Source organism: Gossypium hirsutum, chromosome A02, assembly GCF_007990345.1.
Source record: "Gossypium hirsutum isolate 1008001.06 chromosome A02, Gossypium_hirsutum_v2.1, whole genome shotgun sequence".
Lineage (NCBI taxonomy): Eukaryota > Viridiplantae > Streptophyta > Magnoliopsida > Malvales > Malvaceae > Gossypium > Gossypium hirsutum.
In genome coordinates, this window is record NC_053425.1 from 102,668,614 (window position 1) to 102,740,702 (window position 72,089).

A 72,089-nucleotide genomic window follows, 5' to 3' on the forward strand; every position below is an offset into this window, starting at 1 on the left:
ATCCCACAACTAACTAGATAATTATTGAAGAGTTCAATTTAAGTCTACTCCTCCACAACTTTAATAAAATAAAACAAAATACCCCACACACATAAGTAGACTAAAACTTCGGACCTTAAACAAATATACCAAACTCTTAACCACCCAAACTAAACACATTACATGACAAAACCCAATACATCTAAAACTTAAAATTCTAGGGCGTTACAACTCTACCCTGCTTAAAAGAAATTTTGGCCTCGAAATTTACCTAATTCAAATAGATATGGATATTGTTGACGAATTGAGTCCTCAGGTTCCCATATGCCTTCCTCAATACTATGATTCCGCCACAGGACCTTAAATAATGGAATGGATTTCCTCCTCAACACCTTAACGTCTCAATCTAGAATCTGAACTGACTTTTCCTCAAATGTCAAATTCAGTCTAACCTCAATCTCCTTAATAGAAATAATATGGGATGGGTTCGATCGATACCGCCTCAATATAGAGAAGTGAAACACATCATGGATATGATCTAACTCTGAAGGTAGCTCTAACTGTTAAGCAACTAATCCTACATGTTTTAGAATCTGATACAACCCAATGAACCTAGGGCTTAACTTGCTCTTACTACTAAACTGTAGAACCTTCTTCCATAGAGACACCTTAAGAAACACATAGTCACCCACGAAAAACTCAATATCCCTTTTTTTTAGATCTGAAAAGGATTTCTATCTATCAGAAGCCACTTTAAGATGATCCCAAATCAGTCTAACTTTATCCTTGGTATCTGAAACCAATTCAGGACCCAAAACCTGTCGCTCACCCAACTTAGTCCAACATAAAGGAGTACGACACTTTCGACTACACAAAGGCTTGTAAGGTGCCATCTAAATACTAGACTTGAAGCTGTTATTGTAGGCAAACTCAGCTAACAATAGAAGATCCTCTCAACTACCTAGAAAATTGATCACACAACTTTGAAGCATATCCTCTAGTATTTGAATCACCCTCTCAGATTAACCATCTGTCTAAGGATAAAATGCAGTACTGAAGTTCAACCTCGAACCTAGAGCCTCATGAAGTTTCCTCCAAAATCGAAAAGTAAAATAAGGATATCTATCAGACATAATCGAGACGGTACCCCATAAAGTCTCACAATCTCTGAAATATACAATTTGACCAACTTCTGAAGGGAGTAATCCGTCTGAATAGGAATGAAGTGAGCAAACTTGGTCAACTGATCCATGATGACCCACACAGAATCCTTCTTAGTAGGTGTTAAGGGCAACCTACTAACGAAGTCTATAGTTACACGTTCCTATTTCCGTAAGGGAATCTTAATGGGTAGAAGCAAACTCGAAGGCAACTGTTGTTCAGCCTTAACTTGCTGACATGTCAAACATTAAGAAACAAAATCTGTTACCTTCCATTTCAACCCAAGCCACCAGTACAACTCCTGTAGATTCTGATACATTTTATTTCCTTTAGGATGCAAAGCATAAGAGCTACTCTGTGCTTCCCTCAGAATGGACTGCCTCAAATCAGAATCATTCAGTATACAAGTCCATCCTTGAACATAGAACCTCGCCACTCTTCAGCCCAAAATCAGAAGTACTACCATCCTCCACTTGATGGAATCGCAGAACCAAAGAATCATCCCCTAGCTGTTTAACCTGAATCTGATCAATCCAAGTCGGTTTAACTTGTAACTCTGTTAACAAACTCTCATCATAAAACAAACTTAGGTGAGCAAACATCGCCCTCAAATTAGACATTTCCCTAGGACTAAGAGCATCGGTCACCACGTTGGCCTTACTAGGATGATACTTAATCGTGCAGTCGTAATCCTGAAGTAGTTCAATCTATCTATGTTGCCTAAGGTTCAACTCCTTTTGGGTAAGGAGATACTTAAGGCTCTTGTGATTGGTGTAAATGATACACCTCTCACCATACAGATAGTGCCTCCAAATCTTTAAGTCGAAGACAATTGTAGCTAGCTCGAGATCATGTGTCAGATAGTTGCCCTCTTGTGACTTAAGCTTTTGGGACTCATAAGCCACTACCTTACCGTCTTACATCAAAACACAACCCAAACAGACATGAGATGCATCACTATACATGTAACACTCCTAACTCGTATCCGACGTCAGAATAGGGTTTCAGAGTATTACCAAAACTTTCAAAAACATTTACAGATAAATCATGCAAGTTACTATTCAAATTCTAAAATCATTCATAACGTCTCTTAAATGGACCCTCGAGGTCCAATACAAGCATTAGAATCGAGTCGGGACTTAATCGGAACCTCTAAGAATTTTTCGCGACATTTTAAAATTTTTCCAAGGTGCAGGGCTCACGCGCCCTTGTGGTCCAAGGGACACGTCCGTGTGACCCTAGGACACGTCTGTGCTGGAGGCTGTGTCTAACCCTATGTAACTCTCTGACTTGTGCACACGGTCATGCCACACACCCGTGTGCTAGGCCATGCAGCACACACCGTAGAGACGTATGCCCGTGTCTTTACCTGTGTGCTCAATTTCGAGCATTCTGTTTCTCAAAAATTAAGGTACAGGAGACATACGGCCTAACTACATGCCCATGTACTCGGTCGTGTGTCACACACGGTCTAGACACACGCCCGTGTGTCTACCCGTGTGGACAAAATAAAGCTATTCCTAGCTTCATTTCTCACACAAAATCACACACATGACCTGCACTTGAATCACACATCCAAATACCAACCATTTCAAGCATTCAAATTAAGAAAATTCCATTATTCATCATGGCATATCATTTCATGCATACATGTCTACAATCTTACCTTAGTACAATCCATGTATTAAACATGATTTGATCAACTACTTAACATTTATGTAGCTACCATAGTTTGACATTACAAGTATATTTAAAGAAACCATTACTAGCCATTCCAGTGGCTAGATTACAAGCATCATTTACATTTACATGCCAATATGGCCAATATATCCTATACATGCCATTACAACCATAATTGATTTACCAATTGTACCGACATTGGCTGATGGATAGTGTGAGTGATCTCCGCCGAGCTTCCAATCCAACGAGCTTTTGATTACTCTAAAATAGAGAAATAAAACTAAGTAAGCATAAAATGCTTAGTAAGTTCGTATAACATGGTACTTAACTTACCACTTATTCTATTTTGAGTAACTATGTAAAGCATAATCAATCAGTTTGATCTCAGGCCCTACACACATTCTCATTACCCCTTGTTAGTCATATATTTCATATTAACATCAAAAATATATAGGCTCAACAACAATCAAGTTTCCAAGCACATATGCTTTCCACAACATGTATTCATTCAACATGTATAATTCATCTCATTATTTCAAGTATATTTTCATAATAGTTCATTTCAAGTTCAGACCATTTCATATAAGAACTTTACTTATATTACTCAGAACATCAAGGTCACAATTAGTACACTCAAGGTATACAAGTCTATAATCAAGAATGAACATATATTTATAAAATAAAGTCCATGTACAAATATCATCATCTCATGTTTTTATATATCATATGTCATGTATCATCATTTACTTGTATTTCAGCCGGATACGTATAATAACTCATTTCTTATCTATATCTTTTCATATCAAGATTTTTACTCGTTGAATTTATCTGAAATATCGATGGTTACACAGGTAGTACACTTGAGATGTACGAATCAGAATCTGTCAATTCATGTCCAATGGTACCCATAGGATACTGTATAGGAGAGTACACTCTCCAGCCACACATGTATACAATAGGATTACCAATCCAAGCTAAATCCTTTTATGACATATGTTCTAAAAAGCTTGATCTGGATTACCCATCCGGGCTAAATCCAATTCATAACATATGCTCGAGAGGATTTATATCAGGATTACTTGTCCGGGCTAAATCCTTTCATAAATGAGGTCAATAGGATTACTCGTCTGAGCTAAATCCCGTCAGCAACAAATGCGGGACCTCATTTATTTCGAGAAATCACATATCCATCGAATTTTCCATTTATTCAAACGAAATTTAGCATCTTTCAAGCATGATCAAGCATGTGGTCAATCTCATTTATTTATGCATTTATGCAATTCAAATGTTCACATTCAACTCAAGCATAAAACTTACATTTTTATTATTTATCATTTGTTGGGCATTATAATTGATCAGGCACTTTCATTTATCGGGCTTTAATAAGTATGTGATCATTTCACATATTTATGGCATTTATTCAATTTACAAACACAACATTAGTTACACGAACTTATCTCGACAATTGTTCGTGTACGAAAAATCTACTAATCTAAGTTTTTCCTCTTTTTCTCATTCTAGCTCCGAATTTGGTCTATCCAGATCTATACGAGTAAATTTGACATCAATTTATCATATTTTATATTCAAGTGGACTCATTTATCCTAGGCAAAATTACCATTTTGCCCCTAACTTTTCTATAAATTTCCATTTTGTCCCTAGACTCGGAAATGAAATTTATGCAATTTACTCCCTATTCCAAGCCTAACCGAAATTTATATACTACATTTAGATCACATAAATTTCAAAAATTTCAAAATTTTCAATGGATTTTATCACTTTTTCATTTTAGTCCCTAAATCAAGTTTCCATAAAAAATTACTTTGTAAAAGTTGTTTATCTATCAATAACCTTTCATTTTCTACTATAAATTTCATATTTCCAGCATATTCATCCATGACCCAAATTTCATACTTTGATAACTTTTCAAATTAATCCCACAAATAGATAGATTAGACATCCTGGTTTTAAAAATATAAAAAATACTAAAAATGAGGTTGATTACTTACCCAAATAAGCTTGATAAGCCTTCTTCCTCTCTCCTAGGGTTTCCATAGAAATATTTGAGTAGGATGGTCTGAAATTGTTTTCTTTTTCATTTAATTAAATTGTCATTTAATAACTTTTCATCTTTCCAATTTAGTCCTTAGCCTTTTTTTATTTTTCCATGGATAAGTCATACCAAAATATCTACATACTTTCTTTAATGGTCTAATTACCATATAAGGACCTTAAGTTTTGAATTCCATAGCTATTTGATCCTTCTAGCCACTAGAATCCAACTTTTACATTTTATGCGATTTGGTCCTTCCCGTAATTAAACACATAATCGGTAAAATTTTCTTATCAAAATTTTCACATGACATTTCTAATATAATATGAATCATATAATAAAATAAAAATAAATTTTATTTTCCGCTCAAATTTGTGGTCCCGAAACCACTGTTTCGATTTCACCAAAATTGGGCTGTTACAATATACCACGAACTCCTTACTAGATTCATGTTGTATCGGAACAGGAGCCTGAGTCAAACAGATTTGAGCTTTTCAAAACTTGATTGCTGCCCATCAGTCCAGACAATTGGGGCGTTCTTATGCAACAACTTAGTCAGAGGAGTTGCTATTAAAGAGAACCTATCAACAAATCTCCGATAGTAACCCGCAAACCCCAGAAAACTGCAAATATCAGAAACATTTCTAGGTTGTTTCCATTCAAGCATTGCCTCGCTTTTCCTAGGATTAGCTCAGATCCCCTCTGCAGAAACCACATGACCCAGAAAAGTCACATTCCTCAACTAGAATTCACACTTGCTCAACTTAGCTTAGAGCTACTTCTCACGAAGCATCTGAAAAACTACTCTAAGATGCTCATCATGACCATATTAGGTCTTAGAGTATACTAGAATGTCATCTATGAAGACTACAATGAACTTGTCCAAGTACAGCTGGAAAACCCGGTTCATAAGATCTATTAAGGCAGTTGGAGCATTCGTCAAACCAAAGGGCATGACTAGGAACTCGTAGTGCCCACAATGAGTCCTAAAAGCAGTCTTATGGAGATCAGCCTCTTTAGCCTTAAGCTTATGATACCTAGAATGTATATCAATTTTGGAAAACACAGAAGCCCCATGAAACTGATTAAACAAGTCATGAATCCTCGGAAATGGGTATTTGTTCTTCACCTTTAACTTATTCAATTGATGGTAGTCGATACATATTCTCATTGTACCATCCTTTTTCTTTACAAATAACACTGGTGCCCCCCACGGAGACACACTAAAATGGATGAATCTGCAATCAAGAAGTTCCTGAAGCTAAGCCTTTAACTTTATAAGCTCCTTCAGTGCCATTCGATAAGGAGCGATAGATACCGGCGTTGTACCTGATAGCAGCTCAATATTGAACTCGACCTCTCGATCCAGAGGCAAACCTAATAGTTCATTGATAAAAACATCTGTAAATTTTTTAACCGTTCGGATGCTCTTAACAGACGAATCCACAGAAGCTGAATCACTTACAAAAGTCAGATATGCCTCACATCCTTTATGAACCAGCTTTTCGGCCACAAGAATGGAGATCACATTGGATAAGTAATTCCGATGCTAGCCAATTATAACCACCTCTACATCATTCTCTGATCTCAAAACTACCCGTTTTAGATGCACATCCAAACTAACTCGATGCTCTACAAGCCATTCCATTCCTAGAATCAAATCAAATTCTCCAAATGGTAGCTCCATCAGATTAGCTGGAAATACAACCCCTTGTATCTCTAACGGTACATCCCTATACAGTCTATTAACCAGAGCAGATTGACCCAATGGACTAAGTACAGTAATCTCTCTAGAAGTGCTCTCAACAGAAATCCCCAAGTTTACAAAAACAGAGCTAGCTACGTAGGAATGTGTTGCCCCTATGTCTATCAATGCAAAATAAAGGGCATCATAAATAAAGAATGTACCCGTAATCACATCAGTGGCATGTCTAGCAGCATAAACCAACGCAGGCTACCCCGCCTCAATCTGATTAACACCTCTGCTGAGTGCTCTCTGCCCTCTATCCATACCATTACCACCCTTAGCCGGACTACGTCCCCTAAGCGGCTACTGAACTGCCCATTGAGGCTGAAAAAATCCCAGAGCTGGTTTTTGCATCTGATCAGAACATTGTAGGTAATCTCTGATACGGTACTCCATAGACCCACATCGCAAACACGCCCCCAACCTCCTCCAACACTCATCCGGATGGCGTCTACCACAAAACTAGAAGGCTCTGAATACCTCTTATTCTTGCCCCTTTCTCGGTCCTTATTCTCGCGTTCAACGTACTTAACCTCCCCATTGATCTTCTTCTTGTCCACCAAGATGGCAAATTCCTGCTCCCTCTACGGAGCTATCAGAACTCTTAGATTATCCCTTAACATTTCATCATAACAGACACATTTCTCATACTCAGTCAATACCATCCTATGAGCATAACTATTCATTCTAAAAAATTCAGCCTCATACTCAGCCATAGTCCTATCCCTCTGAGTGAGGTTAAAAAATTCACTTCTACGAGCATCCACATAACTCGTCCCCTACATTTTTACTTTGGATGACGGTCTTGAAATAATCCCAAGTAATCCGATCTGACTAAGTACCCTCCTCAACCATTAACCACTACTGATACGCCTCATCGCGAAGTAGAGATACTGCACCCTTCAATTTCTGTTAAAGGGTGCAGTCGATATCATTCATGATTCTCTCGATGGCTCCTAACCAATATTCAACCATATTTGGGGCGACTCTAGTGATGCCTCTGAATAACTCAGGGCTGTTAGAATGGAGTTGTTTAGTTACTGACCCACGACTCCCAAAGCCAGAATGGGGTCCAACAACCCTCTCCAACACTCTAAGCATGGCTTGGGACAATGCGCCATCCCCAGCTGAGCGACTTTGAAACCCGGTCTCAGCAGTAGGTGTAGCCAGTGTCTCATTCATATCCAAATTAGGCATACTACCCATCGAGGACGACTCAGCTCGAGTCCTTCTACGGCGCCTACCATGCCCACAAGTACCATGGCCATGTGTTCCATTAGCAGTTATCGTATTCTTAGATTATCTATATTACAAAGTTTTATGTATCAGTTTTAGTATTTATTAGCAAGTATTTTATGCTTCAAATAATTATCAGAAAAAAAATTAGAAATTTCAAAAATTTTCAGTCTCTAACTAACTCAATTTAGTTTTAATCGTTTTAGAGTTTTCTAATTAAAATATTTCTAAGTCAGAAATATTTACAGCATTGGTCCCCGAGACTCGATATTCCATACACTTATTTTTCAGATTCAAAAATAAAGTTTACTTTAAAAAATAGTTTTTACAAATACAATTTCAAACCCAAAATTTCACAACACAAATTTTGCAACATATCTCTGATACCACTAAATGTAATACCCCAAGCCCGGCCTAGACATTATAGCCAAATCTGGAAATGTCACATAAAATAATTATAAATCTAACTTTCACTTTTTGAAAAACACCATGATCTTTTGCTATTTAAAATCTTGTTTTAATTGAAAACATTTTTTGTACTTAATAATTACAATTTCTATATGACTACATTTTCTAAATAAATCGAATAAGTTACAGTGGAAGTGCTTAAGACATTGTATTTTGGAAAACCGAGTTTGTTTTCTTAAAAACAGTTGATCGCAGAAACATAGCCGTTTTAAAAAAAATTGTTTTATTGAATGTCATGCCAAACCCAAAATAAAAGTTCAAATCCAAAAATATTCCCAAAAGTCCAGAGAGTCCAAAATTTACAAAACTCTCAAATCGAAATTTTAAATAAGCCAAATTTATGCAAATAAAGTTTTACGGAAACTTGAACACAATTGAGCTCCCGCACCGATCCGCCTAAGTCTGAAGGTTACCTGAAATTATCAGGCAAACAAAGAGTGAGTTTTCTTTTAAAACCCAGTATGTAACTTATACGTAAATAGAAATTCAAATTTAATCACATGGCAGAAACAAATACAGACATAAATCTCTTATAGAATCAGAATCATAACAGAGTAATATAGATGCAGATATGTATATTCCTACCATCATCTTCTACACACCAGCTCCGACCATCCAACACACCACGTGGGGTATAAAACACCCACCCAACCCTACACACCGCAGAGTGTCCACACGACACTTTTCAGAATAATTGCAACAATATTGCCAGTATAATGGCAAGGTATCGCTTCACATAGAACACTTCCTCTACATAATACGTGTCCCACCCCATAGTCAGATATAACAAAAATAACAGAAATAACAAATACCAGAATTACATATCATACATGCTCGTATGACAGATTAGAACATGCTTTATACATAACAGATCATACATATTAAACATTATTTACGTCAAGTTTCATGCTATCCAATTAATAGATTTCATGCTTAATAGCTTATAAAATCACATATCAACCCCACGGAAGGCCCACAATCGATCGAGACAACATGTACGATTAGGCCCACATGGCCCATATTGCCATGCCTGTGTGGCCCACACAGCCCAAATTGCCTTGCCCGTATGGCCCACGTGGCCCAAAATGGCCTAGATTGTGTATCACACACAGCCTCGCACATAGCTTGTCACACGACTGTGTGTCGCGCACAGCCTACCACACGGTATGGCACACGATCATGTGGTGTCGACAGGCCCTAATTTCGACGTCGTTCGCTATTTTTTTTGGGTTTCTCGTTACACACCTAGTTTAAATTTTCTATGGATGCAACCACAAGATTCCCAATACCTAAAATTAATAATCCAACAACCAATTTTAGTAAATAATTACGAGACTCAAACAAGAATTGTCCATGAACATGGCATTGCAATAGCATCAAATGCTTTCGTACACTTACGTCAACAACCAACAACTGCGCATCACCTAACCTGCTGGAGGAACACCACCCGTCTCACGGTTCTCCCTTAATTGAGCATTAAAACGAATAATATAGTTAATAGACCTTTCCATTCTAAAGAATAACTAGAACCCCCAATTCACTAAAATCCCAAAATGAAAAAAAATACTTGACAAAAAATGACGACTACTCCCAACGCCTAACACAAAATGAATAGAAAAGAATCGAAGCAACGAAGTCATAAATGGATGGAAATATTTTAACCAGAAATGGACAGAACGGTGGCCAGGAACAGAGAAGGAAAATAAAGAATATAGGAGAAGAGAAAAGGAAAAAAAAACGTAAAGAATACTTGCTGAATTTTTTTAAAGAAACAATAACTACCCACAACTAACCAGATAATTATTGAAGAGTTTAATTTAAGTCTAAACTCCTCGACAACATTAATAAAACAAAAACAAAACACCCCTCACACATAAGGAGACTAGAACTCCGAACCTTAAACAAATATACCAAATGCTTAACCACCCAAACTAAACACATTACATGACAAAACCCAACACATTTAAAGCTTAAAATTTAGGAGAGTTACAAAAGCTCTAATCACTATTTCAAATAAATCTCAATCAATTGAACAAAATTAGTCATTGATCTAAAGGTGAGTATTTGGTACATTGCCAATGCACTTTTTAAACTTCATAAGTAAAGTTATAAATTTGCTACGTATATATTAATTTTCTATCATACAATATATACGCTTGTCATCAGCTCAACCCTAATTGTGAAAATTTTAAATTCCATTCATAGTGTATAAAATATTTTCCCTTAAATCTAATAAAATTTTCTTTTTCTTCTCTTTAACAAAATATTTTGTGCAATAGGTTTGGAGTTTCCTTTTATGCCATTTCAACCTAAAATATTTTGGGCTTTGGGTCAACAATAACTTTGGGCTTCATTTTCATTCACATTTTTATGACTCCTCATATCAATTAACCAGAATCATGAGATTTAACAGAATTGTATTATGTTACACTAAATAAAATTTTGTAATAAATTTATAAAAACTTATATCAAAAAATAAATTAAGTTTTAGTTAAAATTACTATTATATTTTAGGTTGAAATTTCAATATATATATATAATTTTTATATAAAAATATAATAACAAAAAAATATTCACAAACATTCACAAAAACTTCAATTCAATCAAATATTTATGGTGTGTTTGATAAACTATTGAAAATTTTCATTTCATTGAAAAATAAAAATTTAAAAATTTTCAACATTTTTTTTAAAAATGTATTTGATAACCCTAATAAATTTTTACTTAAATTAAAATTTTCAACAAAAAAATTGTTTAATAATAAAAGTAGGTAAATAGCTACTTATCACAAAAATTAAAATTGATTTTATTTTTTCCAAAAACTATATTCAAAATAAATTGTCTCTTTATTTAAAAAAATGAAATATCCAAAATAATATAAAATATTATGTTAATAAAATAAAAATTAAGAAAAAAATAATTTTTAAAAATAAAAATTGATTATTATCCAACAACACAATTATATTCAATATTTAATTTTTATTAAACATAATAAATAATTTATAATGTGAATTCAATACTTGTAAAATTTTGTACCAGAAATCTTGTGCATAGATTTATTTATTTTTCTCATTTACAGTTTTGGAAAATCAAAATTTGTATTTTGATTCAAACTTAACAAAAATATTAATTTATTTCAACATATACCCGATTTGATTGCAATTAAGATTGATTAAAAATTGAAATATGAGGTAAAAGATTACAAGCGTTTGAGTTCAATTTAAAAAGAATTAGTTCTTTTTTTCATTTTAACTTTTTGAAATTATCTAAAGTTTTTCATTAAAGCATATATTATAGTTGATTGGGTTTGTTGACTAGATAGCTAGACATAGTTTAAAATTTCAATCCTATTTTGGCGCAAAAGTGATGAATTTATCTTACGGTGAATTTGGATTGGCAATATTTTTATTTGTGGTTAATATAAAAATAACTGTGATAATAAGATTAAATATTGTGATGTAAGATAAAAAGTAAGTTAAACGCACCGCACCGTACTGTCTCTATCAATTAAATTTTATTTTTTGATTCTGCCTTACTTCTTGTTGCTGGGTGTTTTTATCTCATGTTACATCATTTGTGTTTTGTGGTACTTTTTTATAGGTAGTTTTATTGTAAATTTTTAATGATAAATGTATCTTTTATTTCTATTTTATGGTTTATAAAAATTAACTTTTTTGAGGTTCCTGGATTCCCCTCTTAACATTGGTATATTTAGAATTTGGACCTAAATTCTCTATTAATATTGGTATATTTAGGATTTGGACCTAAATTCTCTCTTTAACAATGTAACTTAGGTTAATTTATTAGAATATGCTAAAAAAATTATTTTAGAAACTGTCTTGAAATTCTACAAATTTATTTAAATTCGTGCGTTTTCACCTACCCAAAATTTGTTTTTTTTCTTATGGTTGGAAATAATTAAAAGTTTGTAGATTTATTTTTATCCTTATTTGGGATAGACATTGTCATAGTTTTAAGGAATAAATCGGTAAATTTTAAAATTTTCAACCTACTTTCTCAATTGTCATTCTTTTTCAGCATATTTGTATAAATTAACCCCCAACAAATTTATTAAAATGGTTTGCTTTGTAACATAGCATATTGTGAGTTTAAAATTTACAATTATTTCTGGTACCTTTTCATTCATTTTTTTTCTCCATCGATTTGTTAGGTACAAAATTTTGACAAAGCAAAGAATTGATCCATTGAACTTATGAGTGTTTATTTGCATTGCAGGTTTTTAGGTTTGAACCAATTTGCCAAAAGGGACCAAGCTAGGGGCGTGCCAAAATAATTGATTGTAGAGTGATATTAAGCATACAAAAGGACACTTGAGAAGATGTTTTTAAATGGCGAATAGTATTATATGCCATGATTGGGTCTGTTTTAATAAAGTTTTAGGTGGTATTGATTATACTATTATTGAAAATCAGTTGTAATCAAATAGTCTTTTATCTTCAAAATCTAGGATTTAAAATAATAAAAAATATGTAAGCATGTTTAGTAAAGTCTTCGTCCATTTTAAAATTTTTGTTAAGTGTTTAAGTTTGGTGGCATCCTATATTCGAATCTAGTAAATCAGATCTGGTATAGGGTGTTACAATTTTATTAGTATCAAAGATTTTGGTTTAGTCGATCCTCTGGAAGTTAAGTGAGAGTTAGTCTTGTATGCATAATACATGGGACTTGGCTTAGTCCCTCAAGTAAGTTAAGGAATTTCGTATGGCGAATACTTTAGTATACTGTTAATATTAGGGTAAGTGTAACAGTTGGGAAGGAAAATAATGATTTCATTGATAACATAAGGAAGTTTATACAAACTGGGAAAAGAAAGTAAGTTCAAGACAGTTGGATTGAAGTTTTCCTCAAAAGATGTTTTTGTTGCTGTAGTGAAGCGGTATAGCGCAAAGCATGGGGCCAACTTCCATGTTACATCTTCAAGTGTAATTGTAAACTCATTGCACGAAAGATGAAATTTGTGCGTTTCGAGTCTTCATTTTTCCAACAAAACATTGATAAGTGCGAGCTCCAATTTGGTCCCCCTAAGCATACAATACACGTGCAACAATCCCACCTCTTCCAAGTGTTGTTCAATAATACGCGATGCCCTCGCACTTAAATTGTGTATATACGTCTCGATAATCTAATTTTTGGTCTAATTATATAAACATAAAAATTTTAAAAAAATTAATAATGTTAACAACTTAATAATTATATTAATTAAAAAATTAATAATATTTTCTTACCATTTGTAATTGGACGTCGAAAATGTGTTTGTCATCCAAACGAAAAAGAGGCATTGAAATTTTTAAGATTATAAAAATAAAATAAAATCAAAGAAATTATGAAATATAAAATTAAGACAAGAAGAATTTGAGAGAAATTAAATGAAAATGTTGAGAATAAAATAGTTGAGAGAATAAGGGTTATATATAAAATGAAATAGTCATTGGAGGTAAAAATGTAATTAGCCGTTTGAAATTTTAACTTGACCATTGGACTAAAACGGTTCCTGCATTTTTTATTTCTCTCTCCAAAATTGACTTATTTTCTTAAATTTAGGAAATATCAACTTAAATCCCTTGTTATGTTTAAAATTGAAAATTTTTACGTAATTAGCCCCAATTTTTTTCACCACCATGTTCTCAAAATAAAGAAGGGGACTTCAATTTTGGAGTTGTAAATCTTGATGTAAAATATAAAATATATATTTACGATTTGTTGGGTTTCAGTGAATGTGGCATCAAAAATAAAATGATTGCAACATTCTAGAATTTTCTAAAAATCATTTGAAGACTAAAGTATGCACCCTTTCATTATGTAACCAGATTGGATTTAAATCCACATCAAATCACGTGGGTCGGAATTAGATTTTTTTTGGGTCTTGGGTTAATTTTGCATTAGGTCCTTCATGATTTGTTAGTCTGCTTTAGTCCTCCATTCGTTTCAATTTCACTCAATTTATACTTCCTGGATTTTTTTTTTGAATTCAGTTAGGGTTGTCTATGTTTGAATTTTTTTTCCATTTTTATTTCATATGGTTCAAATTGGTGATTAATTATTTCATTAAAATTTTTAATGTAGTATAAAATCTATGCATCACACGGGAAAGAAAACTAATTTGTAAAATAAGTTGTTTCATTTTTGTATTTCTTGAAATATACAATTGAGAAGTTAGATTTAACGTATTGAATTAATCATAGATAAAGTAAACGAATAATATTTTTATTTATTTTTTGTATAATATAGTTTTTATTCTTTTGAAGCTAGAAATAAGGTATTAAAATAAAATAATAATTAAATTTTAATAATAAATAATTATTTTAGTTATATATAAATTAAAATTATGATTTATCGGTATAGATAGCATTATATATTTTAATAATAATTACTTACATTAGTTACACGGTTTAAAAATTAAATAAAAAAATAAATATCTATATTTACATGCAGTGTACATAAAATTTGAGACTAGTATATATAAAAAAATAAGTTTAGAAAATTTTTTGTACTGATGAAAATATTTTTTATTTTTTATCATATTATTAAATTCACATTTAAAAATAATTATAATATTTAAATTAAAATTATTAATTAAAAAGTTGAAATAAAATAGAAATTGTAATAATTATTCATTTAAAAATAACTATAATTTAATAGAATTTGTGATAATTGCACATTTAAAAATAATTAGGATTAGAATTAAAATTATTAGTTAAAAAGTTATGCTAATTTTAATATAGAGTTATTCCTTGAATAAAACACTAAGCATAAAATATAGAAAAAAAAAATTTGTGAATAATATAATTGTATTTGTAATTTACCATTATTAGTTAATTTTTTATGTAAACAAAAGTTTTGGTAATTTTGTTGATGTAAAATAGAGTTATTACTTGAATAGAATTCTAATCATATTAATTATTACTTAGTTAATATTAGAGTTAATTAATCTGCCGCTTTGGCACGCTCTATCTGTCCTTTTTGACACGCTTTAGTCTTGCTTCCTATTTGTTTCCTTTTGTTGTATTTTTCTTATATTTTTTCGGTTTGTTACTTTGATCTTCCGTTTGTAGTGGGTTGTTTTCGTTGTGTGGTGAGAAAGAGGCATTTTCTTTGCCAAACAAATCTGAAGCACAAAATGTTGTGTATAATTTCTGCTTGGTAGGGTGTTTTCTTATTGCTAGTGTGGTGCATTTCCCTGCGATGAGAAATACTATGGCCAACATTTGGCATCCTTTGGAGGGTGTGCAAATTTCTGATTTGGGGGAGAAACCCTTTCTTTTCAAGTTTTTCAATGAGGTAGATAATTCACGGGTTATCTCAGGTGCTCCTTGGACTTCCAATAATCACCTCCTGATTTTCCATAGGCTTGAGGAGAACGAAGACCCACCGGCTATTCCTTTGGTGTTTTCAGATTGTTGGATTCATGTCCACGAGTTGCCTCCGGGTTTCTTCCAGGATTCTATGGCAGTTCAGTATTGGCAAATTTCTTGAATATGACATGAAGCAGTTGTCTAATGGATATATGAATTATATACGCATTTAGGTTTCGGTTTGATGTTCGAATTCATCTAAAAAGAAGAAAGAAAATTAAGATTTTCGAGTCAAAATTCACTTATGCAAAATTTAAGTATGAAAAATTAACTTTATTTTGCTTTTTATGTGGATGTCTTGGTCATGGTAATAATTTTTGTTCGCTGAGGTTACAATATGGAATGCAGGAACTGGAGATGGGTTGGGATCTGTTTTTGAGAGCTCAAGGGAGGAAGGCTTCCATTGCTAATAGTATCTGGTTAAGGGGGGAAGGATATAATAGTTTTTTTTGGAAAGTCCCATTTTGGGCAATTTTCCAGCCAACAATCAAGTCATAATCAAAGGCTTGAATTAGGAGCTAATTTTATTTCCCCTTTTGGGATTAATTTGGAAGGGTCCAAATTTCCTGCTGTTTTGAATGATTATCAGCAAGGAAATAATTTTCGCAATAATGGGGATAAGGATTTGGATCTTGGAAAAAGCCAAATGTTTGGGCCTTCATTTTCTAGTGACGTTCAAAGGAAAGCACCAGGTGGGTTGGGCCGACCAAATGGGTTGTGAATTAGAGGAACAACCTTTTATTAATGAAGAAGGTAAAAAAAAGGCAGAGATTTAACGTGTTGATCTCAAATGTTTCTAATGCTCAGGATTTATTGGAGGTTGCTAGGGAGAACTCTTCTCATTATAATCAGATATCAGTGGCTGTCATTGGGCTAGCCGACCAAAAGCAATAAAAATACCGTGCTGTAATGTTTTCGGATTGGGGAGTCTGCGAACTGTAAAAAGACTTCAGTATATACTGAAGATTCATCATCCCCAACTTGTCTTATTTGTGGAGACAAAATTAAGTGCTAATAAAATAGAGGCAGTGAGGAGACGGTGTGGATTTTACAATGGTATTGATGTTTCAGCGAAAGGATCTCGAGGGGGCTTAAGTGTCGGGTGTAATGGGAATAACTTAGTCAATTTGCAGAGTTTCCCAAAAAATATCAATGTTTAAATTCAAGAAGATGATGCAACTTCTCGATGGCATTTCACCGGGTTTTATGGGGCTCCGGAGTTTAAGAATAAAGTGGAGACTTGGGAGTTACTTCAAAGGTTAGGGAGAAATAATTCACTTCCTTTATTGGTGGGTGGTGATTTCAATGATATTCTTTTTACTTATGAAAAACAAGGAGGATTGCTAAGGGAGGAGGCTTGGATGGAGGTTTTCCGCAGGACTTTGGATGCTTTTCAATTAGAAGATATTGGCTTTTTGAGAGCTTGGTTCACATGGGAAAGAGGGAGAACTATGGAAAGGAACATTAGGGAAAGACTTGATAGAGGAGTGGCCAGCGATGCTTGGCTTTAACTTTTCCCTAATTATTCGTTGAGGCATCTCCCACATTCTTTCTCGGACCATTTTCCTTTATTCATTGAAATAGAGAATGCTAGGATGGATAGAAGATCTATTCGGTTTCAATTTGAAGCCTAGTGGGTTTTGGAGGAGACGTGTAAGGATAAGATTAGGAAGTTATGGGAGGGTAGTTTTGGCTCCTTTCTTATTCGCATGACAACTCTTGCTGATAGTTTGAAAGCATGGGATAACAAAATTAAAAGTAAAGAAGGATGGAAAGTGAAGCGTTTGAATAGAAGATTGGAGGAGTTGAATTGTGAAGAGATATAATAGGAGAATTTGGGCAAGATTTTTGAGGTCAAACTTCACTTGAATATGAATTTGGATAAGGAGGAGAAATATTGGGAACAAAAGGCAAGAGCTAATTGGTTGAAAATAGGGGATAAGAATACCTCGTTTTTTCATAAATTTACTTCCCAAAGAAGACCAGCCAATCGTATCTAGGGATTGCAACGCAGGGATGGATCTCTTGCTATGGATGGAAGGGAGGTGGAAAGCATTGCCTGTGGGTACTTTTCTGACTTTTTTGAGTCTAGAGGAATAAGGGACTTGGAGCGCATTCTTTTTAAGGTCCATTTGTGTATTTCAGACAATGTGAATCAAAGATTAACAGCCACTTACAAGGAGGTTGAAATTATTGAGGCATTGAAAGGAATAGGACCTACTAAAGCGTCGAGTGCTGATGGTTTTCCAGTAATCTTTTACCAAAAATTCTGGCACATGATCGGTAAGGATGCTAGTGGTTTTTGTTTAAATATTCTTAATAATGGAAATTCTTTGGAGGATATTAACAAAACCCAATTGGTGCTATTCCCAAAGTGGCTAATCCTATTAATCTGAAGAATTTTTGCCCTATTAATTTATGCGCAATTATTTTTAAGATTATTGTAAAAACTGTTGCTAATCGACTTCAAAAGGCTTTGCATGAGTGTATTGATGATTCGCAGAGTGCTTTTGTTCCTGGCAGATTCATTACTAACAATGTACTTTTGGCTTATGAGGTACTTCACTCGTTCAAGAATAAAAGATATGGGAGAAAGGGTCTCATGGCTTTAAAACTTGATATGAGTAAGGCATATGACAGAGTGAAGTGGCCTTTCATAAAAGGAATAATGTTAAAAATGGGTTTTGATGGGCATTTTATTGATATGATTATCCGTTGCATGAATTTTGTCTAATATTCCATCTTGATTAATAGGGAAGAAGGGTCTAGTTTTAAACCTTCTAGGGGTTTGCGCCAAGGAGATCCCTTGAATCCCTATCACTTTTTGTTTTGTGGTGAAGGACTTTCTACTCTAATGAGACTGGCTAGTGAGGATAAGAAAATTTGTAGTGCTAAAGTTTGTAGGTCTGCCCCCTATCACCCACCTAATGTTTGCAGAGGATTGTATTCTATTCGGAGATGTATCGAATCAGGGAATCAATGTGTTGAAGGACATTCTCGCAGAGTATAAGTCATGCTCAGGACAGTGTGTGAATTTTAAGAAATCCACTATTTTTTTCAGTACTAATGTGAAGGATCATGACAAGAATCTGGTTTTTCAGGTTCTTAATGTTCGTTGCTCGACAGATCCAGAGAGATATCTTGGGCTTCCAAATTTGGTGGGCTATAAAAAAAACGGCTTTCCAGAATTTGAAAGATCGTTTGAAGCAGAAAATCAACAACTGGAGTATAAGGCATATTTCTTAAGGAGGTAGAGAAGTTTTTATTAAGGCTGTTTTACAGGCTCTGCCCATTTATACAATGGCTTGTTTCCTTTTACCAAAATCTCTTTGTTTAGAGTTAGAGAACATAATGGGTTCATTTTGGTGGAGTAATAACCATGGAAAGAGAGGGATGCATTGGTGTGATTGGAAGTCCTTATGTGCGCTTAAGGGGAAAGGTGGCATAGGTTTTCGTCATTTGAGTTATTTTAATATTACTTTGTTGGCCAAACAGGGTTGGCGTTTGTTATGATACCCTAATTCCTTACTAGTGCGTACTTTGAAAGCTAAATATTTTAAGAATTCTGATTTCTTAAACTCTAGCTTAGGAAATTTATCTTCTTTTACCTGGTAAAGTCTTTAGGCTGCGAGGGGCCTCCTTCTGAAGGGTCTGGGGTGGAGGATCAGGGATGGTCGGAAAGTTTCTATCTAGGACGATGTTTGGATTCCTGGAAATGATTAGGTCAGAGTCCAAAACATGAATAGTAACTTAAGACTTATTAAGGTTGCAGATTTGATTAATGCTGAGTCTAGACAATGGAATTTTGATTTGGTTAATAGTACCTTCTCAAGGCTAGTTGCAGAAAGAATTCTTTGTATCCTCTTCCTTTGTTGAGCAAGAAGATTTTCTCATATGGAGGGGTGAGTTGTCTGGGGAGTACTTGGTTCGTAGTGGTCACAAAATTCTCTTACATGACGAACAGAATCACATACGTGCAGATTACATACAACTTTACAAGAAATTGTGGAAGCTAGATTTACCCTTTAAAATTAAAATTACAGTTTGGAGACTTTCGTGTAACTATGTGCCTACTTTTAGTAACCTATACTATCGAAGGATGCTGGCTTCTCCTACTTGTCGACGGTGTCAATCTGGAGCGGGAACAAGGAAGCATCTATTTCATGAATACCGTTCTACAAATGAAACATGGGAGCAGTTAAGTATTTTTTGGCCTATTTTAGATGAAACCTTAAATTTCAGAAATTGGTTAAAAAGTACTTTTGAGTCCAGATCTAAAGCTAATTGAAGAATGATAGCATGTGTTCTATGGGCGATTTGGACTTTTCGAAATAGATTTATTCATGAAGGGGAAATCAAATCAAGTGCTCAAATTGTTGTTTTTGTGAAAAACTATTTAAAGGAACTTGATGGTTTGCATAGTTATGTACCTGAAAGAAGGGTGTGTATGAATAGATGGGTTGCGCCGTTGGGATCGAGGTTGAAAATAAAATTTGATGCCGCTTTTAACAACCATAAAAAAGAGTCGTGCTCTGGGTTAGTGATTTGAAATAAGGAACCAGGGGTCATTTGTTCAAAAACTGTAATGAACACGAACATACCATCCGTCTTTGCAGCAGAAGCAGTGGCGCTTCAGGCGCTGAATCTTGGGTTACAACTCGGGTTGAGAGAAGTGGAGGTTGAGGTTGACTCTTGGTCGGTAATTCGGAAGCTGCAAGAGAAGATGAATGACAGACTAGAGATATCAGTGTATTTCAATGATGCTTTGCAACTGAATTTAAGATTCAGTTTATTTGTCTTTGTTTTTACTAACAGAGAGGCAAACAAGGTTGCCCATTTACTAGCATCTGAAAGAATTAAAAAGGGAGAGTCTACTTATCTGTCGAATTTGGTCCCTTTTGGCGTTGTGGAGGCGGTGGCTGAAGATAGACAGTGGATAGAGGAGGCGAGAAAGTCAAGAGAGAGGGGAAATGAAGAGGTAGGTGTAACAACTCGATTTAGACCCTAATCAAAACGGTGGTTTCGGACCACGAATCTGAGTCAGAAAAATATTTTTAAATTATTTTCGTGTTTATTTTGTTTGAATTTATATCTGTGAAAATTTCGTGATTTAATTTTGTCGTTTAGGTGTCCGATTAAATAAAGGACTTAATCGCTTAAATTAAAAACTTGATAGTTTAAAACATAAGGGCCTAATTGTTAGTGGCTTTCTAAGTTAGGACATTTATGTTGTAAATATCTCATTAATAAGTAAGTGGGACGGCATAAGATATATGTTACATGGTTTTTATATTATATTAGTAAAGGTATATAAGTAAATTAAATATTAAAGTATTATATGTTATATTATAATATAAAACATAAAATAAAAAAATTCATTTGAGTGTTCATATTCTTAGTAGCTGAAACTAAACAAAATAAAAATAAAAGAAAGCAAGCTAGGGTTCAGTCAAAATTCAAGCTCATTCAAGGTTCATTTTTGTTCGATTTTTGATAATTTCTACGTTTTTGAGATCGTTATTTTGAGTACTACAAAACCTAAGCTTTAATTTTTGATTTTGATGAATATTTTGAGTTGTGCCATTGTTGCTAGTTTGTGATTTTTGTTGTTTGATGATGAAAAATGAAAGATATGTTTTAGATTAACATATTTTGTATTGGAGTTTTTGATGATTTTGAGTAAATAGGACTTAATTGAAAAAATAACAATTTGAGGGACTAAAATGTGAAATTGATAAAATATGTGGACTTGTATGAGCATGGGTGCTATTCGGCCTAACTTGGGATTTGTGAAATTTTGTGTTTTGTGCAATAGGGACTAAATTGTAAAAAATTATAAATGTCAGGGGTAAAATGATAATTTTCCCATTTATGTGTTTTTGGACTAAATTGAACGAAAATATGTTTGAATGAGCTTAATTTGAACATTTTTAGATCAAGAACTAAAGAAATCGAACTTGGATCAGGGAAAAACGAAAGTTGTCGACTAGTTGCCCGATTCTGTTTTGTATCATCTGAGGTAAGTTTATAAGCAAATGAATGTGTTTATTGGTAATTTAATATTATATTTATGTGCTATTATGAAATGTTAGAATTTAAATATACTATGGCTGAATATGATTAAATGTGGCTACTACACTTCCGAGTTCGATTAGACCGAGATACGTCGTCTAAAAGCCCCGTATGAACCTTAGGAATAGCTAGGATACGTATGTCATGACATAGGATTCCGATATATGTGTGCGAGTAAGTCCATGGCATCAATTTGTGATTCCGATATGTGTTTACGAGTAAGACCCTGTTTGGGATAGTGGCGTCGATATGTGGTTACATGTAAGACCACGTTTGGGATGTTGGCATTGTACGATTTATGTGATTATCCGAGTGTCCTATCCAATTCTGAATGGTTCATCGGGCAAAGGTAATTGTGTTCGGATTGTATAATACGAGCTAAATGGTTAGGTATAAGTTAACTTGATATCTATTTAAGATAAGGTAAGAAAGTATTATTGTTATGAGCTATAAATCATGTATAATGCAAATGAAGAATTCATGGATAATGATATGTGTATTCGGCTTGTGAATGATTAATTTGTGTAAAATTTAAATATTATTCAATATATGTATATAAGATTTGTATATTCGGTTACTTAAGTATTATATATATGAGATATTAATAGTTGACTTTTAAGTTGCATAAAAGAATAAATAGATGTGTGGATATTATGATTATTGGATTTGGGAAATTGATTTGTGTTGCATTAAATGATTGTACAGGTAATCGGTTTAGGTGGTTAATGTTGTTAATGCAATTTGTATATTTAATATGAGTTAATTATGATGATGAGTTGTTTATTTGCTTATGACTTACTAAGCTGCGGTAGCTTACTCTGTGTATTATGATACTATGTTTTATAGATTTTTGGAAGTCAGCTACAAGCTCGGGGATTTGTCAGCCAAGTTCATCACACTATCTACTGCTTTGGTAGCTTTAAGCTAAACTTAAATTATGGCATGTATAGGCTGGTCTTGGGGTAGTTATTCTAGAAAGGAATGTATATAAGCCATGCGAAAATGGCTTAACTACCTTGCTTAAAATCGGTTAAGTTTAGTTATGGTTTGTGTTCATTTTGATAATAATATTAAGGCTATGGTTGAATGTTTTTGGTGATATGTATTTTGTGCATTGAAGTTGATTTGTGGGCAGGATGTATTTTGAATGATTTGGCCTTGACAAATTGGTAAGTATAAAATATATTTGATATGTTACCTTGATTGAAATACTACGGTATTAACTTGTACTGAAAGTAATAACTTCTTTGGTTGGCAAGTTTATTTGGTTAAATGGTAGCTAGAAATGTTGATTATGAATGAATATTATTTCGGCACATATATATATTTTCATGTTAAGTGTGGCAGCTCATGATGTAAAAGGACGAGTTGTTATGTGATCTTGGATTAAACTCATGTTAAGATTATACTCATGTTATAGAATGTTTAATAAGTTGTTATATGTCTCGGCTATACAAAGTATAAATGTTGTAAAATGAACCAAGTTCATAACCTACTAGTTAAATGACAAGGAAGATATATGTATAAGGTGTATTCGGTAATTCCTTACGGCATGGAACAATGATATGTACTTATTATAATTTGTTTATCATAGTAAAAGACAAGTGTTAATTTAATTAGATATGCCTTGTTAGCTGAGCTTATATATGTAAAAGTATGCATGCACTTACGCTGTGGTTGTTATATGAATAAAGTATAATAATATTTATTATTATTTTTCGGTTTGTTTTGAGAGTACATACGCATGTGTCATGCGTATATAATTTATAAAATAGGTTTAGTTGATTAAAATAAATAGGGAGTACATGTGGAGTATGTATTGATATTAAAATGGTTATTTTATAAATATCTTATATATATAAAATATTTTATGCAGATGTGCATTTACTAAGTTTTTAACTTAAGTTTAAAAGATAGAATTGTTATTATTTAAATGTTTAGTGTGTTATTATTGATTATTTGTGAAATTAATTATGCCATAATTGTTAAGAGGCATAATATCTTGTAATATGACTTAAGTGGTTAAACTTGCACCTGTATAGAATTATTAAATAAAATCTATAATTTTTTTTATTATAGCATTCGATTACCATTAATGTGATTAATCTGTGATTTGTAAATGTAACTTGTTTATATTTAATTTTTTTATGCCCTTCTTATATGTATAAGATAAGGCCTGTGATAATATGTGAATGTTCAGAGTTGTGTTCATGTTCAGTAATGCCTTGCGACTCAAGTTTGGTGACAGATACGGGTTAATGGTGTTATATTTTGTTGGTATCAGAGCCAGATTTAGTCGGTTCTAGGACTACATAGTGTGTGTAAGATTAGCTATACATGCCATAATTATATATTGTGATAGTGTGATGACTTCTAACATTTGAAATGTGTTTTCATATAGTAAATGGATCCCGACAGAGCTGTAGCTGATGATGTCGAGAGTGTAGCACCTGCTCCCGCGCAAGGGACAGCACAGGCTGATTCTCGACCGACTTCGAGTAATCTAGAATGTGAGGCTAGACAAGCCTTCTATGAAATGATGAATGACTGGTTCACTCAATATATCCAGACTAACTCGGCAGCACAACAACCTCCACCCCCGACTAATCTATCTTCCGTGCCTGCTGTACCTCAAGTAAGTGATCCATTGCGATTGTGCAGACTACCTGTTGATAAAATCAAAAAACATGGAGCTGAAGGGTTTAAAGCCACTGATGATGATGAAGCTTAGCGGGCGAAGTTCTGGCTTGATAATACCATTCGTGTGTTTGATGAGCTGTCCTGTACTCTAGATGAATGTTTAAAATGTGCTATATCCTTGCTCCGAGACACAGCATACCATTGGTGGAATACCCTAGTATCAGTAGTTCCGAGAGAGTAGGTGACCTGGGAATTCTTTCAAACTGAGTTTCGTAAGAAATATATCAGTCAGAGATTTATCGACCAGAAGTGTAAAGAATTTCTGAAGCTGAAACAGGGTAGGATGACAGTGACGGAGTATGAGCGAAAATTCGTAAGACTCAACCGGTATGCCCAAGAGTGTGTTTCTACTGAAGCCATAATGTGTATAAGATTTGAAGATTGGTTGAATGAAGTATTAGATTGTTGGTTGGCATACTTGAGATAAAAGAGTTTGTGGTACTTGTTGAGTGAGCCTGCAAAGTTGAAGAGCTCGGGAAAGAGAAAAGAAAAGCTGACTTTAAAGCTAGAGATGCACACAAAAGAACATCCGGTAAGTCATTCCAGTCGAATCAAAGAAGTTCCGAGATGATTTTTGCCATTCTAAAGCCACTTCAGGTTACTCCAGACGGGATCAGAATAGACCACCAATGAGCTCGAGAGCTACCTCAGTAGCGAGTGTGGGTAATGTCAGATCAAATCAACCCGAGTGTAAACACTATGATAGACGACATCTCGACAGCTGTAGATTACATGATCGGGCCTATTTTAAATACGGACCAACAGATCATTATATTCGAGACTACCCAATGTTAGCTGAGGAAAATCCAGTGCAGAATACGAGATCGGGTAACACTGCAGCTCGAGGTAGACCACCCAGAAATACTGGTAAGACGAGTGGCAGTCAGAGAGGGACTAAAGATACAGCAATCAGATCTGAGGCTCGTGCACCTGCCAGAGCCTATGCTATACGTGCACGAGAGGAGGCTTCATCCCCAAATGTTATTATTGGTATACTCACTCTTTATAATACTAATGTAATTGCATTGATTAATCCTGATTTTACCCATTCTTATGTGTGTGAGACATTAGTATTCAGCAAGACTCTACCTACTGAGTCTACTGAGTTTGTGATTAGAGTGTCAAACCCCTTGGGCCGATGTGTTATGGTTGATAAAGTGTGTAAGAATTGTCCCTTGATGGTTCGAGATCTGTGCTTTCCTGCCAATTTGATGTTGCTACCATTTGATGAGTTCGACATGATTCTGGGTATGGATTGGCTGACTTTACATGATGTTGTTGTAAACTGCAAAAGAAAGACCATTGATCTACGGAGTCAGAATGATAAGATTGTTCGGATTGAATCTAGTGATTTGTATGGTTTACCAGCAGTGATTTCTTCTATGGTAGCTCAGAAATATGTGAGAAAAGGGTGTGAAGCTTATTTTGCCTACGTGCTTGATAGTAAAGCGGCTGAAAGACACATTGAATCAGTACCTATTGTATGTGAGTATTCGGATGTATTTCCAGAAGAATTACCAGGTTTGCCACCTATTCGGGAAGTGGAGTTTGGTATTGAGTTAATGCCTAGGACAACTCCGATATCTATAGCTCCGTACAGAATGGCACCTACAGAATTAAAAGAATTGAAAGCTCAGTTGCAAGAATTGACAGATAGAGGTTTCGCGCGACCGAGTTTCTCTCTGTGGGGTGCACTTGTGTTGTTTGTGAAAAAGAAAGATGGAACTATGAGAATGTGCATCGATTACAGACAGCTTAATAAGGTGACTATAAAGAATAAGTATCCGTTGCCACGAATTGATGATCTATTTGACCAACTGAAAGGGGCCATAGTATTTTCGAAGATAGATTTAAGATCAGGCTACTATCAGTTGCGAGTTAAAGATTCAGATGTGCCAAAGACTACTTTCAGAACGAGGTACGGACACTATGAGTTTTTTGTTATGCCTTTCGGACTCACTAATGCACCTGCTATTTTCATGGATTTAATGAATCAGATCTTCAGATTGTATCTGGACCGGTTTGTGGTTGTGTTTATAGATGACATTCTGATCTACTCTCGTAGTGAAGTTAAACATGCCAAACATTTGAGACTTGTGTTGTAGACCTTGCGAGATAAGTAGTTGTATGCGAAATTCAGTAAATGTGAATTCTAGCTAAGTGAAGTCAGTTTTCTGGGTTATGTGGTATCAGCATCAGGTATTCGGGTTGATCCGAGCAAAATTTCAGCTATATTGGATTAGAAACCTCCGAAAAATGTTTCTAAAGTCCAAAACTTCCTGGGACTTGCTGGTTATTATAGATGGTTTGTGAAAGGTTTCTCTATGATTGCAGCCCTGATGACTAAGCTATTGCAGAAAGATGTTAAGTTCAAGTGGTCAAAGAAGTGCCAAAAAAGCTTTGATCAGTTGAAAGCCCTTTTGATCGAAGCTCCAGTGCTAGTTCAGCCAGAATCGGGTAAAGAATTTGTTATTTTTAGTGATGCATCTTTAAACGGTTTGGGTTGCATTTTGATGCAGGAAGGCAAAGTGATAGCTTATGCCTCGAGACAGTTAAAGTCACATGAAAGAAACTATCTGACACATGACTTAGAATTGGCAGCTATTGTGTTTACATTAAAAATATGGCGCCACTATTTGTTCGGTGAGAAATGTCATGTTTATTCTGATCACAAAAGCCTGAAATACTTGATGACTCAGAAAGATCTGAATTTAAGAAAACGTCAATGGTTAGAATTGCTAAAAGACTACGAGCTTGTGATTGACTATCACCTAGGAAAGGCTAACGTTGTTGCTGATGCTTTAAGCCGAAAGTCACTGCTTATTTTGCGAGCAATGAATACGCATATGGCTATGTCAGATGATGGTTCGATAGTAGCTGAATTGAAAGTTAGACCATTATTTGTTCAAAAAATATGTGATACCCAGAAGGTTGATCATGAATTGATTGCAAAACGAGCTCAGTGTAAGACGGATGCTGATTCAGAGTTTAAAGTTGATGCTGATGACTGTTTGAGGTTTAAAGACCGAATGTGCATTCCGAAGAATTCAGAGTTGATTCAGATGATTTTGAATGAAGCCTACAACAGTTGATTATCTATTCATCTAGGTAGTACAAAGATGTATAATGATCTGAAACAGCTTTACAGGTGGCATGGTATGAAACGAGACATTTCTGACTTTGTTGCAAGATGTTTAGTTTGTTAACAAGTAAAAGCTAAACATTAGGTGCCTTCAAGATTACTTTAGCTTATCATGATAACTGAGTGGAAGTGGAATAGAGTCACGATGGATTTTGTATCTGGTTTACTGTTGACACTGAGCAAGAAAGATGCAATCTGGGTTGTTGTTGATAGATTGACTAAATCGACTCATTTTGTTCCGATACGTATAGATTACTCACTTGATAAGCTGGCTAAATTGTATGTTTCTCAGATTGTAAGATTACATGGTGTGCCTATATCCATTTTTTCAGATAGAAATACGAGGTTTACATCGCGGTTTTGGAAGAAACTGCAAGATGCACTAAGTATGAAATTACATTTCATTACTGCTTTCCATCTGGAAACCGATGGCCAGTCTGAGCGAATCATTCAAACACTTGAGGATATGTTGAGATGTTGCATTCTCGAGTTTGAAGGTACGTGGGAATGATATCTACTTCTGATTGAATTTGCGTATAATATCAGCTATCAATCGAGTATCAAAATGGCACCTTATAAGGCTTTATATGGTCGTAAATGTCGTACGCCATTGTACTGGACTGAGCTTAGTGAAAATAAGATACACGGGGTTGACTTGATCAGAGAAACTGAACAGAAAGTGAAAGTAATCTGTTAAAGTCTGAAAGCAACATCGGATCATCAGAAATCTTATGCAGACTTGAAACGTAAAGATATAGAGTTTCAGATTGGAGATAAAGTTTTCTTGAAAGTCTCACCATGGAAGAAAATAATCAGATTTGGTCGTAAAGGCAAATTGAGTCTGAGATTCATTGGGCCGTATAAAATTATAGAGTGTATTGGGCCAGTTGCTTATAGATTGCTGTTGCCACCTGAGTTGGAAAAGATACAGAATGTATTCCACGTTTCGATGCTTCAGAGGTATCGATCTGATCCTTCACATGCGATTAGTCTGTCTGAGATTGAAATTTAGCCTGATATGACCTACGAAGAAGAACCGATTTGCATTTTGACTCGTGAGGTTAAAGAGTTGCGGACTAAGAAGATTTTGTTAGTTAAAGTATTGTGGCGTAAGCATGGAGTTGAGGAAGCAACATGGGAGCCAGAGGGTACAATGAGAGAATGTTATCCGAACTTATTCACCAGTAAGATTTTTGGGGACGAAAATCCCTAAGGGGGGAGAGTTGTAACAGTCTGATTTAGACCATAATCAGAACAGTGGTTTTGGGACCACGAATCCAAGTCAGAAAAATATTTTTAAATTATTTTCCGTGTTTATTTTGTGTGAATTTATATTTGTGAAAATTTCGTGATTTAATTTTGTCGTCTAGGTGTCCGATTAAATAAAATGACTTAATCGCATAAATTAAAAACTTGATAGTTTAAAGCATGAGGGCCAAATTGTTAGTGGCTTTCTAAGTTGGGACATTTATGTTGTAAATATCCCATTAATAAGTAAGTGGACGGCATAAGATATATGTTACATGGTTTTTATATTATATTAGTAAAGGTATATAAGTAAATTAAATATTAAATTATTATATGTTATATTATAATATAAAACATAAAGTAAACAAAGTCATTTGAGTGTTCATATTCTTGGTAGTCGAAACTAAACAAAATAAAAAGAAAAGAAAGCAAGCTAGGGTTCGGTCAATATTCAAGCTCATTCAAGGTTCGTTTTTGTTTGGTTTTTGATAATTTCTACGTTTTGAGATCGTTGCTTCGAGTACTACAAAACCCAAGCTTTAATTTTTGATTTTGATGAATATTTTGAGTTGTGCCATTGTTGATAGTTTGTGATTTTTGTTGTTTGATGATGAAAAATGAAAGATATGTTTTAGATTAACATATTTTGTATTGGAGTTTTTGATGATTTTGAGTAAATAGGACTTAATTGAAAAAATAATAATTTGAGGGACTAAAATGTGAAATTGATAAAATATGTGGACTTGTATGAGCATGGGTGCTATTCGGCCTAACTTGGGTGTTGTGAAATTTTGTGTATTTTGTGTTTTGTGCAATAGGGACTAAATTGTAAAAAATTGTAAATGTCAGGGGTAAAATGGTATTTTTCCCATTTATGTGTTTTTGGACTAAATTGAATGAAAATATGTTTGAATGAGCTTAATTTGAATATGTTTAGATCAAGAACTAAAGAAATCGGACTTGGATTGGGGAAAAATGAAAGTCGTAGACTAGCTGCCCGATTCCGTTTTGTATCGTCCGAGGTAAGTTTATAAGCAAATAAGTGTGTTTATTGGTAATTTAATATTATATTTATGTGCTGTTATGAAATGTTAGAATTTAAATATACTATGGCCAAATATGATTAAATGTGGCTACTACACTTCCGAGTTTGATTCGACTGAGATTCGTCGTCTAAAAGCCCCGTATGAACCTTAGGAATAGCTAGGATACGTATGTCATGACATAGGATTCCGATATATGTGTGCGAGTAAGTCCATGGCATCAATTTGTGATTTCGATATGTGTTTACGAGTAAGATCCTGTTTGGGACAGTGGCATCGATATGTGGTTACATATAAGACCACGTCTGGGATGTTGGCATTGTACGATTTATGTGATTATCCGAGTGTCCTATCCAATTCCGAATAGTTCATCGGGCAAAGGTAATTGTGTTCGGATTGTATAATACGAGCTAAATGGTCAGGTATGAGTTAACTTGATATCTATTTAAGATAAGGTAAGAAAGTATTATTGTTATGAGCTATAAATCATGTATAATGCAAATGAAGAATTCATGGATAATGATATGTGTATTCGGCTTGTGAATGATTAATTTGTGTAACATTGAAATGTTATTCAATATATGTATATAAAATTTGTATATTAGGTTACTTAAGTATTATATATATGAGATATTAATAGTTGACTTTTAAGTTGCATAAAAGAATAAATGGATGTGTGGATATTATGATTATTGGATTTGGGAAATTGATTTGTGTTGCATTAAACGATTGTACAGGTATTCGGCTTAGCTGGTTAATGTTGTTAATGCAATTCGTATATTTAACATGAGTTAATTATGATAATGAGTTGTTTATTTGCTTATGACTTACTAATCTGCGGTAGCTTACTTTGTGTATTATGATACTATGTTTTATAGATTTTTGGAAGTCAGCTGCAAGCTCCGGGGTTTGTCAGCCAAGTTCATCACACTGTCTACTGCTTTGGTACCTTTAAGCTAAACTTAAGTTATGGCATGTATAAGCTGGTCTTGGGGTAGTTATTCTGGAAATGAATGTATATTATCCATGAGAAAATGGCTTAACTACCTTGCTTAAAATCGATTAAGTTTAGTTATGGTTTGTGTTCATTTTGATAATAATATTAAGTGCTATGGTTGAATGTTTTTGGTGATATGTATTTTGTGCGTTGAAGTTGATTTGTGGGCAGGATGTATTTTGAATGATTTGGCCTTGACAAATTGGTAAGTATAAAATATATTTGATATGTTACCTTGATTGAAATACTACGGTATTGACTTGTACTAAAAGTAATAACTTCTTTGGTTGGCAAGTTTATTCGGTTAAATGGTAGCTAGAAATGTTGATTATGAATGAATATTATTTCGGCATATATATATTTCCATGTTAAGTGTGGCAGCTCATGATGTAAAAGGATGATTTGTTATGTGGTCTTGGATTAAACTTATGTTAAGATTATATTCATGTTATAGAATGTTTAATAAGTTGTTATGTGTCTCGGCTATACAAAGTATAAAGGTTGTAAAATGAACCAAGTTCATAACCTACTAGTTAAATGACAAGTAAGATATATGTATAAGGTGTATTCGGTAATTCCTTACGGCTTGGAACAATGATATGTACTTATTATAATTTGTTTATCATAGTAAAAGACAAGTGTTAATTTAATTAGATATGCCTTGTTAGTTGAGCTTATATATGTAAAAGTATGAATGCACTTACGCTGTGGTTGTTATATGAATAAAGTATAATAATATTTATTATTATTTTTCGGTTTGTTTTGAGAGTACATACGCATGTGTCATGCATATATAATTTGTAAAATAGGTTTAGTTGATTAAAATAAATAGGGAGTACATGTGGAGTATGTATTGATATTAAAATGGTTATTTTATAAATAACTTATATATATAAAATATTTGTATGCAGATGTGCATTTACTAAGTTTTTAACTTGTTTAAATGATAGAATTATTATTATTTAAATGTTTAATGTGTTATTATTGATTATTTGTGAAATTAATTATGCCATAATTGTTAAGAGCCATAATATCTTGCAATATGACTTAAGTGGTTAAACCTGCACCTGTATAGAATTATTAAGTAAAAGTTATAATTTTTTTTATTATAACATTCGATTACGATTAAGGTGATTAATCTGTGATTTGTAAATGTACTATGTTTATATTTAGTTAGTTTTATGCCCTTCTTATACATATAAGATAAGGCCTGTGATAATATGTGAATGTTCGGAACTGTGTGCATGTTTAGTAATGTCTTGCAACCCTAATCCGACGACGGATACGGATTAAAGGTGTTACTGTAGGTGAGAGTATTTTACGAAGAAATTGAATTTGTTGTGAGTTTAAATTTCAATTTGGGTGTTATCTTCAAAGTGCCTCGGGGTTAATGGAAAGGTTTTTCTGAGGGGATGGATTTGATGGATGATTAAAGTATCTGATAAGTTGTTCTTCCCCAGGCGACTTTGTTGCTTTCAAGAGGGGTTTTCTTTTATTGGAATACAGCTGGAGTGAGAAGACTCTAAAGCTCCCCTTCGACGTTCTGCTGGATTTTTTTGGGCAGTTGTGTTGTTTTGTTTCTGGTTTTTCTGCTGTTTCTGTTTGGGCTTTTTTTTTTTTTTTGGGTTTCCTTAGTCTGTTTGTCTTTGAACTTGTTCTTTTAGTCTTTTGCTTTATCTGCTTTTGGTTTTTGTTTTTTTAGACCTGTTGAATAAAAATCCAGTGAATATTTTTCAAAAAAAATATTAGAGTTAATTATGTTAATTTGTTATTATTTTTAATAATATTTCTTTGCATTAATTACATAAAGTAAAACTATATTGTATGTTGAATATGTCAAAAAATTTTGAATTATTATTTGAAAATTTTCTACTATAATATTTGAAAAAAACTATTAAATGCTAAAATCACAAACAACACATGTGACATTAAAAGCTAGTTCTTTTTTTTTTTTTTTATAAATGAGGATGGAAGACGGGATTGCTTGGGATGAAACCTGAACTCTCAAGCCTATAATATAATACTCTTACCACTAGGTCAAAAGATTGTTGCCTAAAAGCTAATTATTGTAATAGCAATGGTGTTAACTAAGTTTAAGTTCAATTAGCCCAATCCACATATATTTATTATTATTCAAATAATACTATTTTATTTTATATGCCATTTAATAAATAATTGAAAACTAAAAAGATCAAATAAATTTTATTCATTTAAATATTAATACTTTAAAAAAATTAAAATTTCCAAAAAGTTTTATATCATACAAAGAAAAATTGTTTTGTATACGAAATTTTTAGACTTCACAGCAACTCATTATAATTTGATTTAGAATGCTTCTATACGAATTCTTCCTTTAACCGAAATTTCAATTTCAATTTTTATTATTTTGTTTTTCTGCTCTTCGCCATCATCACAACTCCATTATTACCATCAGCAGTGGCCTATTATTTGGCATGGGTCGACCCTTTAAAATGGAAAATTATTTATTTACATATTTTAAAATTTTAAAAATTTTAATTTAGTAAAAGTAAAATTACACTTTGACTCCCTCTAAAAAAGATAAAATTTTAATTTAATATTTTAAAATTACAAAGATATATGTTATTAAAAATTACAATTTAATTTCGACTCTCTAAAAAAATTTTCTGACTTCACCTTATCAGCTAACTCATAAACATCAAACCTCACATCCCTCAACTAAATCGAAAAACTCCACAAGTTAGTCAAAATTCATTCCCAAAATCACAACCTTCACAAATACAACTAAATAAAACCTAAAACTTGTTACCCGAGAGAGATGAATATGAAAACCATAATTACCCAAACCCAAGAGAACAGAAAAACAAAAAACTAAAAATTATGGAGTAGCTAAGCCATTAAAATTATAAAGAGTTAAGGCATACATTTGATTCTTAATAGATGTTCGATGAGTTGGTACCATGAACTAAGTTAGGTACGTTTTGGTATCTTTAGTAGGCTTGATAATGTGCATTATTGGTAAATTTGATTATGTGCTGATGTTTTAGGCATATTAATCGGCTTAATTTAGATTTTTTCAGTTTTTAATTTATTTGTACTATAACAATTTAAAAACATAGATTTATATTTATATTTTATTGTATTACAATAGTTTGATTTTATCGATTTGGGGTCCATATTTATATTAGTTTAAGATCTATATTAGTTTATGTAATTTAATTGTATTGTAATCTTAAAAAATATATACATCTTTTTATTTAAAAGAGTAATTAAAATATATTTCGTCTTAAAATTTATAATTTGATTTTTATAAAATCTATCTAAAATCTTAATACGATTTTTTTTGGTGTAATGAAAATTTGACCCTAACTAAATTTAGGAATGTGAACACATGGATAATAGTTGTACCCTTAAAGCCAACTTTGGCACATTCTAAAACATAATATAACCACAAATTTACCCATATTTAATTCAAAGGTTAAAAAAATATAGAGTTATTGGATATGTACAAAATTAGGCAGTCGGCTAAGAAAAGCGTCATTTCCTTAGACTAATAGTAGTAGAGATTCCCCCTTAGGAACTTCCAAACTGAAGGGCCGACCCTGTTTGAGAAAGGCGGGCGACTAAACCAATATCTTTATTGTTCGATCGTTTTGCAACTTACAAGTATATATAAAAGATCGGGGAAGGGAAGGTATCAAAACTCACAAGCTTATAAACAGAAAAAAAAAAAAAAAGATGCAGGGCCATGTCTCACAGGATACTCCGGTTGGTGTTCCAGCAGCTTTAATATGGGATGTATACCGCGGTCTGGAGCTGGGGAGGCTTGTGGATAAACTAGCACCGGAGGTTCTTGGAAGGGTAGAATTCCTAGAAGGTGATGGAGGCGTCGGAACCATTGTCAAGCTCACATTTCCACCAGGTACGTACTTGATATAGTGATAAGTGATTCTATTTTGCAATAAAATGTGAATTTCATTGTAGGAAGCCCTGGAAGGGGTTACATGAAAGAAAGATTCACAAAGATTGATGATGAAAATCGAGTTAAAGAAACAGAAGTGCTTGAAGGAGGATACAAAGATCTTGGATTCGATGTGGTTCGTATTCGGTTAGAGATAGTGGAGAAAGATTTGGAATCATGTATGGTGAGGTCAACTATAGAGTATGAAGGAGAAGAGAAGCTTGTTGATGTTGTTTCCCATGTCAACGTTAAGCCACTGGAAATGATTGCTGAAATAATTGGGAAACATCTCTGTCAAAACAAATCCACTCTCTAGGACTTTCTTTTTCCATGTTCCAATCCAACTACTACGTTTCATTGCTCATTTCTCATGTATATGCAAGATATGATGGATATAAAGCGAATGTTTGAGGTTTATAGTTGCCCTTTGTTTAACAATGTTATCTTCAAAATTCGAATATACATTCTCTCCTTAAAAATACAATGTGACTTAATTGATGGTTTGATGTTATTATATAACCAGGGTTTGCTGCTTCATTATAATATCAATTGAATTTATGGCTCTATTTCTTCTTTTGTTTATTGGGTCAATTTTTTTATTTAAATATGGTGATTAGTTCCTAATTTTGGTATGTTACTAAATATCCTCTCACACGTTTAACACTATGTTTGGATTAAAAGTAGTGAAGAAACAAAAAGTAAAATCGGGAAAAAAAAATTCTCTTTCTTTTCTTAGCTTTACCCCCTAATTGGGGTTGTGACACCCCTAACTTGTATCCGTTGCTGAAATAGAGTTTCGGGGCATTACCGGAACATTTAGAAACATTTACAGATAAATCATGCAAGTTACTATTCATTAACCGAGATTATTCGAAACGTCCCTTAAATGGACCCTCGATGCCCAATACGAACTTTAGAAACGAGTTAGGACTTAATCGAAAATTCTGAGAATTTTTCGCAAAATTTTAAAATTTCTCTAAGGTGCAAGGCTCACACATCCGTGTGGTCCAAAGGACACGCCCGTGTGACCCTGGGACACGCCTGTGCTAGAGGCCGTGTTCAACCCCGTGTAACTCTAACTTGTACACACGGCCATGGCACATGTCCGTGTGCTTCGCCGTGTGGTTAATTAGCTTAATTCGAATTAGGTGCAGGTTTCACACGACTGAGACATACGCTCGTGTCTCTGCCTGTGTGCCCAATTTTGAGCATTCTGTTTCTCAAAATTAAGGTGCAGGGGACATACAACCTAACCATATTCCCGTGTTGCCAGGCCGCGTGTTACACACGGCCTAGACACATGCCCATGTGGACAAAATAAAGCCATTTCTAGCTCCATTTCTCACCCAAAATTTCTCCCAAGACCTGCACTTGAAACACACATCCAATACCAACCAATTCCAAACATACAAATTAAACAATTCCATCATTCAACAAGGCATTTCATCTCAAGCACAAGTGTTTATAAACTTACCTTGGTTTAACTTAAGCAATAACAACATTTGGTCAAATATACTCAACTTACCACATGTAGACATATATCATAATAACCTACATAGTAATACCAAAATGAACTATTACTAACCATTCCAATGGCTAGGTTACAAAACATCATTTTAAGCCACTATTGGCCAAGTTGTCTTATACATGCCATTATACCAAAATGTGTGACGATGCTCCAATGATCTTCCAACCTTCACGAGCTTCCGAGCATTATAAAACAGGGAAAAATAAATGGAGTAAGCATTACATGCTTAGTAAGTTCGTATAACAGAAACTAAACTTACCAATCTTGTTTATTAAATTTAAGCACACAACATCATGTTTCCGTCCATTAGAAAAATTTTCTAAGCACATGCCTTCAATCAAACATGTTAGTCACACCACTTACATACATGTCAAATAAAGGTAGATGAGCTCATCGTGCAATGTTCTTTCAAGATTACCATTTTATCACATGATTCTTATACCATGTCAAGAGTTTTATGTCCGTTAAATCATTGAAATTCCGATGGATGTTCAAGTAGTACACTAGTAGTGTACGATTCATTAATCCGTCAATTCTTATTCATGGGTACCCATTAGGGCACTTAACCAAGAAACACTCTTTCGAGTCACATTGTATAACAGGATTACCAGTCCCGGCTAAATACTTTTTAATACATATGCTCAGAGGAGCTCGATTAGGATTACCAGTCCAGGCCAAACCCTAATCATAACGTATGCTCAAGAGGTATTATATCAGATTATTATCTAGGCTAAATCCTTTCTAATACATGGTCAATGGGATTACTCACCCAAGCTAAATCTCGTTTGCAACAAAGCAGGGCCTTATTAATTTTGGGAAAACGCATATAATCATCGAAACTCAACATTCAATCGGAACTAACCCTTTATCACCATTACAAGCATGTAGCAATTTTCCATCATAGCATACAAGTAAAGCACATTAACATAAATCACATTACATACAAACACAACATTTAATTAACATAATTACATGTCCGATTAAGTTACACAAACTTACCTCGACACTTGTTCGCGTAAAAGTTTACTAATCCAAAATCTTTTCTTTTCTTCGATTTAGCCTCGAGTTTGTGTTTTCCGAATCTATATAAATTAATTTAACCATCAACTTCATACATTTCATGTTTAAATGGACTCAATTTACATCCTAGACAAAATTACCATTTTGCCCCTAACTTTTCCATAAATTTTGATTGTCCCTAGGCCCGGAAAATGAAACTTGTACAAAATACTCCTTATTCCAAGCCTAACCGAAGCCTTATTACAAATTTTCCAGCACATGTATTCATAAAGTTTTAGAATTTTTCATCAAATTTTACAACTTTTCATTTTAGTCCCTAAATCAAGTTTTCATAAAAAATCACTTTGTAAAAGTTGTTTATCTATCAATAATCTTTTATTTTCTACCATAAATTTATAATTTCCAGCATATACATCCATAACCCATTTTTATACCTTGATAAATTTTCAAATTAATCCTTCAAATAGAGAGATTAAGCTATCTCAGTTTCAAAAATACCAAAATTACTATAACCGAGTCAAGAGAACTTACCCAATTAAGCCTTGAAAGTTTCTCCTCTCTCTCCTAGGGTTTCCATAAAATTTTAGGTTGAAGATGATGAAAATAAGATGATTTATTTCTTTTCATCTTTTAATTAATTAAGTATTTTGGTATTTCCAATTTAGTCATTGCCCTTTTTCTATAATTCCATGGATGAGTCACCAAGAAAAATCTACTTACTTTTCTTAGTGGTCTAATTACCATATAAGGACCTTAAGTTTTGAATTCCATAGCTATTTGATCCTCATAGCTACTAGAATTTAACTTTCGCATTTTATTCGATTTAGTCCTTTTGGTAATTAGGCACTAAATAGATAAAATTTTCGTATCAAAGTTTTCACATGTCTCGTCTATCATATTACAGACCATATAATAAAATAAAAATAAAATATATTTTGGGTCAGATTTGTGGTCCCGAAACCACAGTTTCGATTTCAATAAAAAATGGGTCGTTATAGGGGTAACTAAAAAAAATAACTTTTAAGAGAAAGCAAAAGGGTACTTAATTTCCCTTACTTTATATAGTTTAGATTATCAAGTCTATCCAAACAAAGGAAAGAAACGAAAATCCCCTACCTTCGCATCATGCCTCGCCTCCCTACCTCCTCTTTAAAATTTTGACACATCGATTTTTTTCTTTAAACATCGGTTTATTATGGGTTCAAATATGCCAAAGGTCCCTATTGTAACACCCCAAACCCGACCTAGAAGTTTAAGCTGAATTTGGATGAGTTACACCAATGTATTGAAAACTGATTTCTTTCCAAAGTTTTAACTTTGAAAACCAGAATTCATTTTAGTCGATTTAGATGGTTTTGTAGTTTCATTTTAAAACTGTGAAAATAATGACGAGATTATAAAAGAAACCAGGAAAGTCCAAAACATGATTACAAACCCAAAAGATTAAATCATAGTAATTTCAGTGCAAAAAAATTGAGCTCCCGTACACCGTTCGATCCTAAATCAGATGTTTTCTTGAACTGGCAAAGGTGAGAAAAATGGTGAGTTTCCAAACATCGTGTATAACCAACTCAATTACAAATAAACAGAGCTTAATATATAAATTGTAGTAATGCAAAAAACTTAATAATAGTTGTATAACCAGTACGAAGCAAATATAGAGTATCATAAAGATTTCAACAAAGGTAGTACAACAGAACAAAGCAAAACAGAACAGAGCAAAATAGGATAGAGCAAAACCAAACAAATCAAATACAACAGAACCGAATAGAGAAAAAATAGTATGAAACGGAGTAGAGCAGAACTGAACGGAGTAAAGCAGAATGGAATAGAATAGAACAAAGCGTATACGTTTATGCAGATGCAATATTTCTCAAATAGATCAAAATATAGATTTATCAGAAAACATCTTACCCAACTCCGCTACATATCAAAATAGAGTTCCCCTAGAGATAACTGTGGACAGTGCCGCTAGAATATTTATATTTGAAATTGCCATAACAGATATACGTGGTCAAACCACTATATCATAGTCGAGCTGCCAAAACAGAATTGTCGATAAACCACCAGATAATGCAGATCATTAAACTGCCAGAAACTTCCTCCTTTCACATCAACGCAAATCCCATGCAATGTGTCATGGCACGCGTATACAGAATCAGAGTGATGAGCATGTAAGTAATGCTATCATTCAATAATATAATCAATAGACATGGGAGTTCATGTTTTGTAAAATAAACTTATCGAACCTCAACAGATCATATCAGATTTGCCATGAAATCACAGCATAGTTATAAGTCAGAATTAGTAAAAATCAATCTAACATATTTAGATATCGTATATTCTTCATCAACAAAGTAACATAGAGACGTACCAGCAAACTTAATAGAATAAAGACTGTACCTGAATAATTTGCATACATTACACAATAGAACACTACATTTTGACAGTTTCTATGTACTTAACATAGTAGACATACGTACCGTTCTTAAGTTGTTCATCATTAAATCATCAGATATCAAGTTATACAGTCTAATTCAGATTGTATAAACCCTACAGAAAGCATGTATTCATTTCAAACGATGCTTGTGGTCTGAATGGAAAATTCCAAATATTATTTCACATGCCCTATGGTTTCACACTGCCTAGAGAACTGGCCCATGTGACTCCACATGGTTTGGCACACATCCGTGTGCTGGCCCATGTGTCCTACACGGCTTGACACATGCCTGCGTCATTTACCCATGCAGTCCTAATTCATAAACAATGAGTTACATGGCTTGGACACACGCCTATGTCTGTAATAGCCCTTTTTCAGTGAAATCAGAACAGTGGTTTTGGGACCAAAAATCTAACGTGAAAATATTTATTTTAATATTATGTTGAAAGTCTACAGTATGATAGTAGTGTCGTATAAAACTTTCATTCAGAAATTTTGACGTTTGCATGTTTAATTTGGTGAAAAGAACTAAGTCGTTAAAGTTGCAAATAAGTTAGAAAGAATAAATGCCGAAAAATTTATTTTGGAAGATGTTTGATTGTCTCGGTTTTAGAAAGAAATCATATTTCATAAGTTAGAACACGATATTTTCGTAATTCTCGAGATTTTTAGAAAAAAAGTTTGTTTGTTCAGATTTATTGAGAAAATCAAAACCCCGTAAGTTAGTGAACGACCTTTCGAATTTTAAAAACATAGAGCATTGCTTATTTTAAAAGCAAAAATTTTTAATGCATCACGTAAAATGTAACGTAGTTTTGTGGTGAAATGTAAAATGAGTTGCGGTGTTTGCGTGCATAACATAATAATAAATATGTTAATGTAAATGACAATATGAAGAACGCAAATAAAATAAAATAAAGAAGGCAGAAATAAAATAACAAATAATAAGAATAACAAACTAAAAATTTGAAGCTAAAGACCTAATATTACATAAATAAATAAATAAATATGGTGAAAAACAATTTAAGAATAATAATATTGTAATAATGATGATGATATTAATAATAATATAATAATATAATAATAAAATAAATAAAAAAACTAAAGTTTTAAAATTATCTAAAAGGATATAAATAGATAAATGATAAAATAAGATAAATGTATGTATATAAAAAAATTTAGGTAAATAAATATACATATATAAAATAATAATAGCAATAATATTGCAAAACTAATTAATATAGTAATATGATAATAAAACAAATAAGTAAATACAAAAAAAAAAAGAAAAAGAAAACTAAGTCAGATTTTTTTCCAAAAACTTCATTTTTCACTTGCTTCAAAAAAAAAACTTTCTTCTCTCTCTGGGCATAGCCTAGAATCCGGCAAGGTTTTAGCAAATCGCTGTCGCGCCGGCGACGACACCGCAGTCTACGGTGGGAGGAAAGCTGAAAATTTTCCATTTTTCCCGGGCGATCAAAAAATAAGTAAGCCCCCTCCTTTCTTATTTTTATTATATTTATGTATGTATAAAAAGAGTTTCGAAAAAAAGAAAGTAAAAAAGAAGAAGATGAAACCACCTTAGTAGATCTCTTGCTTCTTTGTTTTTGTTGTTTTTTTTTAACTTCTTTTTTTAGATTGATTCCAAAAAAAAAAAACCCTTTTACATTTTGTTTTTGATGGCTTTTATAGTTTTTTACAAAGTTTTTAACTCATTTTTTTTATGTTTACTGTCACTTCTGCTGCAGGTGGCGGCCAAGTGGAGGGTGGTGGTCGACGTGATAAGGGCAGTGGCAGCAGGCTAGTCAAAAGGCAGTCAGAGGCTAGGGTAGCTAGGGTCAGTAGTGGCGGTGCCACTTGAGTAAAAGGGGATTAGGGTTTTATTTATTTTTGATAATTTTGAGGGTATCAGGCCTGTTGGGTTAGGGTTGTTGGGTTTAGGTTCGGGTATGGATATTATGTTTGGTTTTTTAGGCCTTGGAAATTGGGTTTAAATTTATTTGTAAAATGGACTGTTTAATCTATTTGTATTTTGGGTCTTTGGTGTTTTTCTCTGCTTGTTGGGCCCGAGCAGAATAGGGCTTGTTTAGCTGCCCCTTTTTGCTTATTGTTGTGTAACGGGAATAGAGCAAAGACTACAAGAATCTATGAATCCTATATAAAAAGATGATAATCCTTTTCTTCTTCTTCTTCTTCGATGTTGTAACAATAAGCCGGAGCCTCATAAATACTTATCTGGATCGGTTTCACATCCTCTTGTTTGTTCACATTGACCATGGAAGCTAAAGTTGCTAGGGCGTCAGCCATCTGATTTTCTTCTCGCGGGAGGTAACAGAAGGTGATATCATCAAACTGTTTAATTAATTCAAGGACTAACTTCGATAATCGATCAATTTGGGATCTCTTGTCTCCCATTCACCTTTAAGTTGATAGATCACTAGCGTAGAATCTCCATAGACCTAACACTTTGATCTTGCATTCTATGGATGCACGAATTCCCATACATGCTTCGTATTATTGTTTGTGCAATCAAAATCCAATTTACTAGTGAAGGGATAATGATCTTCGTTTGGGAATACCAAGACTGCCCCGATTCCATTACCCACAGTGTTTGATACTCTGTCAAAGTTTATCTTCCAAGGATGACCTCTTGAGAGTCTTCTTCAATGGTTGTTACGTACATTAGATCTTCATTCAGGAAATCAATGTTCAGAGGCTCGTAGTCTTCTAGAGCTCTACTGGCCAGAAAATCTACTATTTCACTTGCTTTTACAGCTTTCTGGTACACATAGACTATATCAAATTTGAAAAATAGAATTTGCCATGGGGCCATCCTTTCATTTAAAGCAGTCGACTCCATCATGTACTTTAAAGGGTCTAGTTTCAAGATGAGCCAAGTTGTGTGGTACAACATGTACTGTCTCAATCTTTGAGTTGTCCAGATTAATGCGTAACACAAATTCTCAATTGGCGAGTATCTCGTTTCACACTCAGTAAACTTCTTATTGAGGTAGTATATCGCCCTTTCTTTCCTTCTTGACTCATCGTGTTGGCCAAGCACACATCCCATAGAATTCTCATAATACTGCTAAATACAGTATCAGTGGCTTATCTAGACTAGATGGCATCAATACTGGGGCATTGGATAGGTATTGTTTAACCTTGTCAAAAGTTTTCTGGCATTCGTCTTCCCATACACCTGGATTGTGTTTCTTGAGAAAATGAAATATGGGGTCGTATTTCTCAGTTAGTTGTGAAATGAACCAGGCAATGTAATTTAGTCTTCCTAAGAATCCTCAAACTTCTTTTTGAGTGCACGGCGAAGGTAGCTCCTGTATAGCCTTGACTTCATCCAGGTCAGTCTCAATGCCTTTTTCATTGACTATGAATCCTAGCAGTTTCCCTAACCTGGCCCCGAAGGTACATTTTGCTAGATTGAGTTTTAGCTAGAATTTCCTTAACCTCAAGAATAATTTCCTCAAGACTTGCACATGCTCCTCTCTTGTTTGGGATTTGGCGATCATGTCGTCGACATAAACTTCAATTTATTTATGCATCATATCATGGAACAGGGTTACCATGGCTCTCTGATATGTCGTTTCCACGTTTTTCAGTCGAAATGGCATCACCTTATAGCAAAATGTTCCCCACATGGTTACAAATTTTGTTTTATCCATGTCTTTAGGATGCATATTTATCTGGTTGTATCCTGAGAAGCCATCCATGAAGGAGAATAATGAGTAACCTACTGTATTTTCCACTAAGGTGTCGATATGGGGTAATGGGAAATTGTCCTTCGGGCTAGCTTTGTTCAGGTCCCTGTAATCTACACACATTTGTACTTTCTCATCTTTTTTTGGGACGAGGATGATATTAGCTACCCTTTCTAAGTATTTGACCACTTGTAAGAAACCAGCATCGAATTGCTTCTTAACCTTTTCTTTTATTTTTAGCAAAACATCAGGCCTCATCCTTCGGAGCTTCTGTTGAACTGGCTTGCACTCTTCCTTTATGGGTAGCCAGTGTACCATGATATTAGTCCTTAGTCCAGGCATATCTTGATACGACCATGCAAAAACATCTTTGAATTCTTAGAGTAACTCAATAAGGTCTCACTTTGTCTTTGTGGCAATGTAAGCTCCAATTTTTACTTTTTTTCCTTCTTTCGAAACCACCATCTCTACTAACTTTTTATAAGGTAGAATTTGTTTCTCATCTTGTTCCACCATCCTTAACAAATTAAGAGACAGGTTGCAATCTCTGTCATCTTCAAAGTTCTGAGGTTCCTCTAAACACATATCTCTGAGTTAGTAGCAGCATCGCTTATATCATTGATATCTAGAGACCTATTATAGGGATGAAAAAAAATCCAAAGAACAGAAGAATCTAAGAATAATTATCTATATGGTATGATTATGAATGAAAGAATAGAAGAACATTTGCTGGGAATAAGATAGAAAGATGCATTTTATTGAAATAAAGATCTTGGACATGGGCCTAATTCACAAAAGGATTCTTATTGCCCCTAGGCTTAAAGTAACAAGTTTGTTTTGAACATTCTTTGAATTAGCTCTAAAAACTACAAAAATCTCTTCCGCAGTCCAATTGTTCAGAACACTTCCAGGTACATAAGGGCGAATGCCTAATAAATTTCCATCCAAAGTTCTTTCTTCAGATATGGCATTGATGTTCAGATTTCCCATCATTTCTTCAGCAGATTCTTTCTTGTCATCTTCTGTTCAGGGTGAATAATTCCTCCTGACACAAATGTTCTAAATATATGGGGAAAAGTTATCGGTTCTCATTTGACTTCTTCCTCGCTTAATCATGCTCTTCTCCTTTCCTGCTTCTTCTCTAATTATTTCTTCTTTTGCGTTGCATCTGGCTTATATCCCAAGATAAATCGATCTCGTTTATCCATCAGAATTGGTACATTGACTCTCTCTTGGAGATATTTCCTGAGTCATTTTTCCCGGCATGGCTCCTTTTCTGATCGTCAATTGTAGGCCCATCTTCGTAGTTTTGTATATTCTGGGCATAGGGATCTTGTTCCCTTCGACGATGAAGGCTGCATTTATAAATTCTAGTGATCGAAAGGAAAATTCTATCACTTCATCATTTGCCTCTATGTATGGTGCATCACTGGTAACAGATGCAATAATGTCTTCTTCCGCATTTATCGTTACCAGTCGTCCCTCTGTTACCAACTTTAGTGCTTGGTGCAATGATGACGGTACTGTCCCTGCTAAATGAATCCAAGGCCTCTCCAATAAGCAATTGTAAGAAGGTCCATCACCAAGAAGTCTACCTCGTACGTGTTTGGACCGATCAAGAGAGGAATCTTAATCCTTCCTATTACTTTCCCTTCGGTACCGTCAAATGCTCTCACTATGTTTTGGCATGTCTTCATATGAGAGTTGTCCACAGGCAACCTATTCAGTGTAGACAAGGGCAGGACATTCGTGCAAATCCATTGTCAATCAATACCTCTGGCAATGTATACCCTTTGCAACGGGTGGTAATGTGTAGAGCCTTTGTGGATCCCATGCCTCTTGGCTGTATTTCATCGTCATTAAAAAAGATGAAATTATCGGCACTTATGTTGCTGACAAGATGGTTTAGCCTGTTTACAGAGATATCATCAGTGATATAGGTTTCGTTTAACACCTTCATCAGCACGCTACGATAAGCATAAAAGTAAATCCAATACCAATATACGAGCTAGCTATTTGTGTAGTTGTTCTACGACATTATACTCGCTGTGTTTTAGAAATTTCAAGAATTCCTTAGCTTCTTTCTCAGGTACCAGCTCATTAATAGGAGATTCAAGTCTGGCCGACTTCTCTTTCTTCTATTCAATTGCCAAGGATTTTCCTTTAACAAGTTCGCCTTTTGTGTTCAGGGTATTATGATGCCTTCCGCTACGTGTATAGAAACCCACGTCTCATCCTTCTTTCAAGGTGTTAACTGGGTTCTCCTCCCGCAGGATTGTTGCATTACAGTTATAATCCCAAGGAACCCTTTCACTGTCTTTATAGGGAAAATCTACGGGTTTCTGGATTATGAGCCTTGGTGTAATTTGTGCTTCAGCTTCATTGATTCTTGGTTGTTATATGATTACCACCGGATGATTAGCCCTATAGACCTTCTTTGTCAGGCGCACACATCTTCTCCTTCTGGGCCTTCGGTATACTCAAAGAATTCTAGCTCCTTATTATCCATCAGACCTTGTACTAGGGCCCTGAATTCACTACATCTTTGAATATCATGACCTTTTTCATTATGAAACTCATAGTAGTTCCTTGCTTCTCGAGATTTCTCCCCTAAATCCTATATAATTAATCCACTTTCTACCATTTTCTTCCTAACCTCTCTCAATGGGATTTTCACTTCTGCTATATTCATCTTGATTCTCTTCCTCGCATTCTCGACTATCGCGTTTACCCCTTTTTCAGAATGGTTGGGTAAGGGATTCTCTGCACCAGATGGATCATCGAATCTCACAATGCCCATTTTGATGAGTCTTTCAATTAACTTTTTGAAAGAGGTGCAGTTCTCGATTGAGTGTCCCGTAATTCCAGCGTGGTATTCGCATTAGGTGTTCGCGTCGTACCATTTGGGGAATGAAGGTTGCATAGGTTTTAGGTAGAAAAGGGATACTACATGTGCATCAAACAAATTTTGGTACAACTTCCTATATGTCATTGGGACGGGCGTAAACTAGAGTTTCTCCGTATTTTGCCTTATATTAGATTTTTGCCTTGAGGGGCCTTGCTGGCTAGTAGCCACTGCCCTTATTTGGCTTACAGTAATCAGCTTTGAATAGCCCTTGTCATATACACTCACATTATTCACCTACTTTTCCTTCTTTCTTGGGGCCGTTCTCTTGGTATTTTTCCCGACTTCTATTTTTCCACACCTTATTGCATTTTTTATCATCTCACCGGACATTACTATGTCGGAGAAACTCTTAGGTGTGCTTCCCAACATGTGATTAATGAATGGAGCTTTCAGGATATTAATCAAGAGCATTGTCGTTTCCTTTTCTAGCACAGGTGGTTTGAATTGCGTGGTGACTTCCCTCTACCTTTGAGCATATTGCCTCAAACTCTTGCTTGGATTTTTCTCCATGTTTTGCAGTGTGATTTTGTTGGGTACCATATCTGTTATGTAGCCATATTGTTTCATGAAGGCCTGTGCCAGGTCCTTCTATGAATTAATTTGGGCACGGCTTAGCTAATTATACCATTTGGCCGCAGCCCCGGTCAGGCTATCTTGGAAATAGTGATAACAACTGATCATTATTGACATACCTTGTCGTCCTCCGACAGAACATCTTAATGTGAGCTTCAAGGCAACTGGTCCTATTATATTTCTTAAACTCCAAGGTCTAAAACATGGGCGAGAGCATAGATCTAGAACCAGGCTCAAGTATTTAGTATCAATTCCTCAATGGTAATCAGCGCTTTCCAATGCCTTGAATTTCTCTTCTAGCCATCTGCATCAATCTTCGAGTTACTTTGAGAGCTCCACTCTCGCCTTTTCTATTTCTACTAGGGACAACGGGATTTGCTAGATTGTATCCTGGGTTAGAGCCTGAACCTCTCGGGAAGCTGTTGGTGTTGAAGTACCTGTCTGATACTGGGACCTGATGTTAACGGACACCTTTTGTGGATATGTGTTTGGTTGTGCTTGGGTGTTTGTTGGGGTAAAGCCTGGACGATAAGCAGGGTCCTTGTTATCATCCTCGGAATTGACCATAGGGCTCTTTCCTTTTTCTAGCCTTTCAGTCAGCAATTGGGTTAATTGGCTTATCATATTCTTTTGGGATTCTAGCATTTGATCCTTCATGTCTTGTTAAATTTTGGCCAATTATTCTTGCAACTGTATTTGCAACTGATCTTACGTTTCTTTTTGCATTTGCTCTAATCTTTTCGTTCTTTGGTCCATTGTTTTAGTTTTCCCTCGTGTACCATAACGATATTCTAGGGTAATTGCCATGATTTTAGGGTCTCTTTGTGAGATTTAATGCATATGATGCAATGTAATGCTAATGCATAAAATGCATGAAAAAAGGAACTGATTTTGATTCAATTTCATTAGAGTAACTTTTCTAAAAAACAAATTTCTTCATATAAAACGAATTATATATAAGGTCTCGCCCTAATACTTAAGGCCTTGACCTTCCTAAGAAGCCAAGCTAACTCTCAGCCTCAATCTGATCCTGACTCGTATTTCAAACTTAGTACATCAGCCTGGACTGCTAAGGTCAGCCACTTCTCGTACTTAAGTCAAAGCTGCACCCATAACGTAATCCCTATCCCTGACCTGATCTTGAGATTGATGAAGCTGCTCTTTCCACTGCTCATTATTTGCTTCCAAGAGTTCAACTCGAAGTTCACAATTTTGTAGCACGGTTCTGAGTTCTTCTATCTTTCCTTTTAGCTCTTTAATTTTGCTCCAGCTAGCCTTCAACTTGATTATAGAGTTACGACTACGATACTGATGTAGGGATCTTTCTAATTCTGACACCCGAGTTTTTAACCCCACATTCTCATTTTGACTTTCTACGAAACTCCTTTGCAAAACGTCTTCTCGTGGTTGAGCATCTCAGAATTTCCTTTCCCATTGACTGGCTCTACTCTTTTCCTCTTTAATTTCTTGCCGCCATTGTTCTGACGTTTTTTCCAGACCGACAGTTCTTATTGACAACTGCAATTCTTGTAGTCCGTTTTCAAACTGTCCAAATCCTCTTCAGATTTATTCTTCCCCTTTCTCAGCTTCTTGGCTTCTAGTTTCTGGATGTCGATATCCAGTCCCAGCTATATTTTCTCCTCCTCCAATTACTCTATGCTTTTTTCTAGTTCCAAACTCTTTCTCTCAAAATGCTGTTTAATGATCTCTAGCTCAAATGGAATCACCTGTAAGTGTTCTTCTATTGAATAGGTGTTTTCTTGATTTGACATAAGGATGTTGTCGTTGATTCTCTGACCCCACCATCGGTCGTACTCAGTGGTAGTCATCGGGTTGGTATCATTTTGTGAGTTTGGTTCTAGACATTCAATATTTCACGAACTTTCTTTTTGTAATTATCTCTCTTGTATACAAACTCGCACTGAGCTAACCCTTGTGTTGCTGGCATAAACTATCTTGATCAGTATTGTCTTAACACGAGTAAAGAAGCATACCCAACAGCCCCCATATTCCAAGTAAGGGAACCCAATCAAAATCTCCACACTAATATAAAATCTCGTTAGGGACCATCCAAAGGGCTCTCCACTCACGTCTTCATCTCGTAGATTTTGGAGAATCGTCATCCATTTCTCCTTCGTAATATCATCCTGTCTTGGCGTAACCATTAACTCTTTCAGCGGAGAATAGTTTTCAGAGAAGATTCGATATGAGACCTTTTTCACTATCCAAAAATGGCTGTGGAACCACGCTAGTAAGAGTTGTACGCATCTGATGAATCTCCCTTCGCCCACTCTTTGGCATGTGCTCAAGGATCTAAAAGTTTTAGCTAAAATTGCGGGTGTTTCTTTTTTATCAAGTCAGTCAAATAAATCAGAGACCGCCTCATGTATATGCCCTAAAGCCTTAAGGAAGATAACCAATCCGTAAATGCTTATCGCGAAGATGTGCTAGGATCAGATCTCTCAAATTTCTCCAAGGAATGCATTTACTATCATCTTTCTACTTGATTTGGGCTACAACCTACTGTTCGCTCATTCCTGTGATGTTCATCAGCCTTTTTAAAAATGTTGGGATGTTGGCAGCTCTGGAATAAGCCTTGTCAATTTGAATCTTCGAAAAATAGAGCAAGGCCGTGTACTCTTCCATAGTAGGTACCAAATCCACCTTTCCAAAAGTAAAACAACTATAAGCAGGGTTCCAATACTGGGCGAGAGCTCAGAATAAGTGCTTGTCCACTTTAATATCCAGTAGATAGGGTAGATCACCATAATTACAGTAGAATAGTTTCTTGATCTCGTCATCCCATTGATCCCATATTTCTTTCATCTTTTGAAGATTATTTTGGGTTACCCTGACACAAGTAAAATCCCACAAATCTAACACGTACCCCTCTGTAAGACTATCACCCTTGACTTACTGTGTTGTCTCAGCCCATATCCGGACGGCCACATTATCCTCTACTTTATCAAAAAACCCCTTTTTTCATGACAAGTTATCCATTTAGTGACCGAATATGAATCAACACCTTTTTTGTGATGAAAATGCCATGCAATTACAATAAAAGTAAAACAAAACAAGTCAGTACTTCGTACACAGTTTAAAGCAAGTGAAGAATAATAAGTAAAGCACCTACTCAGGTAACCACTAGGGTTTGCTATGGCTATACCTAAGGTGGGCTCTTAAGGCTTGCTATATGGGGTTTGGTTCTAAAGTAAAGGTACCTAAACTAGCAGATTCCTCGATCCTCACTTATTACAAGCTCATATGGACCGAGTTCAGTTCAGGGAAATACATTTCCCTATGGCTATACGAAGATGAAAATCTCACGAAGACATAGGTACGGATGTATCCCGAAAGCGATCCACTATCCTATATGGAGGTGAAGACCTCACAAAGGAATAGCTTCTCACTCCCACTTAAAAGGGTAAAATCGACTGATTATGCGATGCAATGTGTAGAAATATATAAAAAACTCAACCCAGTAAAGCAATTATAAACCAAAATAATGAAGATCACAAAAAAGACAGATGAAATGCAATGAAAGGATCATAAATTTAAACCAAGTTTTCAATTTTTGACAAAAAGACAAAAAGTAATCAACTTGTGGCTTGACTTGTAACAGTTCGAATTAGACCGTAATCGGATAGTGGTTCTGGGACCACAAATCTCAGTCAAAAAAATATTTAAAAATTATTTTCTATGTTTATTTTGTGTGAATTTATATCTGTGAAATTTTCGTGATTTAATTTTGTCGTTTAGGGATCCGATTTAATAAAAGGACTTAATCGGGTAAAAGGGAAATTTGGTGGTTATTTCTAAAAGGGACCATATTGCTATTGGCTTCTTTAATGGGAACCTTTATGTTATAAATAGTTTACTTACATATTATTTGGACAGTAGTAGGCTTATAATATAAAATTTTTATATTAATTCATTAAGGTTATATTTGTAAATTAAACTTTAAGTTATAATATGTTATAATATATATCATAAAACATAAAATAAAGTTAATATATGTGTTATTATTATTGTTCTTGCCGAAACCAAATAAAAGAAAAAGAAACTAGGGTTCGGTTGCTTTCAAGCTCAATCAAGGTATGTGTTTAGCTCGGTTTTTGATAATTTCTACGTTTTTGAGATCGTTGCTTCGAGTACTACGAAACCCATGCTTAGATTTTTTATTTTGATGAATATTTTGAGTTATGCCATTGATGAGAGCTTGTGATTTTTGTTGTTTGATGATGAAATATGAAAGATATGTTTTAGATTAACATGTTTTGTATTGGAGTTTTTGATGATTTTGAGTAATTAGGACTAAATTGCAAAAATAAAAATTTGAGGGACTAAAATGAAAAATAAACGAAATATATGGACTTGTATAATAATGGGTAAGATTCGGCCCAACATAGGTATGTTGAAATTTTGTATATTTTTTGTTTTGTGTAATAGGGACTAAATTGTAAAAAGTGTAAATGTGAGGAGTAAAATGGTAATTTTTCCATTTATGTGTTTTTGGTCTAAATTGAATGAAAATATGTTTGAATGAGCTTAATTTGAATATGTTTAGATTAGGAACCAAAGAAATCGAATTTGGATCGGGGGAAAACGAAAGTTGTCGACTAGCTGCCCTGTTCCATTCTGTATCGTCCGAGGTAAGTTTATAAGCAAATAGATATACTTAATTTTAATTAAATGCTAAGTATATACGCTGAAGTGAAATATATGAATATATATATGCTATTTCTGAAAGTGTATAAGCTTGGTAACCATGTTTATGCATTCGTTTCGACCAAGTTACGACGTCCAAAAGTCCCGTATGAACCTTAGGAATAGTTAGGATACATATGTCATGACATAGGACTCCGATATATGTTTACGAGTGAGACTATGGCATCGATATGTGACTCTGATATATGTGTGCGAGTAAGACCTTATCTGAGACAATGGCATCAATATGTGGCTACATGTAAGACCATGTCTAGGACGTTGGCATTGTATAATATGTGTGATTATTCGAGTGTCCTATCCAATTCCTAATGGTTCATTGAGCATAGATAAGTTGTATTCGAATGTGTAAAACAAGAAATGGCCAGGTATGAATTAGCTTGTTATTACCTAAAATAAGGTATGTGTATTCGACCTTGAGATTATTATTGGAATGAGCCTTAAAATTATGCATGCATGATTATGTGTATTCAGTTACATAATTTACATATGTATATGAAATTATATTGTGACTTATGAGTTTGTGTGATTGTGTGCATGTGAACTAGGTTGATAATGATTATTTGGCTTTGGAAATTAAATGGTAATATGTTAATTTGGAGATATGAGCATTCGATCAAGGTGACTTTTATGAATGAATATTTATATTTATAATGTGAACTTTATATGTTGGGATTTCATTGTGTTAAGATGATATACTTTGGCCTAATTTAATTAAGTTGATGACATTATTAAGTTACTCATTTGCTTATGACTTACTAAGCTATAAAAAGCTTACTCTGTGTATATTTGTGTTGTGTCTCTGTTTATAGATCTTGGAGTCAAGCTACGAGCTCCGAGACTGTCAGCAAAGTTCATCACACTTTCAGCTATTTCGGTACCTTTATAAGTTAAACTTGAATTATGGCAAGTATAGGCTAGAATGTGTTTTGAAAAGTAGAACTTTCTTTTGTATAAAGGCCATGCAAAATGGCTTATTTTTTATGCCTGAATTCGGTTTTAGTATAATTGTTGTTTAAGTCCATTTTGATTAATATGCTATGTGCCATGAATGATTATAATTTTTGTTATGAGTTTGTATGTTGAAGTTGGTTAATGATTTTGGATGAGGTAAGAAGAAATTGGTTGTAAGTATGTTTGGTTGCTTTGGATGTGTTTCATACTAATATATTAATATATGTGAATTTGATTACTATGTTTAGTCTTAGTGTTATATGTTTTTTTTAGTTAGTTCTAATGTTTAAAGAACTTAGTTTTGGTAATTCGGTGATGAAATCTTTTGGATGTGTCCGTGGATTCTAGTAATGTAATTCGGTTATGAAAGGTAATATGTAATAAAAATGTCCCATGAATGTTTTAGTTAATTTTTTTGTATGCAATTAAATGTTAAGTGTAGTTTTCAAATTTAGGGTAAATATGCACAGTGTATATATATGTGTTAGAAGCATGTTCAGCCATGTTGTATTGTACTAAAGATGCTTACGTGATTGCTTATTAAATTATGTAAAAAGCTTTTAATCGGTTATATTAAAAGCTTGTGCAGAAATTGATACTCGTGATTAAATGACAGACTGAGGATATAACAAGTTATGCATGTTTTTAATATTGAGTTGTTATTTGTGGCTGAAATTGATTTAAGATAAAATGGTGAAATATGTTTGAGCTCGATAAAACATGTTGCATCTTTTATGTGATGGTTATTTATCAAACCATAACTATGACTTACCTTAAAGCTTTATTCGATTATGTTTATTTACATCTATTAATATGTTATATATATTAAATGGGTGTATTGGATAACATTAATGTATGAATTATGAACTACATATAAATTAATATAGTAATGCCACATAAATAAATAAAAAAGGAAGGTATTGAAATTTGTTTCAAATGATGTTTAATTTTTTACATGCGCATGACTTCTATAAGTAGGTTTGACATTCAATTAATGAAGTTATTAATTTTTTACATGTTCAGTATATGGCTAAATTGTTTGATAGACATAGATTATGTTTTAAATTATGTCAGGCTGTGAATGATATGATTTTAAGATTGAATCGCTGATTTAGTTATGAGCATTGATGTAATTAAAAATTTCGAATAGTAATAGGTTATGCATACTTGTATGAATTGTATTATAATCGGTGATGTCTCATAACCCTCATCTGGCGACGGATATGGGTTAGAGGTGTTACATGACTCTCTTATTTTGGGTCCCCAGTGGAGTCGCCAAGCTGTTGAAACCATTTTTTTGAAAGAGGGGTCAACTTTTATTTTGAAAACGAAAATGAAAAATGAAAGTCGCCACCAATCATTTTTTATGGGGTGTGATAGGATCACCTCGCAATTTGATCATTTTAATAAGAAGTTCGATTTATTAAAACGATGATTTTGGTCTACGAAATTCAGAAAAACGGGTTCGGGAGTCGTTTACGTACGAGGAAGGATTAGCACCCTTGTAACTCCCAAAATTGGTACCTAGTTGATTAATTAATGTCTTAGGGTTGAGAATTGAGAATTTGAAAAGATTTTAAAAATATGATCCTTGGTTAAAATATTATTTAATTGAAAATTTTTCGAGAAAAGGGCATATTTCAAGTTAATCGAGAACTTAAATTCTCGATACGCAAATAAACGTCGAAAAATTTATTTTGGAAGATATTTGATTTTCTCGGTTTTAGAAAGAAATCATATTTCATAAGTTAGAACACAATCTTTTTGTAATTCCTAAGATTTTTTTTAAAAAAAGTTTGTCTGTTCAGATTTATTGAGAAAATCGAAACCCCATAAGTTAGGGAACGACCTTTCGAATTTTAAAAACACTGAGCATTGCTTATTTTAAAAGCAAAATTTTTTAATGCATAGCGTAAAATGTAACGCGATTTTGTGGTGAAATGTAAAATGGGTTGTGATGTTTGCATGAATAACAGAATAATAAGTATGTTAATGTAAATGACAATATGAAGAACGGAAATAAAATAAAATAAACAAGCCACAAATAAAATAACAAACAATAAGAATAACAAACTAAAAATTTGAAGCTAAATACCTAATATTACATAAGTAAATAAATATGGTGTACAACAATTTAAGAATAATAATAATATTAATAATAATGATGATGATGATATTAATAATAATAATATAATAATAAAATAAATAAAAAAGCTAAAGTTTTAAAATTATATAAAAGGATATAAATAGATAAATGATAAAATAAGATAAATGTATGTATATAAAAAATTTTAGGTAAATAAATATATATATCAAAATAATAATAGCAATAATATTGCAAACCTAATTAATTTAGTAATATGATAATAAAACAAATAAGTAAATACAAAAAATAAAATATAATAATAATATTAAACTAATTAATTTAATAATAAAGTAGCAAAAATAACAAAGAAATGACTAAATTGAATTTTAAAACAAGAATTTGGGGCAAATTAGAAGTAAATAGAAAGGAAAAGGACCAAGTTGAACGCGAATAACAAGGAGGGACCAAAATGGGCAATAATCCCCGCCCTCCAAAACACAGCTTCAAGGTGGACGAAATTGAAAGTCGAAATAAATTATAGAGCAAAAATTAAAAATGAAAGAAACTTAATTGTAAAACAATAAAAAACGGAAGAGCCTGTCGCGCAATTAGACCATCAATAAAAAACACGCGGATCCCCTGGGTTGGATCGGGTTGGCGCGTGAGTTGGGCATTTGAGGCCAGTCGCAAAACAATGTCATTTTGGGGGCCTATATAAGTCAGTTTTTTTCCTAAAACTTCATTTTTTACCTGCTTCAAAAAGAAAAAACAAAAAAAAAACTTTCTTCTTTCTCTCTAGAACAGTTTAGAATCCAGCCAGGTTCCAGCGAACTACCGCTGGTCGCTGGAGACGACGCTGCCGTCTATGGCGACCGAAAAGCTAAAAATTTTCCATTTTTTCTCGGGTGATCAAAAAATAGGTAAGCCCCCTCTTTTTTTTATTTTTTATTAAATATATGTATATAAAAAAGAGTTTCGAAAAAAGAAAAAAAAGATGAAACAACAGTAGATCTCTTGTTTCTTTTTTTTGTTGTTGTTTTTTTAACTTCCTTTTTTAGATTGATTCCAAGAAAAAAAAACCCTTTTACATTTTATTTTTGATGGCTTTTATAGCCTTTTACAAAGTTTTTAACTCATTTTTTTTATGTTTATTGTCACTTCTGCTGTAGGTGGAGGTGTAAGTGGAGGGCAGTGGCCGACATGATAGGGGCGGTGGCAGCAGACTGGTTAGAAGGTAGTTAGAGGCTAGGGCGGCTAAGGTTAGCAGTGGCGGCGCGACTTGAGTAAAAGGGGATTAGGGTTTTATTTTTTCTGATAATTTTGAGGGTATTGGGCCTGTTGGGTTAGGGTAGTTGGGTTTAGGTTTGGGTTTGGATATTGGGTTTGATTATTTGGGCCTTTGAAATTGGGTTTAAATTTGTTTGTAAAATGAACAATTTAATCTATTTGTATTTTGGGTCTTTGGTGTTTTGCTCTCAGCTTGTTAGGCCAGGGCAAAATTGGGCTTGTACAAGGTAAATAGGCTAATTTGAAGATATCTTATTCTTTAGTTAAAACACCACCGAAAATTAGGTTAGCAAAACTCCATTGAAGGAGCTTGGATATTCGGTCATCTCTTCCTCTTTCATGTAAGTATTTTTCATTTCGTTTTTAATTATTTATATGTTTTTGAAGTTGTTGTAGCTTAATCTAGCTAGCCTAGGGGCTAATTTGCAAAACTGTTAAAAGGTTAGGATTTTTCCATGAATGTGTTCATGTGATTTTTGATGTTTGATGGAATGAAATTAATCTTTGTTTATAGATAAACAACTTTTGTAAAGTGAATTTTGTTGAAAATGTCAAATAGGGATTTATTTGTAAAATATGTAAAATACATGGTGAAAATTGTGAAATAATGAATTGTATGAGTTGATATGGACCTATATAAAATTCGGCTAGCATGGGTAGGGATAAAATTGCATGAATTTCAAATTACGAGCTGAATGACTAAATTGTAATGAAATCAAAACAATAGGGGCAAAAGCATAATTTTGCAAAAATATGAATTTGGATTGAATTGAATAGAATGGTTATTAAATAGATTAAATTTATTTATTTAGATCAAGATAGACCTCGTACGACTTTAGAACGGAGTAAAGAAAAAGCTTTGGATTAGTTGACTCTGTTTCTACGCCTTTATCGTCGAGGTAAGTTCGATTAATTGTATAATGTTTTAATGCTATTTGTTGAGGTATATGTAAATTGTGGATTGTTATGTAAATAACTAATGCAAATCCAACGATGTTACGATGACTATCGAGCCCCTTTTGAACCTTAGGAATTCATAGGATACAAAAGACATGTCATTAGGGTTTCCATGTTTCGAGTGCTGGTCTTGAATGTCCTACTGATGGCTAAGGTCCAGCAAGTGTTGCAGATACTCCACAGATCGTGTGAGCAACGATGTAAAATAAAGGAAAGGTTATGATTATATGTTTAGCACATTTTGTGTGAACTATCCCACGTATCCGATGTTATTCTAAATGGTTCAACGGGCATGAATTTGAAAGGAAATGGTAAGTGTTCAATATGAACCAAGACATGTATGTATGAAATACATTGAAATGGTGAGCTACATGGTAAACATGTTATGTTATGATGGATGATAAATCCAACTGAATCATGCTCAAGTATAATGGTTATCCATGTTAAATTCATATGAATTATGTTCAAGTATGCTAACATATTTGTGTTAGTGCTTAAGTTGTGCCAAGCTAAAAGTTGGATTATGCCACGTTAAATTTTAATTTTATGAAATGAAGTGGTAAGTTATGTTTTATGTTATACGAACTTACTAAGCATTATATGCTTACATAGTCTCATTTCCCATGTTTTATAGATAATCGGAAGTTCATTCGATTTGGAAGCTTGTCGGAGACCTATCACATTATGCAACTACTATATTGGTAGCTTTTGATGTTTTGGTTATGATTATAATGGCATGTATGGGTGGACTTGTATTAATGATCTAGTGGTTATGTTTGACATGTATTTATGTGGTAATATGGTTGTTGGACTTTTGGCATTTTGGTGCTTAAATGGTTGGTGTTGAAATAATTAAGTAAAAGCATATGTTGGATGACCAATTTGGTATGTTTGGTTGTGTTTTGGTACATGAATAATTATGCTATGAAATAGTATGGAAATAGGTAGTTGTGTGTGGTTGATTTATGCCAAATGTGTTTATGTTTTGGTTGATTTGATTATTTGTGATTGAGGTGCCTTTTGGCATATTGGTTATATGGATAGATACCATATTGAAGTATCCCTATCATTGATGTTTTAGGTATGTTTTGAAGCTTGATTTTATTTGCAAATGGCTTGTAGGTGTGAACTTGATTTGGGTGAAAGAAACGGCTTAAAAATGGCCTATTTCTTGCCTATACGACCTAAGACACGAACGTGTGTCTCAATGTGTCCATGTGTCCCTATAGGTTTTAAATGTGGTTTTTTGAAAGTTACACGCCCTGGCACAAAGGCAAGTGGCTTGGCTGTGAGACCCAAGTCAGAAAGTTACACGGGCACAGACATGGGTTGGGACACGGTCGTTTGTCCCTACTTCAAATGTCCATGCAAGCTGAGACACAGGCGTGTATCTCAGCCGTGTGAGTCACACGGCCGTGTGTCCCCTGCAGTGTGAAATTTTCTATCTTTTTCCATGAAGTTCTAAATGTTTCAAATTTAGCCCCGAATCGATTCTAAAGTGTTTCTAAGGGATAATAAGCATGTGTTTGAATGAATTATGTATTGATTTATGAAATTCTTGGTAATGGAATGTTTTAAGTTATGTTTTTATTGGTAATGCTCCGTAACCCTATTCTGGCGATGGATACGAGTTAGGGGTGTTACATTTAATGGTATCAGAGTTATGGTTGTATGACCCGATAGTCAGGGGTGTCAGAAAGTATATTCTCGGGACTCCTTTTCCGTAAACCAGACTCGTAAATATTTTTAATAAATATTTACAAATTTATTTGTGTAGTTAACTAGGTTTCAGTTAGGTGAATTTACTTGAATTAAAAGTAATTAGGTATAAGGACTAAATCGCATTTGAGTTAAAAGTTGAATTATAGATTAAAAATTAATTAAAGGGCCAATGTAGTAATTATACCTATATAGATGTATAGTGTACGATATATGTTATAAAAATATATTATAATATTAAGAAATCTTAATTATTAAGTTAAATGTATATATGTTTATATAATAATAATTAGTATAGTTAAAAGAAGAAAGAAAAAGAAAGAAGAAAAGAAGGAGAATGTATAACCTTAGGGTTTCTAAGGTTCAAAGTTCAATTGGTTAGTCAATTTAGTCCATTTTCTTGTAATTTTTATATTTTTGGAATCCTGGTACCTAGGGCTACCTGACCATGTTGAAATTTTAGCAATTGTTAAGATTTTAAATGTTGTTAATGTTGGATAGTTTTAGTATTAGGGATTAAATTGATAGATTTTTAAGCTAGAAATGAAAAAGGATTAAATTGTAGAATAAATTGTAAATTTTGAGTAATAGGGACTAAATTGTGAAATTTTGGGTTTTAAGTGAAAATAGGGAGTTAAGTTTATTTTAAAGTGAAATTTGTATGAAAAAGTAGAATTAAATGTAAAGAATAAAAATTAGTCTCGATTTAGGGACTAAATTGAAATTTAGGAAAAATTTGAGTAAAAATTGAAATATTCAATATGAAATTGAATTGTGTTGTATTGATGAATTTTAATTGCTTTAACTTCGTAGCTAACGTTGTACCGAAATTCTCGACTAAAAAGGGGAATGATAAAATCGACGTCAAATAGCTCGGATTCCACAGCTTGTATTTCTATAACCTGAACCTAGTTGTTAATTGTCATAATTCGATTTAATGCATATGCTAAGTGTTGGAGGTGAGTATTTGACATTTTGATAGTTGATTGAAATGGATTGAATTGGTATATGCATTAGGAATGTATTGATTATTGAATTGAAATGAATATATGTGCAAATGTGAAAGTTGGATATAGATTATTACAGATTGAATTGAATTCATGTGTATATGTGATTATATGAAAACTTGATTTTGGATATTTGTTGTATTTGAGTTGTGAAATTAAACCCTATTAATTGTATCGGGCTGAGTCGGATATAGATGGCATGCCATAGGATAGGAAGAATTCAGGGATTTCTTCGACTTTGAGTCGATGTGACATTGGGTGCCAATTTAATTCGGTTTAACCGATGAGACACTGGGTGTCAATTTATATAACACTGGCCACAGTTACTACTTCGGATTTATCTGATGAGGCACTAGGTGCCAAAGTGGTGTGTTGGTTGGATCTGTGTATCCGTCCAAGTCTGAGTCGTGTTAATAGGGGTAAATAAATAATGAAGTTCTATAATTGATATTGAAATGGCATGGTATGAGAAATGGAAGTGATATGGTGAATTGAAAATGAAATGTGAAATATGTTGTAAACACATGGAATATATAAATTATATACTCATGAATTGAATATGAAATGGATAATGCTTTTGTTTAAATGAAATGTGGTTGGATATGTGAATAGCTATTTATATAGCAATTGTGTGAATTGGGACGTTGTTAATCAAATGAAAATGATAGCATGTGTAAATTGAATGTAGTATGAAATGATGTACTGATATGTATGAATTCAAAAGGTTGGCATATGATAGTTGTGATCTTAGTCATTAATATGTTTATAATTAAATTATGCATTTTGTATTCTCTTGGTTTTAACTGTTCGGAATATAGAAATATCACTGAGTTTTACTTAGTGTAAAATTTTGTTTTTCCATGCGCAGGTTAGGTACTTCACTTTTGATCGCTAATTTAGAATCCAATAACGATCCCAAACTCAAATGTGGTGATGTTTATCTTTTGTGTCGGCATGTACCGAGGATGTCTAGATGATAGTTATTTTGTTGATGGATTGTAAATGAGGTTATAAGTGTAATGTTGGTTTAGTATTTATGTAAACATGTGTTTGTGTTTAAAGCCATAGTATGGTATAGTGAATTGAAGCAAGGCTTGATATATGCATGTTAATAGTATGATAACTCCTGACATGTTTTGAACTATTCTTCCGTATAGAAATGGCATCCAACTGAGCTAACTCCGATGAAGTTGAAAGTAATGTGCAAGCCTTCGTTCACGGAGCAGCGTCAAGTGGCACTAGGCCCGTATCTAAGGGCTAATGAGGAAAGGCTAAGGAAGCCTTCTTCCATATGATGAACAAATGGTTTTTCGAGTTCGTACGAACAAACCTAATGGCTCAACGACCTCCACCCAACTTGTTCCTTAGTAGTTCCTCAGGGTATGGAACCAATATGAGTTTGAAAGCCACCACTTGATAAAATTCATAAATATGGGGCTAAAGAATTTAGAGCTACAGTTGAAGATGACCGAGAGAGCCGAGTTCTGGTTAGAAAATACTATCAGGGTTTTCGACGAGTTGTCTTGTACACTGATAGAGTGCGTAAAATGTGTTATATCTTTACTGAAAGACTCAGCTTATCAGTGGTGGAATACTTTGGTTTTAGTAGTGCTGAGAGAGCGTATAGATTGGGAATTCTTTCAAACCAAGTTCTGAAAAATGTATATAAGTTACAGATTTCTTGATAAAAAATGCAAAGAGTTTCTTGAGCTTAAACAGGGTCGAATGACAATGTTCGAGTATAAGAGGGAATTTGTTAGACTGAGCAAGTAGCCTAGGAGTGTATACCAACCGAAGTTGCCATATGTAAACAGTTTGAAGGCAGGTTAAATGAAGAAATAAAGGTTTTAGTCGAGATACTTGAATTGAAAGAATTTTTCATTTTAGTTGACTAAGCGTATAAAGCCAAAGAGCTTAGCAAAGAAAAGAGAAAAGTTGATTATGAAGTTAGAGATTTGAGAAAGAGGTGAACTGAAAAGTGATATCAGTCATCATCGAAGAAATCAAAAGAACATCATAACCGTTAGACAACTTCAGTGGAATATTTTAGTAGAGATAGAGGTAAACAACATGCGAGTCCAAAATCTCAGGCTACGTCTGTAGCAAGTGTGGGTAGTTGTAACACCCCTATGCCCGTAATCGTCGCCAGAGTAGAGTCAAGAGGCATTACGAAAACAACTCAATTTTAGAACATTTCACATACATATAAAGCAGAAATTGAAATTATAAATTTTATTAATTCTATCCTAATATAATCGAATATTCATATCTAACAACCAAAATCCAATAAGCCATATATTAAAGTATGCGCATATATATATAAATATATAAAGTCAAGATCTCATAGAATAGCATCATGCAATTATAAATTTTACTATTTATTTGGTATAAACCTTACCCTTACCCGAATCCAATTGAGCATAAGATTCATTCATTCACAATAAGTACTTCAACTAATAAAACATTTGTAAGTCTTATTATTATAGAACTTCATTAACCGAGCTTACCAAGTATAAAAATCATAAACCAACATTCAAACCATAATACTAACCTTAAGGAAGCACTTTCAATTTCTCATATGATTTACTAAACATACAAAGGTACTTTGCTTATATAAATATAACATATCATCCACATCAGAAATACGCATGCTAGTTAACAAGAATTTAACATTTTAAGATCACAAAACTAGATCATGTGCCATTTTCGCATGGCTCATCAAAATGATAATTACATCATTCAAAATACAAAACTCATCTCTGTCTATCCTATACATGCCACATTTTTTTTAAACTTAAAGCTTCTTTAAAGATACCAAAATGATGACGATAAGTGTGATGATTTCAGTGATAGTCCCGAGCTCACAACGGATCCAGAATCTAAATAAAGATGAACAAACAATTCCAATGAGATAATACTCAGTAAGTCAAAAGAAATTTAATAAATAATCACAACAGAACTCCATTTAAGTCTAATATGTCTAACTTATTCATTCATGATACCGTATAACCACATACTCTTATTTCTTCTTCCAAGACATTATATAATAACCTTTAGAAATATACACATACTCTTTGTTCTCGTAAAATCTTGATTACCTATGATGGTAATAAGTGTTCTATTTCACACCCTACCATGATCATGTTACCTTAATCATTTCGCACACATAGTGCTCCACAACCGATCTCGCACACATAGTGCTCGGTTAATAAATTCGCACACATAGTGCTCGGTTAATAAATTCGTACACATAGTGCTGCCCCATTCGCACACATAGTGCCCTTTTCATTCATGCATATACGTGCACATAGTACAACAAAAAAAATAGAATAGCACATCAATTCAATGCCATCGGCTCAGTAATATATTATCTATTCGACATTTCTCCACATATAGAATTTACATTTCGTGAGCTATGTGTACTCTAGGCATACATAGTAATCTAAGTCTTAATTGCTTAGAACTTACCTTATTGTTGAACAAATAGCTCTGATCGCCTACTAAACAACCTTCGCTTTCCCCTTATCTGAACTTGGCTCTCTTTGATCTTGAGCTTAATTAAACAAATAAACTAATTCAATCATCTTATCAATTCATCATAACCCAAATTCTATTAATTTCAAACACATATATCATACGACACTTTCATCATTGATGAATTAAATACATAACATGACTGAATGCACATAGTTCTTAAATTCAACTAGCCTGTCATAACATTTTCATATTAACATCATACCAAACCTAAATTGGACATTCATTTAATTATAGTCAAGCAAATTCAATTTCTCTTCCCACTATCACATACGCGGCAACTCACTTCCCTTCATGTCAAATGCATTTAACTAAACCATGTCTTAATATCAAGTGCATTCGGCAATGACACAAACCAACTTACCTCAACATTCTATCTCCCATACGACTGAATACTCCCTAGAGTATTTCAATCCTCCCAATTCAATCCAAGAGCTTAAAATTTACCTAATTGAGTTTGTCCATGTCTATCTTATTATTCAACTAAAACAATAATTAAATTCATCTCAAATCCTCCATGACCGAATGTATATATATATAACTCAATAAAAAACAAATTATTAACCTCCCAATTCAAGTCCACATTCAGCATCCATAAAACACTTATTAACAATTAAATTATTAATTTCCAAAATTAAGCATAATTTCACCTTACTCCACAATAGCCGATTGAGATTTTTGTCCATATTAAGCATTCATAGAAATTTTTATTTAGTTCATACTCACCTATAACCATTTCTAATCACATAACTTCAAAACATCAACAATTTAACATATAGGAAACATAACCGAATGCTTCATGCATCACAAATTCAAAAATTAGCACACGGGTTATGCTAAGAGCTTCAAAACCAACTCAATTCCAAAAAAAATCCAAAAGAATCACATGAAATCATACCTTAATCTATACATTCACCATAGCCGAATGCCTTAGCTTCATTTTCTTTTGTTTTCTTTATGGTTTCGGCAAAATACAAGAAAGGATGGGTGGAACTTTGTTTTTATCACCATTTTCTATTATAAATTCATTATTTCACAATATAAAACCATCATAATATAAGGCTTATTTATTTATTTAACATATAATTTCCACCAACTAAAATAAAGATATGAAAACACATGATTGCATGCATGTGTTGACCGGCCATTTACATTTAAAATGGTCCATTTGAGATGCAAGTCCCCCATAATACTAAACCATATAATATTTGGCCACTGCACATTTGCCTATCACATTTTCAAGCTTTCTCAAACAAGTCCTTTTTAACTAATTTCACATCCAAATGACAGAAATTAAAACACGATATTTTCACACATGAAATTTCACATATAATAAGCATAGAATATAACATTCAATTATTTTCGCGACTCGGTTTTGTGGTCCCAAAACCACTTTCTGTAACACCCCTATCCCGTATCCGTCGCCGGAATAGGTAAAGGGGCATTACCGGACTTGAAACTCATATCAGAATAGTAAAAATTTTTTTATTTTCATGAAGTAAAGATCATTCAATTGGATAATTGCTAGACACAACCAGGGATAAAATTTTAAAAAAAAAACTTATAAAAGTAAACATTCAAAAGATGTCATATTCGCATAGCTTATATACATTAACCAAAATATCCTCCCACTACTAGTCTATTCTATACATGCCATAAGATAATCCAAAACATAGCAATACCAAACAGTGGATAGTGATAGTGTGACTAGTTGCTGACGATCCCCGAGCCTGTAGCTTCCAAATGAGATCTATAAAACAGAGGAAACAAAGTAAACGGAGTAAGCATTACAATGCTTAGTAAGTTTTAAGCAGTGTCAACAGATAACAATCAAATTATAACATAGTTGTTCGTATTTTTATTTCACTCTTCCTTCGGGCATACCATCCCTTTACCAAATATGCACATCTCATCATATATAATAGGCAGATAAATTCTCACTTGATAGTGATCTCTTATAAACATAGGTACATTACATATTTTCACCTAACTTTCCACATTGACCAAATGCACAATAATCATAGAACAGTCTTATTGCTTTACTCACATATGCATCACAAAACGACCTTGTGATTTAGTCCAAATCAAGCTTAAATATAATCTCAAAATACATACCTGACCAACTTAACGCATTGAACGTATTTATTACCAATTGTTACTGTGAAGTCGTATAATCTTATGCTTTACTCGAATCTTCAGCGAAACCTTTAGCTCAAATAGTCCCCACACGTAGTTATCGGGTCTTACCCGGACAAAATCTCCACACGTAGTCATCGGGTCTTACCCGGACATAATCTCCACACGTAGTCATCGGGTCTTACCCGGAATATATTTCCAAGTTTCATGTACATTTAATCACATGTTACAACATTCACATCGACTGTCATATTTGTAATTCATTTGCCTCATCAAATATCTAATAATACACACCTTTCACATTTGGTCATTCGGCCACAATATACACACATCTCCTACATATTTCACATTAGCCATTCGGCTTTACCAAATATACATATCTCATACATATTTCACACTAGCCATTCGGCTTTACCACATATACATATCTCATACATATTTCACACTAGCCATTCGGCTTTACCACATATACATATCTCATATATATTTCACATTAGCCATTCGGCTTTACCACATATATATATCTCATACATATTTCATATTAGCCATTCGGCTTTACCACATATATATATCTCATACATATTTCATATTAGCCATTCGGCTTTACCACATATACATATATCATACATATTTCATATTAGCCATTCGGCTTTACCACATATACATATCTCATATATATTTCAAATTAGCCATTCGGCTTTACCACATATATATATCTCATATATATTTCAAATTAGCCATTCGGCTTTACCACATATATATATCTTATACATATTTCATATTAGCCATTCGGCTTTACCACATATACATATCTCATACATATTTCACACTAGCCATTCGGCTTTACCACATATACATATCTCATAGATATTTCATATTAGCCATTCTGCTTTACCACATATATATATCTCATACATATTTCATATTAGCCATTCGGCTTTACCACATATACATATCTCATACATATTTCACACTAGCCATTCGGCTTTACCACATATACATATCTCATACATATATCACACTAGCCATTCGGCTTTACCACACATATATATATTTATCTTGTACATCAATTTCAGCAATAGCTTATAAGCAACTCAAATAGTTTCATCAATATTTACAACAAAATCACATATTCACTACAAGTTGTTTTCCTAAGCAATAGTCACTAAATTATTTATAACTGGAGCTACAAAACTCAAAATCAATTTCCGTTAATTTTCCCTGAATATAGACTCATATATCCTCCATCCATAAAATTTTCAGAATTTTAGGTTTGGCCAATCAATACCAGATTTTTCTTAAAATTTCCCCTGTTTCACTGTTTGACTAACCTGACCAGTCTTCACTATGAATCAAATTTATCATTGTACAGAATTCAAAATATGTTCTATTTGATTTCATTTGAAACTAGACTCATTAAGGAGTCTAAGCATATAAATTTTATCTTACAACCATTTTTGTACAAATTATAATGATTTTCTAAAAACAGAACAGGGGATTTTGGAGTCATTCTGACACTGTCTCACACAACTTTAAATATCTCTTTATAGGAAATTTCTTTGCTTACACGGTCTCTTTTATAAGAAACTATACTAATTAAGCTTTGATTACATATTTATTCAGCCTATAATTCCACACCAACAATTTATAGTGATTTTCTAAAATCACGTTACTGCTGCTGTCCTAAGCAAATTATTACAATTTGCTCTTAAATTTCCAAGTCTAAACACTTATGAACTTACCATTTGAGTTTAAGACATATCATGGCCACATCATATCTTATTAAATCAACTCATTATGTCCTATTATGATTGAATTTACTCAACGTTTAATCACTTAAAACTTACCTCGGAAGTGGTCGACGACTAGATATCCATGGCTATTCGTTTACTTTCTCTTTTCCCCTATCCGACTTTGATCCTCTTTGCTCTTAAGCTTAAGTAAAACAATAGATTTGCTTAAGTACTTAACTAATATTATTCACTTAACAATCACATTTGGCAATCACATATCATTTAATCTATATCTAAAACAACAGATTTCAATATGTATCATATTTAATAAAACATGCCATGACTCGATTTCATGCTTATTTAATTTATATCTAATTCACATTCACAAGCAAGGAGTCACTTAATTTATCATGCTTCCTTATACATGAATTTAATCATATTGCCGAATGTCCTTATGTGTACATGGTACATACATAAGGCATATATATATACCTATATATGACCATTACAATTTAAACATTTAATCATAATCGGCAAGCTTTATTTCAACTATTTAAGGTGCAAACATCAATTAAAAAACAAACATTATCAACCCATTTTTATTACACGTTTTCCCCAACTTAACACCCCCAAATTATCAAACTTTAACAAGTTTAAAACTCATCTAATGACCATTTATAAACTAAGGCATCAACCATTCAAATTCAACTCATCACAACATGGCCGAATACACATTTCTCCTACTTCCATTCTAAATAAAAGTTTATCAAGCTTCCATCTTCATTTAACTATGTACCATTTAGAACTATCAATACTTTACACCCTTTAACAAATTATAATCAATTGCCAAATGCATCTTTGACAATTTAAACCATGCAACTCAAATTCTTACAATTTAAGCTTAGAAATTTCTATTCATGTAAATTTTAGCAACATGGAGTCCATTAAACACTCCAAAATTCCATTTGAACAACAATTGTTCAACCTTCTAGCATAATTTCAATCTGGACAGCAAGCATTATTTAACATTCAGGCTGTTTTATTAGACCATCCGAATAGCTTAATTAACACCAATTTATAGCCCCTTGAACAATGAATTAAACCCATTCGATTAGCAACAAAAACTAATATTTAACAACCATTGTTTTCTTTTATTTCAAACATGCAGCAGACCAATTCCTCCACATATTACAGCACATTCAAATCAGCATTTACATGCTGGAATAATTTGTTTTCAAGCTGCAGTTTCCAGCAGTCATTTATGCATTTAATTGTCAAATTGTTACGTCACTACTAACAACTGAAACTTAGTAAGAATAACATAATATTTTAGCTATTAGACTCAATTTATCAACCCCTAATCGGCATGAAAATAGAACCATTAATTTGTTCAAATTTTGGACAGCATAACGAAGGCACAAATTTGGACAGTAGTAATTTTTACAACTAATCAAAGAGCTTTTCTTTTCTACAACCCGCATTCATGCCTTCCAACCACAATCCATCATCATTTTTCTTTACAACAAAGTTAAAGATAGAGGGGAGCTTAGAAAGCTTACCAACTTAGGATACAACTCTTAAACAAGCTAAATCCTTAGTTTTCTTCAACATGCAAACTGTCTCCATTTTTCTTTTTGTTGCAGCCCTCTTCTTCTTCTTCGATGGATTACCGAGTTACTTGAAATTTCAGCTACCTAACTAGCTAAAATCATAGTTTTTCCTCCTTCTAGCCATCTTTTAAGCCAAAAATTAAAGCAACCCAACTTTCTTCTTCCTCCCTCAAGTCACGGCAATGGAGGAGCAAGGGTGAGACAACTTTGGTTTCTCCTCCCATTAACTAGTATTTTATTATTTCTCACACAACATTTTAACACAAAATGTTTATAATATGTTTTAACCCATAGCATGGCCGGCCACTACCTAACATTTTGGGTAATTTGACATGCAAGTACAAGCATTTCCTAACATGCATTAATAGATCCTTATAGATTAACCTATCACATTTCAAAAGTGTCACACATAAGTCCTATTTAATAAAATTCACTTTCAATTAACAAAATATAAACATGCAATTTTCACACATGCATATATACATATAATAAGCATTAAGTATGACGGTTAATTATTTTTATGACTCGGTTTTGTGGTCCCGAAACCACTTTCCGACTAGGGTTTAAATAGGGCTGTCACAGTAGTATTAGGGACAACTGGCCTGATTGCCAACAATGTAATAGACGACACTTCGGTGAGTGCAAATTGAAAAAAAAGGTCATGTTTCAGATGTTGTTCATTTGAGCATTACCTCAGAGACTATCCGGAGAGGTCAGAGAAAGAAAAGGCTCATACTTCTCGACCGAGCAACGCTGCCGCGAGAGGTAGACCACCTCGGAACCCTGGAAATGCAAGCAATAGTCATATTGGAACAAAAGACTCTGCTATAAGATCTGAGGAATGAGCATAGGCCAGAGCTTATGGGGTTCGCGCACAAAAGGAAGCTTCAGTGGCAGATATTTTTACCGGTACATTTTCTATGTTTGATGCTGATGTTACTACTTTGATTGTAACACCCCTCTCCCGTATCCAACACTGGGACAGGGTTCGAGGTGTTACCAGACTTAACTCAAGCATACGCATATAAAATCGAGCCATAAAATTTCTTTTAACTTAAAACTTCTCATTCACATGCATTAGAGACGGTTTGGGACTAAGCCGAGAACTTAAGAAAAACTTGGAAAAATTTATGCATTAAGGCTCCACAAGCCTGTGTGGGTATAGACTGTGTGGTCACACACGCCCGTGTACCTTGAGACACATCCGTGCCCTTAGCCCGTGTACAACATTGACTTTAAAACACGACCATGACACACGCACGTGTGGCATGCCCGTGTACAACACTGACTTTAAAACACGACCATGACACACGCACGTGTGGCATGCCCGTGTACAACACTGACTTTAAAATTTTAAGTGCAGGGGACGCACGGCCATAACACACACCTATGGGAGTGAGCCGTGTGTCAACACGGCCTAGACACACGCCGGTGTGCCTTACCCGTGTGGACAAAAGGAGGCCATTTTTCCAAGCCATTTTGTCACCCATTTTACACAACCTACACAAGATCATTTCAATATACTAATTTCACCATAATAGACACCAATTCATCCATAGAAAGAACATTATAAGCATTTACCAAAATGAATAATAGCCATTATTCTAGGCTTGATACAAAATGAAGGGCTTTTGACTTAAGCCAAAATACATAACCCATTTCTTATTAAATCAAACATCCTAGTCTAGCCCTATACATGCCATACTCGAAAGAAGATTTATACTATACCAAGTGCTTCGATTGATAGTGTTATCGATATCTCCAACTTCAAGGGATCTTTGAGCTAATTAAGCGGCACTGAAAGAAAAGGGAAAGGAAAGAGAGTAAGCATAAAGCTTAGTAAGTTGCATATAAATAAATATACAACAACAATTTCACCATTAGTCATCATGCTCATAACTCAAATGTAAGTATAAACTTAACTTACTCATTACCGTCTACTCAAGTCAAATTTTCTAATTTGAGCTTATTACTCATTGATTTCCAATAAGTACCTCTATCACTCACAATATTATTATACTTTTCTTTATTAAAACACTTTCATAACCTTTAAAGTTGAACCTTTTGGAATATTACCGAATATTCTATAAGTCTTAAACATAGGATAAGTTGCTGATGCCATGTCCCAGACATGGACTTACACTAGCTTTCGATATACGTGTTGATGCATGTCCCAGATATGTCTTACACTAGCACAACTCTTAGCTGATGCATGTCCCAAACATGTCTTACACTGGCTATCATCGTCAAGGCCGATGCATGTCCCAGACATGTCTTACACTGGCACTCATCTCTACGCCGATGCTATGTCCCAAACATGGTCTTACACTGGCACTCATAATGAGGCCGATGCATGTCCCAGACATGTCTTACACTGGCACACAAGTAATCTGAATGTTATGGCATGAATATCTGGTTTGTTTCCTAGGGTCTTAACTAGACCTTTCTATTATCTCAATCAATAACATGCATTCTCAACTCACAATCTAGCAATTCATACTATATCAATTCAATAACAATTCGACTACATACATTCACAATGTAGTTGCATTATTCACATACTACTTACCTCAGGTTACAAAAATGTACTCGACTAGTCAGTTTAGTCGATTTGCTTGGCTTTCCCCCGGTTTAGGTTTGGATTTGAAAATTCTTGATCTATGATAAAAAAAATGCACTCATTTAGTCATTAAACACAATTAGGCAATCTAAAATTCACATCTCAGGTAAAATGACTATTTTGCCCCTAGACCTTAGCAAAATGACCAATTTGCCCCTATGCTCAAAATTTAATTTTTATTGAATTTCTTTGTATCTTAGGCCTAGCTGACCCATTTTTACTCTTATAGAATAAAAAATTCTCTCTATTTCACACCCTGATCACCTAATTTCACAAACTTTATAGAATGGTCCCATAAGGGTTTTCATGAGAAATTCTTTCACAAAAGTCGTCTATTACACAACTAAGACTCATTTTCTTCCATAAAAACTCAGCAAACATCACAAATATTTTCATGGCAAAACCCTTAACTTTCAACCATGTTGCAAAATAGACCTCTCATTAGAAAGCCTATGCTTCAAGGAGTCCAAAGATGTAAAAATCATTAAGAGAAACTTTCAAAAACACATACTTGAGAGGCTTAATGTTGCTGAAATTTTTGAAGCTTTCAAAACCCCATTCTTTGCTAAAAATTTAGGTGGAGGAAGAAGATGGAAAGGGATGATATCATCCTTCTTTCATCTATTTCTATTTTAGTCAAAACAAGTCACCTAACCCACCAACTTTTAAAATTTTGTCTCCTTTTGACCCTATGGCTGGC

General features: G+C 33.8%; 2 protein-coding genes and 2 long non-coding RNA genes across 5 annotated transcripts; 3 read left to right on the top strand and 1 right to left on the bottom strand.

Moving 5' to 3' along the window:
- The first annotated feature begins 15,300 nt into the window (after nt 1-15,300).
- Nucleotides 15,301-23,491, top strand: LOC107934615 (uncharacterized). 2 transcript variants are annotated; one of them, XR_005903693.1, is made up of 4 exons: nt 15,301-17,980; nt 18,799-20,675; nt 21,632-21,716; nt 22,616-23,482. XR_005903693.1 is itself a non-coding variant. In XM_041079638.1 (2 exons), the coding sequence occupies exons 1-2, from the start codon at nt 20,283-20,285 to the stop codon at nt 21,641-21,643; spliced, it is 405 nt and encodes a 134-aa protein (XP_040935572.1). In that variant the 5' UTR covers nt 20,268-20,282; the 3' UTR covers nt 21,644-23,491. The 2 variants fall into 2 exon arrangements, 1 of the variants encoding a protein (XP_040935572.1); XM_041079638.1 differs by lacking the exon at nt 15,301-17,980 and having other exon boundaries at nt 20,268-20,675; nt 21,632-23,491.
- On the bottom strand, nt 19,252-20,537 carry LOC121208581 (uncharacterized). The gene is made up of 4 exons (XR_005903694.1): nt 20,299-20,537; nt 20,128-20,199; nt 19,522-19,872; nt 19,252-19,406 (listed from the first exon to the last, which is right to left on the bottom strand). It is a non-coding gene; the product is annotated as an uncharacterized lncRNA (long non-coding RNA).
- A 5,742-nt stretch (nt 23,492-29,233) lies between the features above and the next one.
- Nucleotides 29,234-31,334, top strand: LOC121208582 (uncharacterized). Its single transcript, XR_005903695.1, has 3 exons — nt 29,234-29,325; nt 29,797-29,881; nt 30,781-31,334. It is a non-coding gene; the product is annotated as an uncharacterized lncRNA (long non-coding RNA).
- A 3,049-nt stretch (nt 31,335-34,383) lies between these two features.
- LOC107934613 (norbelladine synthase) lies at nt 34,384-35,254 on the top strand. The gene is made up of 2 exons (XM_016867090.2): nt 34,384-34,800; nt 34,863-35,254. Exons 1-2 carry the CDS (start codon nt 34,617-34,619, stop codon nt 35,153-35,155), a joined length of 477 nt encoding a protein of 158 aa, XP_016722579.1. The 5' UTR covers nt 34,384-34,616; the 3' UTR covers nt 35,156-35,254.
- Nucleotides 35,255-72,089: the final 36,835 nt, after the last annotated feature.

Excerpts from the sequence above, each read along its gene's own strand:
- LOC107934613 (XM_016867090.2), top strand. The coding sequence starts at position 34,617 with ATGCAGGGCCATGTCTCACAGGATACTCCGGTTGGTGTTCCAGCAGCT. Across the intron at positions 34,801-34,862 it reads CAAGCTCACATTTCCACCAG|GAAGCCCTGGAAGGGGTTAC; the intron begins GTACGTACTTGA and ends ATTTCATTGTAG.
- LOC107934615 (XM_041079638.1), top strand. The coding sequence starts at position 20,283 with ATGAACACGAACATACCATCCGTCTTTGCAGCAGAAGCAGTGGCGCTT.